The 60948-nt window shown below is 42.6% G+C and overlaps 4 protein-coding genes across 6 annotated transcripts; all 4 read right to left on the bottom strand.

The window, feature by feature from the left end:
* Positions 1-266: 266 nt before the first annotated feature.
* Positions 267-5324, bottom strand: rnf181 (ring finger protein 181). 2 transcript variants are annotated; one of them, XM_024438357.2, is made up of 6 exons: positions 5194-5324; positions 4759-4859; positions 4045-4178; positions 3706-3821; positions 997-1071; positions 267-761 (listed from the first exon to the last, which is right to left on the bottom strand). In XM_024438357.2, exons 2-6 carry the CDS (start codon positions 4842-4844, stop codon positions 702-704), a joined length of 471 nt encoding a protein of 156 aa, XP_024294125.2. In that variant the 5' UTR covers positions 4845-4859; positions 5194-5324; the 3' UTR covers positions 267-701. The 2 variants fall into 2 exon arrangements, with proteins under 2 accessions (XP_024294125.2, XP_024294126.2); XM_024438358.2 differs by having other exon boundaries at positions 5189-5294.
* A 1444-nt stretch (positions 5325-6768) lies between these two features.
* LOC112262675 (vesicle-associated membrane protein 5-like) lies at positions 6769-13042 on the bottom strand. The gene is made up of 3 exons (XM_024438356.2): positions 12745-13042; positions 10628-10771; positions 6769-7967 (listed from the first exon to the last, which is right to left on the bottom strand). The coding sequence occupies exons 1-3, from the start codon at positions 12745-12747 to the stop codon at positions 7776-7778; spliced, it is 339 nt and encodes a 112-aa protein (XP_024294124.1). The 5' UTR covers positions 12748-13042; the 3' UTR covers positions 6769-7775.
* Positions 13043-18678: 5636 nt separating this feature from the next.
* LOC112262674 (vesicle-associated membrane protein 8-like) lies at positions 18679-22898 on the bottom strand. Its single transcript, XM_024438355.2, has 3 exons — positions 22666-22898; positions 20152-20307; positions 18679-19781 (listed from the first exon to the last, which is right to left on the bottom strand). Exons 1-3 carry the CDS (start codon positions 22678-22680, stop codon positions 19593-19595), a joined length of 360 nt encoding a protein of 119 aa, XP_024294123.1. The 5' UTR covers positions 22681-22898; the 3' UTR covers positions 18679-19592.
* A 1131-nt stretch (positions 22899-24029) lies between these two features.
* On the bottom strand, positions 24030-48751 carry LOC112262673 (condensin complex subunit 2-like). Of its 2 annotated transcripts, none has more exons than XM_024438353.2 (18): positions 48599-48751; positions 47271-47490; positions 47073-47163; positions 45548-45640; positions 45135-45252; positions 44825-44964; positions 41304-41493; positions 38949-39031; positions 38494-38696; positions 35190-35335; positions 34951-35057; positions 29463-29582; positions 28729-28833; positions 28377-28520; positions 28042-28152; positions 25269-25348; positions 24918-24993; positions 24030-24583 (listed from the first exon to the last, which is right to left on the bottom strand). In XM_024438353.2, exons 2-18 carry the CDS (start codon positions 47483-47485, stop codon positions 24524-24526), a joined length of 2082 nt encoding a protein of 693 aa, XP_024294121.1. In that variant the 5' UTR covers positions 47486-47490; positions 48599-48751; the 3' UTR covers positions 24030-24523. The 2 variants fall into 2 exon arrangements, with proteins under 2 accessions (XP_024294121.1, XP_024294122.1); XM_024438354.2 differs by having other exon boundaries at positions 25269-25345.
* Positions 48752-60948: the final 12197 nt, after the last annotated feature.

Below are 60948 nucleotides of genomic sequence, written 5' to 3'. Positions count from 1 at the left end.
GGAAGTGGTCTAAGTGGGGAGGGGAAAACTGAAAACTAGCAGTTATTTAAATTGAGGTTTGGAACTCTTAGTTATTGGTCTATTATCCAATTTACCGCATGGTGATGTCACCATGGAAAACAAACTCCTGCCCATACAAACCTGCTGATTAGAAAGTCCTGTGTAGATTGTATTTTTAACCAGTAACACTGATAAAAATAAAATAAAAACACATTTTGAGTGTGTTTCATCAGCTGTTGTACAAAATGATACAAAACACAGGAAAACAGAATTGACTGCACTGGGCCTTTAATGATGATGCCAAAGCAAGCATCACTATAAACAGATTGAATTTAAAGTCTGATAAATATTGTGAGGCCAACAAAACATGCCATGAAAAGCCATTTAATCATCTGTTTTGGTCAATGTATTGCATCTTGGGGAAAAGGAAGAAATGCTATGATGTGTTAAGGCAGTGAATGTAGAGAGTTCAAACAGACTCAACTGTCTCAGTATTCCTTTCATTGTATAATGATCATCCATAATTTGAATCACAAAATGCATCTTTGTACAATTGACTATTTAAAACTGACATATTTACAGTACATACGATAAAACATAATAGCTACATAATATTATTTGCAGCTTTGGTCAATTCTTAATTCTATTGCGACCCAACGCTAGAAAGGGGAAATCAGCAATAAGCAGTGTGCTCTGAGCCGTTATGTGTACATGGCTCCATGCAGATCTTCCAGTCTGTTTTCCCTCTGTTTTCTCCTGTCCTGTAACAGACAGAAATGCTCCATTTAGTAATGGGTTGACGCTGACCATTGCTGTGTCCCAAATGGCACCCTATTCCCTATCCAGTTCACTATTTATTTTGACCATGGCCCATACACCACTGCATAGTTAATAGGGTGCCATTTGGGACACATACCAAGTTTCAACTCTAAAAGGGAAAAGCACTTTGAATTCGATTTCCCAGGATAATGACAGATATCCTAGTTTCACACCCACCTTGTCCTTCTTGAACTCTTCATACTCTGGATTGTCGGTTGGTAGCTCGAGACGGCATAGTGGGCAAGAATTTGTCTGTGATGATAGACAGCAAGAGTTAGAGGGAATCTGCAAAGGTTATAGCCTAGTGGCTATAAGCTTTGGGCCCGTAATCGAAAGGTAACTGGTTCGAATTCCCAAGCTGACTAGGTGAAAAATCTGTTGAAGTGCCCTTGAGCAAGGCACTTAACCCCAATTGCTCCTGTAAATTGCTCTGGATAAGAGCATCTGCTAAAAGACAAAAATGTAAATGTTATACACAGTGTAGAAAACATTATGAACTCTTTCCATGACAGATTATCCAGGTGAAAGCTATGATCCCTTATTGATGTCACTTGTTAACCCCATAAGATCCACGCCCTGCTGAGATCTAAATAAGCATAATGAAACAATCCCCATAAAAATCTGCCAGTTTAAGCAAAAGATGTTTTTTTGCATTGGATGCATCTCAGTCCACCCCACCACATCCGCCAGAGTCGCACTTCCGCATCTGCAGTGAAAGTCGACAAGATATAGAGCGGTGTTTGTCAGACCATGAGACTTCCCGAAAATCGGTCTTCTCACAAAATCATCTGTAGCGCCCGAAAGGTAAATCGGTCTTCTCACAAAATCTGTAGCGTCAGAACGGTTAGGCAAAGTATTATGACCCATCTATGGAAAGAGGAGACTCTCACAAAGACAGGGTGTTCTCCGTTTTGATCTATAATCCCCACAAGCGTCTTGAGACTCGTCTGAAGTTGGTACAGCCGATCTGCCAACTTCTGCCTGTAGCGTCCTAACAGTTTACACACTAATATGACCCATCTGTGGAAAGGTGAGACTCGCATGAACATGTCTGTTGTTTTGCGCTAGGACACCCTCACAAGACTTGTCTGACGGTCCCCCGGTACCAGTTGAATTTTTTTAATGGAAGTACACTATACGATGCAATCGGAATGTATTCAGACCCCTTCCCCTTTTCCACATTTTGTTACGTTACAGCCTTAATCTAAAACAAAAATATTGCAAATTAATTTAAAAAATAACACTGAAATATGACATACATAAGTATTCAGACCCTTTGCTACGAGACTCAAAATTGAGCTCAGGTGCATCCTGTTTCCATTGATTCCTATAATTTGATTGGAGTACAACTGTGGTAAATTCAATTGATTGGACATGATTTGAAAAGGCACACCTGTCTATATAAGGTCCCACATTAGACAGTGCATGTCAGAGCAAAAACTAAGCAATGAGGTCGAAGAAATTGTCCGTAGAGCTCCAAGAAAGGATTGTGGCACAGCACAGATCTGGGGAAGGGTACCAAAACATTTCTGCAGAATTGAAGGTCCAAGAACACAGTGGCTTCCATCATTCTTAAATGGAAGAAGTTTGGAATCACCAAGACTTCCTAAAGCTGTCCGCCCAGCCAAACTGAGCAATCGGGGGAGAAGGGTCTTGGTCAGTGAGGTGACCAAGAACCTGATGGTCACTAACAGAGCTCCAGAGTTCCTCTGTGGAGAAGGGAGAACCTTCCAGAAGGACAACCATCTCTTCAGCACTCCACCAATCAGGCCTTTATGGTAGAGTGGCCAGACAGAAGCCACTCCTCAGTAAAAGGCAAATGACAGCCTGTTTGGAGTTTGCCAAAAGGCTGCTAATGACTCTTAGACCATGAGAAACAAGATTCTTTGGTCTGATAAAACCAAAATTGAACTCTTTGGCCTGAATTCCAAGCCCCACGTATGGAGGAAAACTGGCACCATCCCTATGGTGAAGCATGGTGGTGGCAGCATCATGCTGTGGGGATGTTTTTCAGCGGCAGGGACCGGGACTCAAATGGATCGAAGGAAAGATGAACGGAGCAAAGTACAGAGAGATACTTGATTAAAACCTGCTCCAGAGTACTCAGGACCTCAGACTGGGGCAAAGGTCCACCTTCCAAAAGGACACCATCTCTAGGACAATAGGACAATGACCCTAAGCACACAGCCAAGACAACACAGGAGTGGCTTCGAGACAAGTCTCAAAGTACTTGAGTGGCCCAGCGAGAGCCCGGACTTGAACCCGTTCAAACATCCCTAGAGAGACCTGAAAATAGCTGTGCAGCAACCCTCCCCATCCAACCTGACAGAGCTTGAGAGGATCTGCAGAGATGAATGGAAGAAACTCCCCAAAAACACAGGCTGTAAGGCTGTAGTCACTGCCAAAGGTGCTCAACTAAGTACTGATTAAAGGGTCTGAATACTTATGTAAATGTGATATATAAATAAATGTTTTAAAAAAAACATTTTACTTTGTCATTATGGGGTATTGTGTAGATTGAAGGGAAAAAACAATTTCATACATTTTAGATTAAGGCTGTAACGTAACAAAATGTGGGGTTTGAATACTTTCCGAATGCACTGTATATATGTAGACTTTTTAGTGACATAAATAAGGGGTTAAATACATAGAAATAACCATGTTTCTTGATCTTTCAGATATAGGACAGACACTTCAGAACAAACTTGTCTGATTTTTGGGGGGTGACTGTTCCATGTAATGAATCTATTAAATGCATTTGTATGGGCTGTTCTTTATGTTTAGTGCACTGTGTTCAGGTAATTAGTACATTCATTTGTACATACCATCAAACCTATATGTGAAAATGTATCCGTGTGTGTGACGAGTCAGTGGACAAGCCCTCACCTTCCCTAACCAGGGCAGGATACAACCAGAGTGAAAGAGGTGTTTGCAGGGCATCTCCCTCACTGTCTCCTGCTCCTCAAACTCCAGCAGACACACAGGACACTTCAGCCCTTTGTCTAGATGAGGGGGGAGCGAGTTCAATCCCACAGTCTGAAACATCCACAGGCAATTGACTACACTTGCAGACTACAGAGGTAGTCGTGCTTGCAATTATAATGAATTAAAATGAAATTTGGTACCACGTGAGACAGCATAGCATTTTGATAGTAGCATATAATTCCCAAATGTTTTTCACAGGTAATTAGCTAGAGGGTAGCTTATTCGTGCAGCAGGACTCACCTGCTTGCTCTGGGGATATGACAACCACAGGTAAGGTTTGGACAGCTGTTTTAGCAGCTGGGGGAGGAAGACGCTGGTCCCAGTCCGACAGGTCAAACGCTCCCGAGTCAATGTCGAGGCCCTGCATCAAAGACCTACACAGAGGTCAACAGGCAATGTAACAGTAGGTGGTGGTAAGGCACAATAACGTTGGATGCCAACCACCGATAAACCCCACCGAAGAAAAAGAACAGGCAATGTCAGCACAGATATTTCACCGGATGTATAAATGTGAAGCATCCGCTTGGCATTTCCCCTCATTACCAAATATTGTAGTGAGAAGAAGCCCAATGCCCGGCAGAAGATGGAACAAGATAGATTTTAGCCGACATTTTAGCCAACATAGCCAACATTCTCATCAATGAAAAAAATTGATCTCAATAAAGTTCTGTTGCCTAAACTAAAATCTGTTATTCAGAGTGGATTAAGTTTTGTAGACTTTACCCTTTGCAAAAGTTCGTGATTGGCTCTGCCTCTATTGCTTGTTCTGTACACTATGACTAATTTGTTCCCATTGGAAACGACAGGCTGTGGTCTATCTTGATTTAGTTATAAAACATCTTCAATGTAAGTCTCTCAGTGGCAGACAGTTAATGTAGGATATTATAAAATACAGAATGGATTGTGTTGCATCACTTGGGTTGTTAGCTAGTTAGTTAGATCTTTGAATCTCACCTGGCCAGTTCTAGTAGTGCATTCTGACGGTATTGTTCTTCGGGATTCGTTGGTTCACAGTCATGCTCATCAAAATAAGAAGCCATCTTCAGAATACCAATCTGTGGAGCGTCAATCAAACTATTTTCCTTAGCCACATTAGCTAACCATGAAGCTAATTTAATTAGACTCTTTTTGAATTTACTAAAAAGAGATTGAGCAAAATGACACTCAAAGCCCAAGCTACCTTCCGACCTCGAGTTGATTCGATAACGTTAGCAAGCTAGCTACACAGTTAGCGAGTTAGCTAATTCATTTAGCTAACCCCTATACTGCTCAACCACTCTCTCATTGAGCTGTTTTAGCCAACTTGTCGAAAACACAGAAATGTCCGTGAATACACGGTGCTATACTGCGACATCAAATTAAAGTCACACAAAAGTTGACTTACATTACCTGTGTTTTGTCATAACCTGAAATGTGCAGCAACTAGCCAGCTAGCTACACCACACTGTCTACCGGGTATGACAATGCACCATCACGTGACTTTTATCCGTCCTATCACACATTATGTGTGGGTGGGTGGGGTTCAGGATCTCTTTCTCTCGATTCAATTCAAAGGGCTTTATTGGCATGGGTGACGTTGTTTACATCGTCAAAGCAAGTCAAATATATAATAAATAAAAGTGAAATAAAACAATACAAAATGAACAGTAAACATTGCACACACAAAAGTTCCAAAGGAATAGAGACATATCAAATATCATATTATGGCTATGTACATTGTAACGACGTGCAAATAGTTACAGTAAAAAAGGGAAAATACATAAACATAAATATGGGTTGTATTTACAATGGTGTTTGTGCTTCACCGTTTTCCCTTTTCTTGTGGCAACAGGTCACAGATCGTGTTGCTGTGATGTGTGGTATTTCACACAGTAGATATGGGAGTTTATCAAAATTGGATTGTTTTCTAATTCTTTGTGAGTCTGTGTAATCTGAGGGAAATATGTGTCTTTAAAATGGTAATATATTTGGCACAAGGTTAGGAAGTGCCGCTCAGTTTCCACCTCATTTTGTTGCACATAGCTTGTCTTCTCCTGAGAGCCAGGTCTTCCTACGGCGGCCTCCCTCAGTAGCAAGGCCATGCTCACTGAATCTGTACATAGTCAAAGCTTTTCTTAATTTTGGGTCAGCCACAGGGGTCAGGTATTCTGCCACTGTGTACTTTCTGTTTAGGGCCAAATAGCATTCTAGTTTGATCTTTTCTTTTGTTAATTGTTTCTAATGTGTCAAGTAATTATCTTTATGTTTTCTCATGATTTTGTTGGGTCTAGTTGTGTTGCTGTCCTGGGATTATGTAGGGGCTGTTTGTGTTTGTGAACAGAGCCCTAGGACCAGATTGCATAGGGGACTATTCTCTAGGTTCATCTCTCAGTTGGTGATGGCTTTGATAATTAGCGGGTATCGGCCTAATTCTGCATGCATTATTTGGTGTTTTACGTTCTTCATGGAGGATGTTTTTGCAGAATTCTGCATGCAGAGTCCCTTCTTGCCTTGTCTCATATCGTTCACAGCTTTGTGGACGTTACCTGTGGTGCTGATGTTTAGGCTGAGGTATGCATAGTTTTTGTGTGTCTAGATGGAATTTGTAGTCCTGGTAACTGGACCTTTTTCGGAATCTCTCTCTCTCTCAAATAAAAAGTAACTTTATGGTGTACAAATGTAAATTGTACACACAACTGTCAGTTGTACATGTAATGGATGTGAAATGGCTAGCTAGTTAGCGGTGGTGCGCGCTAATAGCATTTCAATCGGTGACGTCACTCACTTTGAGACCTTGAAGTAGTGGTTCCCCTTGCTCTGCAAGGGCCGCGGCTTTTGTGGAGCGATGGGTAACAATGCTTCGAGGGTGACTGTTGACGTGTACAGAGCGTCCCTGGTTCGCGCCCCGGTCGGGGCAAGGGGACGGACGTAAAGTCTATACTGTTACATACACACAGTTTAAAATAAAGATTCTCTGCAGATATATCTGGTCAATTCTTTTTATTTTACAATGCACTACAGTTTTACATATATATTTCAAATACTAGTATGTCAAGAGTAAACAACAAAAGGGCAAGGGAAGTCTGTAACAAATATAAAATACAAAAAACAGATATTGGACAACTGAAGATATGTGATTTCTCAGCACTGTTTTTTTGATACTGTACACATTGATTACCTGTAAGACAATGAATGAAACATTAAATATAAATATTCACACTGCATTGCCCAAGTTGGCCTCAAACATAACCGCATTTTATGTACATATCAAAATTATGTGCATTTTCATATTTTTTTTGGGACTGTAAAAACAAAGAATGAAATTATGAGAAGAAATATAATTATGTGATGTCCCCTTACAGCTTAAATGGAATACTTTGAAACGGTCACACAATTCATCCAATGGGGATTTTTTACATTCCAAAGGCACAATATGTTTAATTTGAATTGACAAAACATTCACCTATACCAAATCTTATGGTGAGGCTGAAGCATTTCTGAGTATGAATGTGAAACCAGTGAGCCTGACCAACTAGGCCAGTTGAAGATGATGCCGAATGGGGAAGCAGCTGAGCTGGTGATGGTACCATTTCATTCAACGATCTACACACAGATCACAGAGCCTGAAATGCCTCTAAAAACAAACAATATCACAGATTGCATAGTTCAGAAAAGTCAACCCACAAAACCTAGTTTGAGCTTAGGTGGAAAACCTACAGCCTGAGTGCCAGTCTGTTTGTGCCATCATCATGCCAACTCCTTGTCACTCATTATCATGCCAAATGTTTGGCTTGACAATGACAGCAATGTATTTGACAAAAGCACAAACAGATCTGGGACCAGGCTAGAAAACCTCACTCTTTATCTTCCGCCACTATTTCTGTCTTGACTGACTCCTTATTTCCTCTGAGGTCTCGCCTGCCCCTGTGTCTATCTCCATCCTCCATCTTCATTTCTTCCATGTCTTTTGCTCTGACAGACATTCTTGGATCCTAAGGCCCTGAGGTGGGTTGCCCTGCAGCAGGTTGCTCTCCGTTGTCAGGTCCAGATGCTGACCATACAATAATCCCAATGATGATGGCTGCCATGACGACCCCTACGCCAGTCAGCAACACTTTCATCTTCATGTGTTCCCACCACTTCTGCTGTTTCACTTTCCGAGCAGACTTTGAGAAAGCTTTACTCTGAAATCACATCATCATAAGATGTTAAAAGTTAGTCCGATGTTCATGCCAAGACCCTATGCCCCCGCCCCCCCCTCCTGAATATGGAGTGTATTCTATATATCTGCAATTGAGGCTGCGCTGCATTGTATATATTTTAAACTCCAGAAATAAACTATTATGTCATGAAACCCACCATTTTCTGACAATTCGGTAGACAGAAGTCTTTAGTTACAGTGCACACTACTTTCTCAATGTTTTTTCCAAAGAATCTAGACTGGTGTTTTTTTTTTTCTTCTTGGCACTGCTGTTTTGTTTATCCCAGTTACCCAGTCAGCCAGCCAGCAAGTCCTCAAAGAAATATGACTGTCTCCCACATGGCACCCTATTCCCTTTATAGTGCACTATTTTTGACCAGAGCCTCGGCAAAAGTAGTACACTATATAGGGAATATGGTGTGATTTGGGGCACAGCCACAGTCAGCCGCTCAGTGCGTTCTCAGAGAACTACAGCGCATTCGGGAATTATTCAGACCCCTTTACTTTTCCACATTTTGTTACGTTACGGCCTTATTCTAAAATGTATTAAATTGTTTTTTTCCCCTCATCAATCTACACACAACACCCCATAATGACAAAGCAAAAACTTTTTATTATTTTTTTTATATTTTTTTTTACAAATGTATAAAATAAAATAAAAACTGAAATAGACATTTACATAAGTAATCAGACCCTTTACTCAGTACTGTGTTGAAGCACCTTTGGCAATGATTAAAGCTTTGAGTCTTCTTGGGTATTACACTACAAGCTGTGTACACCTGCAGATTCTCTCAAGCTCTGTCAGGTTGAATGGGGAGTGTCGCTGCATAGCTATCTACAGGTCTCTCCAGAGATGTTCGATCGAGTTCAAGGTCTGGCTCAGTCTGGGCCACTCAAGAACATTCAGAGACTTGTCCCGAAGCCACTCCTGCGTTGTCTTGGCTGTGTGCTTAGGGTTATTGTCCTAATGGAATTTGAACCTTCGCCCTAGTCTGAGGTCTTGAGTGGTCTGGACCAGACTTTCATCAAAGATATCTCTGTACATTGCTCCGTTCATCTTTCCCTTGATCCTGACTAGTCTCCCAGTCCCTGCTGCTGAAAAACATCCCCACAGCATGATGATGCCACCACCATGCTTCACTGTAGGGATGGTGCCAGGTTTCCTCCAGACGTGATGCTTGGCATTCAGGCCAAAGAGTTCAAACTTGGTTCCTCAGACCAGAGAATCTTGTTTTAATGGTCTGAGAGTCCTTTATATTCCTTTTTGCAAAATCCAAACGGGCTGTCATTTGCATTTTACTGAGGGGTGGCTTCTGTCTGGCCACTCTACCATAAAGTCCTGACTGGTAAAGTGCTGCAGAGATGGTTTTCCTTCTGGAAGGTTCTCCCATCACCACAGAGGAACTCTGGAGCTCTGTCAGAGTGACCATCGGGTTCTTGGTCATCTCCCTGAACAAGGCCCTTATTTCCCAATTGCTCTGTTTGGCCGGGCAGTCAGCTCTAGAGAGAGTCTTGATGGTTCCAAACTTATTCCATTGAAAAATGGAGGCCACTGTGTTCTTGGGGACCTTCAATGTTGAAGACATTTTTTGGTACCCTTCCCCAGATCTGTGCATCGACACAATCCTGTCTCGGAGCTCTACGGACAATTGCTTCAACGTCATGGCTTGGTTTTTGCTCTGTGATGCATTGTCAACTGTGGGACATAATATAAACGTGTGTGCCTTTCCAAATCATGTCCAATTAATTGAATTTACAGGTGGACTCCAATCAAGTTGTAGAAACATCTCAAAGATGATCAATGGAAACAGGATGCACCTGAGCTCAATTTCAAATCTCATAGCAAAGGGTCTGAATACTTAAATAAGGTATTTCTAAAAATCTGTTTTTGCTTTGTCATTATGAGGTATTGTGCATAGATTGATGAGATTAAACAAATAATTATATTTTAGAATAAGGCTGTAACATAACATAACACATAACTCCCCAGCCTGCCTGGCTGGGGAGTGATGTGGGAACGCTGCGACCTGGTTGGTTGACCCTAGGGTTGACCAGGACGGACATGTGCCCCGTGGCACGTCCTGGACACCCCTCTCATAATACAGAGGGAGACCAGTGGGTTTCATTAATCTTACAACAATAGGAAATACCTTTCTAAAAATATCACTGCAAACCACAATCAGGATGTAAATTGTCCATTATTTTTCGCCTCCAACTCCACCTAATGTGTATTTATAGACAGCAATATGACATTTCCTGGCTATTCCCTGGACTCGTATGGAACATTGGAAAACTACCATGAGACACACCAAAGAAGAATTCCAAAGGAGAAACATTTTGTGCTATTGTGTCTCTCTGAAACCCACCTAAGGTTTTACCGGTATTATAGCATTGCAATCATCAAAGTACGGCCTTCAAAGTTAGTATCTTAAAATTATGTTTATGTTTTATATTAAGTCATGATTTGGTTCCATTAAGACGTCTCTTATTACACCTCTTAATTTAGGGTACGTCCCAAATGGCACCTTATTCCCGATATAGTGCACTTCTTTTGACCAGAGCCCTATAGGCCCTGTTCAAAGGTAGTAGACTATCGAGGAATACGGTGCCATTTGGGGAGCACCCATAAAGTACAACAATCACCTTCTCCAGAAGTTCGTCTGCCCTGTTATCAAGATCTCCCAGCTTGCCTGACCTCTCGGCAGCCTTGTTGAGGTTATCTAGCATGATCACCTTCACCTCCTCCACCTCATCCTGGGCCTGCTGCAGGCGGTTCTTCCCATTCTCCTGAACACACAACAAACAAGTTGAGGTTAATGGAAGATACATCCTGGTAAGGCCACATGACTTAATTGGAACCACTTCTGATTTTGTGCATATTTGATGTATGATTTACAAGTATTTGAATAGGGGTAGGTACGGACACATTGATTGACACAATGAATAGCTCACATACATTTTTTCAACATCTGTCCCCGTCTTTGTGTTACCATGTTAAAGGTGATATTTTATATCATTAACAACATTGCATTGTTCACATTAACATTAATTATTAGTCATAATGGCTGAGAGATTAAGCTTCCATAGGGGGAAAACAGGACAGAACAGGAAGATGACGGCCAACAACTGATCTGGGGCAGGTGAGCCTGGACATCTGGATGACTTGGACGGTTCTGATTACTGTAAGCTCTGACTTTCTGAAGGAACATGGTGGCACGCTACAGCTTTACAAACAAATAACCACTTTAGCCTGGGGGAACAAAGGTTGGGCAACCCACTGTGACAATGACACTCTTGCGTGCCACCAAAATCTACTATAGCGGCCACATCCTAACTGCGAGATGTGCACGCTTCACTTAACTTTCAGGGAAATACATTGATTGATATCAATGGAAGGCTTGAACGAAGACTCACAAATCTCAAGATAGGATTCAGGCCTACATGTACTGTAGGCGAATAAGAAGGCCTACTTAAAACAGGATATTTAGGCAGTATAATAATAGACTGAACATAACATAATTTATATCCTGACGGGACTATCCCTGACTTTTTTCACTCTGTGCCGGACAGGGAAGTGAGTGTTTCAGCAGTCAAGGATGCTGACTTGCGCTGACACTTACAGGAAACCAAGAGAACAAACAAAACAAGTACAATCTCAGTGACTCCATATCTCACTGTCAATAACACCCTTTCAGACTCACAGAACCGGAATGAGATATGGCCAGGTTAGAACACTAGTTCAGTGCCCTCGTAGAGACAAGTTAGGACTAGCTGTTATACATTACCGGTCAATACATCATGAGTTATACAAGTTTTAATGAAAGGTGCATTTCTTTCCCATTTGTATTTACTATTACAGCTGTCATATGGTGAATAGGCTACTGGTTTGGTTTGGTGAAATTGGATTGAAACATACATTTTGAGGAAATGCGTTTCACTGTTTTAGTTCGGCCCCCACCAATTAAGTTTTCATAGCTGAGGAATAGTCTGTGTTTAAAAATCAACCGGCGACAAAATCTTAACACAGGAACTGCTGCCTTTTCCAGTTCTCCTCCTTGCTTCCTTCCTCCCTTCACTCCCTTCCTCACTCACTCACTCCAGCCTCAACAGAGTACCTAGCATTTAGCTAGGAAACCCCCTCTCACAAATCGACAATATGTATTTTTACATGTCTCGTTCAATCAAGCAGACAGGGATAGTCTGCTCATGGACTTTACAGATATGTATAGGATAGACTAACAGACCTGGGTCTATAACTGTTATCCACAGAATACACATTGTAATTTCATCAACTAGCATAATAGAACATATCTAACCATTTAAGTTTGGTTGATTGAGTGCTACTCTAACTTATTAACCTGACCCTCTAATGACACTTACAAACCATTTTCATAAAAACTCACATGGGTCTGTATAAAATAATCTATTTGCATGAATTTGTTTGAATTGTGTATGATCTCTCATAAATTAAAACCAAAACTAAAATAAAAAAGGCAATATTATGACTGTAGCACACGGCCTTTAAATAAGGTGTATTTTACATAAAATCAGTCAAATTCAATGTGGGAAAACGGTCTAATGTAATTCAACGCAAGGCTGTAGCTTAATGTAGTGACAGTCACAACAACAACAAACGCTTCTGAGCCTACGGGTACCGTGTGTGCAATAGGTGCAGAAACTAAATTATGAAAACATAAACATATTAATATACTATTTTTTATTCTTTAATTTGCTGAAAATAAAAATATATATAAACTTACCATTGTTCTCCCGTCACTATCTCTATTCCTGTCCAAAACTGTCACCGAAACCAATGCATTGAGAGGAGCGTCTTGGCATAAACCTTTGTGTCAGAACAAACGTTGCGTTTAACCAAGGTGGCTTTCAGATATCGCAAAGTTGATTTTCACCCTCTCTCATTTGTAGTTGATTATAGTTAGTTTCTATCTTTCTTTTAGTCGATATTCTTTCTTTTTCCTGGTCTGGTCTCTCACGCTTTCACTGCAGTCTGCTGGTCGGGTCGGGTGACACTTTCCCACACTACCCCTATCTGGAAGTCAACAGAACAGACCCTTTGACGTCGTGGCCTTACGTCACTGTATTTGAATGATGGGTATTTGATCATGGATCAGACTTCCTAAGTGAAAGGGAAAAACGTACACCTCGCCTATACCATTTAAACTTCTACTACTCTATTGTAGAGTCTTGTAAATGATATATTCATATTCAGCCATTTACTTTGACTTTTCTTTCACCACAGCCTACTATGACAGTAGCTAGTCTAATGAGTATATGACCATAGTCAGCCTTTTGATTAAGCATCAAACACATAGAAGGGCTTGAAAACAAAAACAAAAAACACAATGTAATGAAATTAAACATTTTAGGACAATTTGGTAGCCATTCAACAGGCTCCAAAACTCAAACAATGGGGTCCCAGTCTGTGTTCACTGTCACCAATGATCAGTATATGGTGGCTCTCAGTGGTGGAAAAAGTACTCAATTGTCATACTTGAGTAAAAGTAAAGACACCTTCATAGAAAATGACGAAAGTAAAAGTGAAAGTCACCCAGTAAAATACTACTTGAGTAAAAGTCTAAAAGTATTTGGTTTTAAATATACCTAAGTATTAAAAGTAAACGGAATTGTTCAAATGTACTTAAGTATCAAAAGTAAAAGTATAGACCATTTCAAAATTCATTATATTAAGCAAAACAGATTGCACAATTTTCTTATATTTTTATTGATGGATTTCCAGGGGCACACTCCAACACTCAGACATAATTTAGAAACAAAGCATTTGTGTTTAGTGAGCACCAGATTAGAGGCAGTAGGGATGACCATGTATGTTCTCTTGATAAGTGTGTGAATTCGACCATTTTACTGTCAAAATATAACAAGTACTTTTAGGTGTCAGGAAAAATTTAAGAAGGAAAAAGAACATTATTTTTCTTTAGGAATGTAGTGAAGTAAAAGTAAAAGTTGGTAAAAAAAAATATATAAATAGTAAAGTACAGATAGCCAAAAAAACTACTTAAGTAAAAATACTTAAAAGTACTACTTAAGTACTTTACACCACTGGTGGCACTGAAAACATGGTGTTATAGGCAACCAACTTCCATCCAAAATTCCTTGTTCTTCTAGTGTCCACCCTGTTCTGTTAATACTATTTTATCATTCTAGCTGAACTCAAAAAGGTCAATGTGTGGTTTCCTTAACCTGTTATACTTCAGTTATAATACATAACAAATAGCCTTATGACAACTGACATACAGTAACAGAGTCATAATATTACACTTTCAAACAGGACATATAAGAGAGGAAGCAAGGAGTGGAGTTAGAGATCACAAACCACACTTGAAAAAATAAACATGAAATTGAAAGTGAAGTAATAACAGTAAGAGGAAGTAGAGCTTTTCTCACAGTTAAACAAAAAAAAAAATGTATATTCCATTTGCTAGCGACTGCCCAACATTGCAGTAGGGACTTGCAGTCAGAGTAATTTGATCACTGAGTTGAATGCATATTATTTCATGACTTCAACATAACAACTATTCCCCTGTCAGGATTGTGAGACATAAAACCAAAACAGGAACACGAATGTGAACGGAAACCACGCTTTTTGTCAGATTGCACTATACATGTATATGCTTGGTATGTTTGTAATCAAGGTCATGCAAGACGTCTGTGGTCCTCCAATATGACTTTAAAGCAACACTAACATTAGGTTTTCATATATGTTCATTAACTGTCCTTTAATTGAAATTACACTAAAGAAAAAATAAATAGGTTACCTAAGGAGGCAGGATTTTCTCTGGATCGCCGCCATCTGTCAACATTGACTTAATGGTAAACATGAATAAGAGCTATAACCCTGGCTGCCTGCCTTGGCTTTATCAGAGCAGACTAGAATTGACCCCAGGGTTGGGCCCCTGATTGTGTTGGGGGCAGGGATGGACTGGGACCTCAAAGTAACACACTGCTAATTTTCCCCTTGAGGCCACCATTATTAGGCCATTAATGATAATTCTATGCAAAACCCCCAATTTAGACTGATCCACTGGGTTAAAGATGGACCGGGCCATCATGGAATTTACCTAAACTGGCTAATGGCCAGTATGTTTCTGTATGAGGGTAGATGACAGCCACCACGTGAGGCTGTGCCATGTCGTGTGGTACTAACCAGACTCTCTGACGCCCGGTTTACAATGGGTCAATTCTGGGTCCGCTCCACACCAACACAAAGAACATATTCAGCCCAGTCTGGCCTCCCTCTCCATCATTGTGTAATATGGAGAACTTAGGATGATGTTATGCTGTGTTCAAAACAACTGGGAACTCAGAAATCATATACTTACGACTTCAGTGCATTCAAAACAACTGGGAACTCTGGGGAAAAAAACAATGCCTCTTCGCTTGACATCATGGGAACTTTTTGGAGAAATGTCCTCTGGTCTGACGAAACAAAAATAGAACTGTTTGGCCATAATGACCATCGTTATGTTTGGAGGAAAAATGGGAGGCTTGCAAGCAGAAGACCACCATCCCAACCGTGAAGCATAGGGGTGGCAGCCTGCGAGGGTTAACACGCTTAAATGTCTTACTCATGTCGGCCGCGGATGAGAGCCCACAGTCCTTGGTAGTGGGCCGCATCGGTGGCACAGTGTTATCCTCAAAGCGTGTCAAGGTGTTTAGCTTGTCCGGAAGCAAGACGTTGGTGTCTGCAACATGGCTGGTTTTCACTTTGTAGTCCATAATTGTCTGTAGACCCTGCCACATACGTCTCATGTCTGACCTCTCCAAATCTCCATCAATGTGTGATATCTCACAGCACAGATCTCAGACGGGAAGAGGGATGAGGTTGCTTGGATGTGATCTACAATGTCATCTTTAATCACAATGTCTCAAGTGTTGTACTGTATGATGGATCACAGCAGTTGGAAATCTGATGACACATTATTTTTCGCAATAGCACTGATTCAACTTTGACATCCTCTCTACTCGTGTTTATCTCCAACAATGAATTTGAGGGTTTTTAACAAAGCACAGATATGTTCCGGGTAGCCTCTAAGAATAACATTGACGGATACGGTGAGTTTTTCAGGAAGTGTATAGGATATGTTGTACCCACTGTGACCATTAAAACCTACTTTAACCATAAACCATGGATAGATGGCAGCATTTGCGCAAAACTGAAAGCGTTGAATTGCGCCGTTGAATTGCGACTCTACTTTGTCTCTATACTGACGTGCCTGTTTAATTGCGTTACTTAGGGAATAACTACACTGTTTGTGTTCTGCCATATTCCCAGTCACCTTGCCATGGTTAAATGCGGTGGTTCACGCTTTCAATTTTGCGCAAATGCTGCCATCTATCCATGGTTTCTGGTTAAAGTAGGTTTTAATGGTCACAGTGGGTACAACATATCCTATACACTTCCTGAAAAACTCACCGTATCCGTCAATGTTATTCTTAGAGGCTACCCGGAACATATCTGTGCTTTGTTAAAAACCCTCAAATTCATTGTTGGAGATAAACAAGAGTAGAGAGGATGTCAAAGTTGAATCAGTGCTATTGCGAAAAATAATGTGTCATCAGATTTCCAACTGCTGTGATCCATCATACAGTACAACACTTGAGACATTGTGATTAAAGATGACATTGTAGATCACATCCAAGCAACCTCATCCCTCTTCCCGTCTGAGATCTGTGCTGTGAGATATCACACATTGATGGAGATTTGGTGAGGTCTATGCAAGGTGAGTAAAAATCCTAACAGTAAGCACCAACTGGAAAATCAAATACACTGCTCAACAAAATAAAGGGAACACTTAAACAACACAATGTAATTCCAAGTCAATCACACTTCTGTGAAATCAAACTGTCCACTTAGGAAGCAACACTGATTGACAATACATTTCACATGCTGTTGTGCAAATGGAGTAGACAACAGGTGGAAATTATAGGTAATTAGCAAGACACCCCCAATAAAGGAGTGGTTCTGCAGGTGGTGACCACAGACCACTTCTCAGTTCCTATGCTTCCTGGCTGATGTTTTGGTCACTTTTGAATGCTGGCGGTGCTTTCACTCTAGTGGTAGCATGAGACGGAGTCTACAACCCACACAAGTGGCTCAGGTAGTGCAGCTCATCCAGGATGGCACATCAATGCGAGCTGTGGCAAGGTTTGCTGTGTCTGTCAGCGTAGTGTCCAGAGCATGGAGGCGCTACCAGGAGACAGGCCAGTACATCAGGAGACGTGGAGGAGGCCGTAGGATGGCAACAACCCAGCAGCAGGACCGCTACCTCCGCCTTTGTGTAAGGAGGATCAGGAGGAGCACTGCCAGAGCCCTGAAAAATGACCTCCAGCAGGCCACAAATGTGCATGTGTATGCTCAAACGGTCAGAAACAGACTCCATGAGGGTAGTATGAGGGCCCGACGTCCACAGGTGGGGGTTGTGCTTACAGCCCAACACCGTGCAGGACGTTTGGCATTTGCCAGAGAACACCAAGATTGGCAAATTCGCCACTGGCGCCCTGTGCTCTTCACAGATGAAAGCAGGTTCACACTGAGCACGTGACAGACGTAACAGTCTGGAGACGCTGTGGAGAACGTTCTGCTGCCTGCAACATCCTTCAGCATGACCGGTTTGGCGGTGGGTCAGTCATGGTGTGGGGTGGCATTTCTTTGGGGGGCCGCACAGCCCTCCATGTGCTCGCCAGAGGTAGCCTGACTGCCATTAGGTACCGAGATGAGATCCTCAGACACCTTGTGAGACCATATGCTGGTGCGTTTGGCCCTGGGTTCCTCCTAATGCAAGACAATGCTAGACCTCATGTGGCTGGAGTGTCAGCAGGTCCTGCAAGAGGAAGGCATTGATGCTATGGACTGGCCCGCCCGTTCCCCAGACCTGAATCCAATTGAGCACTTCTTGGACATCATGTCTCGCTCCATCCACCAACGCTACGTTGCACCACAGACTGTCCAGGAGTTGCCGGATGCTTTAGTCCAGGTCTGGGAGGAGATCCCTCAGGAGACCATCCGCCACCTCATCAGGATCATGTCCAGGCGTTGTAGGGAGGTCATACAGGCACGTGGAGACCACACACACTACTGAGCCTCATTTTGACTTGTTTTAAGGACATTACATCAAAGTTGGATCAGCCTGTAGTGTGGTTTTCCACTTTAATTTTGAGTGTGACTCCAAATCCAGACCTCCATGGGTTGATAAATGTGATTTCCATTGATAATTTGTGTGATTTTGTTGACAGCACATTCAACTAAGAAAAAGAGTTTAATAAGAACATTTCATTCAGATGTAGGATGTGTTATTTTAGTGTTCCCTTTATTTTTTTGAGCAGTGTATATAGTCCAAGAAAATACTGTTAAGGATTCCACCAAATATATTAAATATTAGTTTAAAAACTCTTGTAACACTGACTGTTGTGGTAATGGCTCAACTATTCTGTTCTGTCAACTCACAAAGAAAGCTCTTCTTCAAGACTTCCTAGTTTCCGCTTAGCTTATTAAGTGATCCTAGTAGTAAGAACACAGTAAAAACAATTAAGGAATTTCCCATGGTGCATTCAACAACTGTACCAACCTCTGTGTTAGGGTCACAAGAGGAAGACACGGTAAAACTATGATCAGGCAGAAACCATTTGAGATAACAAAATAATTAACAAAATCACTGTGGAAGTAGATGCTATTTATTCTATAATTAATCAGATATAACATGATTGAACTCCATCAATGAATGAAAAATAATAGAATTCTATAGCAATTGAAACTGGCCCAAATTCCCAATACATCCTAATTGTCTAAAATACAATTATAGCTCTAAACCACATATCTACTGATAGGACTCTGGGGGGGTCAATATAATTTTCTTTAATTGGTGTTGTTGATTAAAAACATTAATACAGTCATATGAAAAACAAAAAAGAAAAGATGTTCAGTAGGGATGAGAAAAATATAACAATAAATAGCCTCAAATTAACCTCATTGTTACACTACTGGAATGGTTTAGGGCCCCATGTGGGTGCTTTACAAATGTATATACAGGTATGATAACTATATACAAGCATGGGAGTTAACTCCTTGACCTCCCCAAAGCATGGCTGGTATTGTAACATTGGAGTGGACAGTGAGAGGAGTTAAAACCCATAAGTAGTTAAAGAATACAGGTGGGCCTACCAAAAGCTACTATGCAAAGCTATGAGATGGCTGACAGTAGTCCTAGGAGCTTGAGACACTCGTTTGGACCAGCAAGGGGAGTTGTTAGCTGTTCAATTCCACCTCTCACAACAGGTTGTCTGGAGTTAGCCAGAGTTTCCAAGGCCTGAGTACATGGACCATGAGAACCCACATTAAGTCATGACATGAGTTCCCGCAGTTTGTGTATGATGGAGTATCAGGTCATGGATCGAGGTCAAAAGGCTCTCATGCTTCTTCAGACTCTCCATTCCCTCTCTCAAATCCCCCTTTCTTTCACTATACCATTGCAGCTAAGTTTTCCCCATCTTTCAAAACAAAAAAACCCACTGACATCCTCTCTAGCAACCAGCTCAGCTAAAACACATTGAAACACAGTGGGGAAAAACATTACTAGTTTGGTCTTTTAGTAGGTTTGGGAAGTGGGGGAACAGGGGAGCTGGTTGGGATGACGCCAGTGCTGAGCAGTACGATGATGAGGATTATGACGAGGACAATGACCACGATCACCACCCACAGCTTCATGTTCTTCCACCAGTAGGAGCGAGCCACCTTCTGGGACGTGTGCTTGAAGTCCTCAGCCTGAGGGAGAGATGGGATGCTACTAGGAACTCGCTCACAGAAGTTCTACCATTTGCAACGTTTTGCAGTAATCGATGCTTTGTAAACTGCAGATATGTAGTCTACACATTTCAGAGAGTTTGTGGCCTGTAATTTGATTTAAAAATATATATATATTTTTTTTTAAATGTACACCTTGAACAAACCCACATCATGGTTCACTATTTAGGTCCATTAAATACTTTAGGTATCAATAATTGGATGTACTATGACGTTATAGTAGATGTTAAGTGAGGACAAATGAATGCAGCGAGGAGCACATGATGAGGAGAGAGACAATGTAGAACAGAGATGTATAGAGATGTGGAGCAGTGTTGCAGGACTGACTGACCCCAGCCTGCAGGTCCTCTGACTTGCCCATCAAGTCGTCCAGCCTCTCTCCCCGGGCCAGGATCCGGTCCACGTTCTGGGTCATGATGTCCTTCACTCCCTCCACCTGAGACTGCAGGGTCCTCACCTTGTCCTGCTCCACCACCTCTCCCTGCTCCTGGAGATCGACAGACAGAGGCGAGAGAGGTCAATGACGAAAATACACTTCAGCAGTCATCCAGCACGTGTTTTCATAAACTGAGGATATCTGTGTGAAATATAGACCATCAAGACAATAGTAAAGGACTCAAGTACTCAAATGCTGCTAGTGGGCTGACTGGGGTTATGGTGTAGATTATTCCTACAAAGCTTTATCAACAATCCATTAACAGTAGTAAGAAGAGAACCCTGTGGGGAAGTTTTACACCTGTATCACTTCTCAAATAACCTTTTACGGTCTAGTCAGAAGAATGTCCATATCTTTATGTCATAGCTGCCTTTGAATGATCACGTAAGACCTGCACAAAAATAACAGATGCACACAAGATCCAATGAAAATCTGTCAGGAATATATATTTTAAATTGACAGTACATGTCTGAAGGTCCCTGTAAGCCAGGAAATGCTATTTTTGACATCCAGAGCCAGTTAGTTTTCTGAGGAACTTCACTACACTCAAAAGTGCAAAAGAATCGATTAGACGTTGCTGACGTGTTAGGCTTTGTATGCGAGACAAAGAGAAAGGAGTGAGTGTGCATGTTGCAATTATTTTTTTCTTTCTCCAAACCCCATGAGCAGGCTCACCGGCCTAAAAAACACAGGCGTCTCCAGGAAACGGTAAGCTTTGCTGCGTCACAACCTGGCTCCCTCCCTCCCCCTCCCCCCTCAGTCTCCTCCCTCGTTCCTTCACAACCTGCTTTCCCCTGACACAGGGCTTTGCCTGTATGAGGCCCACTAAATGGTCGACTGCTATCAAATGACAAGTCCCACCAAGAGAGAAACATTACATACTGACAAAGGAAGTTCACTGGCGTTAGAGAGTTTAGCAGACTACACACAGTATCTTATTCAAATACTTGAGAAACAGGCCTTTTGAAGCTTTGAAAGTCCTTCAACTGGTTAGAGATCCAAACTCACAACACACAGCACTACCTCGGCATGACGGCTGTCCTTGACAGAGATAAATCAAACAGATGTTTGCTGACATAAATGAGGAAATCATGTAGATGAATTATGGATCTTTGGTCAGTAAATAAGTGCCAGTCTGTTTGTGATATGACAACTCCTTGGCATGCCAAACAGGATGAACAGGGGTTAAGCACTTGATTTGTGTTCCACTTTGCTCTAAAATGTACTTGTAAATACGAAGTCATTTCCCTCACATTTTGGTCAGTTACAATATGCAAATGAAAATGTATCAGGTTTTAATTTTTGTTCTAAAGTGCATCTCATGGATATTGTGGATGGACTCATGAATCAGACATTTATGTTTAAGTAATCTCTGAACCTCAACCCAGAACCAAACTCTTGGGTACACGCTGGCCTGTGTCTAGCTAATGGATTTTGGATAAACTAATGCTGAAGAGCCTATCAAGTGGTCTGTCTACAATCTACCCCCCAAGACCATACAACCCAGGCAACAGACACCAGGCAAGCAATATTAGGCATACCAACCTGCCCACTTCCTTGTGAATGGTCTAAACTCAGCTCTAGCTCAGAAGTAGAAAATAGCCTAGGTTCCATCCTGTGCATATACGTTTCTTCATTTGGAGAGTATGATGAGTCAACAGGCTGACGAATTACCAAACAAATAAACCATTTACTGTAATAACTGTTTCATGTTAACAGAGATGAAGGGAACGAACAATCCAGGTACAGGCAAGAAAGGCCAAATGTATGTTTGTGTTAGTTTAGCTGAAGTCCCCCTTGTAGTGGAAATTCAAAACTTGACATCCACTCCTGATGGGAAAGTACAGTACAGTAATCCACACTAAATTCATTACGGGTTTCTCCAAGTATTCCCCCATAGAGCCCATAAAAAGTAAGGTGTAGTATTTGAGTTTGGTATATTTGACTATCCTCCTATATTTTCCAGCTGACGATTCAAGCGAAAATCGTTGAAGTGTTACATAATGACTCTTTATATGCTCTGACAGAGGTATACTTTCACCAATTGTTGTCGTTATGGAATAGATAGGCAACAATTAGTGGTGATTATCAAAACAAACACCCAAAGTAACAATTGGTGCACAGGCGCCATGTCAAATACACAAACGTTACAATTTAAATCATTCAAACTCAATCTTCCGCAAAAGCGATATTGCTAGCGACCTCTTGGTGAGATACAATGTGCGCAATGAATGAAGGTAAAACAGAAAATTTTCACAATTTCACAAACTAAGTAAGCAAAACAGGCGACTGTTGACCTGTTACATGTATTCTCAAGTGAGAAAGCTAGGCTATTAATGTGTGGATTCGATTGAGACTGGTTCAACAACACATCAGAAAAGAACAGACCGTTCCATGATCGGCACCTACCAAATCATTATCCATTGTCTTCGATCGTGGTTTATCGTAACCGGAGAGTTTATTATTTAAAATCCCGATGCATCCAATTAGTATAACTGTTCTTTATGGATAATGCGAGTTTGATGTTCTTGCTGAACAGCCTACGTTGACTCCTGCTGCTCATAAACTTTTTTTTCTTCCTTAAAGTAAAGTCCTTCGCCTTGACCCACCTCTTCGGGTCTTCTGCTTCCACTTTTTGCATCCTCACGAGGGCGTTGGAGCACGCCGTTCTCTGGTGCACCTGCAGCAGGTAAGATAATGGACCCAAATCAGAATGTCGTTGTGCTGGTTAGCCCACAAACTTTCACATCAGGATTCTTGATCATCGTTGGTATGTGCTGGGTGCTACAGTAAGGAACGGTTTCCTTTTTACCTGTAACTTCTGTGTGCAAGAACTGTATAAAATACAGCAGGTCGATTGACGTCAGCACCTCTATCTGCAGTCTGGATCGATGCCGCGTTCATAACTGGGAACTCGGACATCTCCGACTTCAGTACGTTCAAAACAACTGGGAACTCAGGAAAAAAACGAGGTCAAATCATGACGTCAGCGATCTTCAGGTCGGAGCTCTGAAATGATGTCCTACATTTTCCGACTTGGAATTCAGAGTTAGATGACCATTAAACTACTTTTTCCAGTCGGAACCCAGTTAACTGTTGTCTTGAATGCCCTGAGTCAGGAATTTCCTAGTTGTTTTGAACACAAAATAATGTCCCAGTGATAAAGATGGATCTTGTCTAAAAGGACTGATCTCACATGCTGACAGATAATACATATCTGATGCAGTTCAGTCTCAGACATGCCTTTAGGTCGACAGTATTGTGTGGTTGCTTGTAGGTAGTTTGCTGTAAGCTTTTGATGCCAAAATACAGTAGGCCTATATTATATGTAATAGTGTTAATGCTGGGAGTGGACCTATGTGTCATTCAAGATAGGGAGGGGTGAGAGTGAGGCGGTGTAACAACATACAATACATTCTCAGACAAGTCAGGCTGTATTAAGATGCAAACCTCCCTCTACAGCCACCAGATCAATAAGTGAGTGACTCCACCCATCCCAGCAGCTCCTGTTCTACCACTCATGCTGACGCGGTATCAACCAGCCCGCACACAGTTAACCTTGACCAACTGGTTTGGCCTGCGTCTGTATCCCAAATGGCACCCATTCCCTTAGAGCTCTGGTAAAAATGAGTGCAGTTTGGGACATTCGTGACAAGGCTGCAGGGAGTACACTACAATCCAATGACGCCAGTTGAATGTATAACAAGGTAGAGCATAAATAGCCATTACCTAAAAATAGCTACCTTGTAGTTTGCTTGTACCGGATTCCTGTGTAATGTAGAAAAACTAACTTTTATTTATTTTTGGTATGTACACATTACACAGTCTTGAGGGAGGCATTTATATTATTTACCAGTAGAGGCTCCTGAGGGGAGGACGACTCATAATAAATGGCTGGAATGGAATGGTATCAAGCACATGGTTTTCATGTGTTTGATACCATTCCAAACATTATTATGAGCCACTCTCCCCTCAGCAGCCTCCACAGTTATTTACACACAATAGATGTAGAACAAAAAAAGGACAGGTTCTACTGAATGTACAGGTAAATATGTTAAAAACACTATTCAGGTAATAAACAGATGAGTCATTTTTAAAAAGGGACACTTACTATACATTTCCTAGAAATAACATATTTCACCTAAATGTGATGGCGCCTTTGACACGAATGGCCAGGAATTCATCATATACATAGAAAAAGTGAGAATAAGCAGTTGGAGGAGAAAAGGAAACAAGTCTCTGTTTAAATCCCATTGTTTAGCCCTTTTCATTGACCTTGCTTGATGAGGATATCTGACATGTCGTCCACCTTCACGAGCTCCAAATTCTTTTAAAAGAAAACAGACAATGAATGACAAGAAAAATTGAGTGGCGTGGTTAACTCTTCATTCACACTCAACTACCAAGTGGAAACAGTCTTGATACTGACGACTATCTGAAAGATTCATAGAGTTTATATTTAACACAGACAAAATAAATTGTGCAGATTAAAAGGGTCTGTGAACCCTTCCAGACACCCACTCAATTAATAAAAGCTCTAAATGTATTGAGTTAATAATGTAGATATGTACTACCACTACATGCCAACATAATAGCCATGTCTAGAACCAACTTATTTTAGTAATGACATGGTGCAATAGGTCAGAGAAGTAGCTACTCACCTTCTCATTGGCCAAGTGCAGCAGGGCAACGAACGCCAGGGGCACAGACAGGTTCTGAGCCATGGTGGGGGGCAGGCTGAAGTGACAGGAGAACAAGACATGGCTTTTATTACATTATTTATCAGCACATATGTCCCATCCACATCCCTTTTAGCAAATGAATGTTTGGACCATCACCATCCAAAGTCCCTCAGTTGGCAGTAATGTCTAAATAAATGACGCATGTCTATCTCGCTACTAGTTTAATGAAAAAACGAAGAAGCAAAACAACTAGAATTCTCTTCAATGGCAGCTGAGAAAACACTATAGCCATTTAAGAATGGGCCCAGTGGTGATACTAAGGCTTGGTACCTTTGAAGCAGGGTCTTTGTGGTCTGACTGAAGACTTTCTCCCCAGACACCTCTGAAGTCTCAGCATTCTCCACCTCCTGCTGAGAACAAAACATAACACTGTCAACCACAAGGATGCAGTCCTGGGTTCAAATACATTTAAAATTTAATTTGTGGTAAATTAAGCTTGGCTGTTGGAATGGAACCAATCGAAAAGTGCAAACCTTGCAGACCTGGGACTCCTGGCAGACCTTAGCAAACGCTCAAAGTATTTGAAAGATTTTGAATACTATTTGAACCCAGGGAAGATTCTCAATGGCGAAAGGTGCATAAAGATGGAGGAATTCAGATTAAGTTATTGTTTTAGCAATACCCACAGTTTTAAAAAACTACGGCACACAACATGGTTCAATGTGCCAATAAATCTGCACAATCTACTTTTTTGCTTTTTAGAATAGTCTTGGATCAAGAATCGGGATCAAGTTTACTGTGCTAATGCAGATACAATACAAGAGTAAATGGGGAGCACTGTATAACACAGTGAAATTAGGCATTTGTAGTAAGTACAGTGGGGCACAAAAGTATTTAGTCAGCCACCAATTGTGCAAGTTTTCCCACTTAAAAAGATGAGGCCTGTACATTATCATAGGTACGCTTCAACTAGGACAGACAAAATGAGAAAAAAAATCCAGAAAATCACATTGTAGGGATTTTTTATGAATTTATTTGCAAATTATGGTGGAGAATAAGTATTTGGTCAATAACAAAAGTTTATGTCAATACTTTGTTATATACCCTTTTTTGGCAATGACAGAGGTCAAACGTTTTCTGTAAGTCTTCACAAGGTTTTCACACACGGTTGCTGGTATTTTGGCCCATTCCTCCATGCAGATCTCCTCTAGAGCAGTGATGTTTTGGGGGGCTGTTGCTGAGCAACACGGACTTTCAACTCCCTCCAAAGATTTTCTATGGGGTTGAGATCTGGAGACTGGCTAGGCCACTCCAGGACCTTGAAATGCTTCTTATGAAGCCACTCCTTCGTTGCCTGGATGGTGTGTTTGGGATCATTGTCATGCTGAAAGACGCAGCCACGTTTCATCTTCAATGCCCTTGCTGATGGAAGGAGGTTTTCACTCAAAATCTGACGATACATGGCCCCATTCATTCTTTCCTTTACACGGATCAGTCGTCCTGGTCCCTTTGCAGAAAAACAGCCCCAAAGCATGATGTTTCCACCCCCATGCTTAACAGTAGGTATGGTGTTCTTTGGATGCAACTCAGCATTCTTTGTCCTCCAAACACGGCGAGTTGAGTTTTTACCAAAAAGTTATATTTTGGTTTCATCTGACCATATGACATTCTCCCAATCTTCTTCTGGATCATCCAAATGCTCTCTAGTAAACTTCAGACGGGCCTGGACATGTACTGGTTTAAGCAGGGGGGCACGTCTGGCACTGCAGGATTTGAGTCCCTGCGGCGTAGTGTGTTACTGATGGTAGGCTTTGTTACTTTGGTCCCAGCTCTCTGCAGGTCATTCACTAGGTCCCCCCGTGTGGTTCTGGGATTTTTGCTCACCGTTCTTGTGATCATTTTGACCCCACAGGGTGAGATCTTGCGTGGAGCCCCAGATCGAGGGAGATTATCAGTGGTCTTGTATGTCTTCCATTTCCTAATAATTGCTCCCACAGTTGATTTCTTCAAACCAAGCTGCTTACCTATTGCAGATTCAGTCTTCCCAGCCTGGTGCAGGTCTACAATTTTGTTTCTGGTGTCCTTTGACAGCTCTTTGGTCTTGGCCATAGTGGAGTTTGGAGTGTGACTGTTTGAGGTTGTGGACAGGTGTCTTTTATACTGATAACAAGTTCAACCAGGTGCCATTAATACAGGCAACGAGTGGAGGACAGAGGAGCCTCTTAAAGAAGAAGTTACAGGTCTTTGAGAGCCAGAAATCTTGCTTGTTTGTAGGTGACCAAATACTTATTTTCCACCATAATTTGCAAATAAATTCATTAAAAATCCTACAATGTGATTTTCTGGATTTATTTTCTTCTCATTTTGTCTGTCATAGTTGAAGTGTACCTATGATGAAAATTACAGGCCTCTCTCATCTTTTGAAGTGGGAGAACTTGCACAATTGGTGGCTGACTAAATACTTTTTTGCCCCACTGTACATGGGGGTCGCCATCTTTATGCATGTCAGCTATTGGGCAAGTCTGTCCACTCCTCCATGACCTGGAAACTCCATGGTCAAGGAGTGTGTGTGAAATTGTTAGTAGGTGAACAGAGGAGTGCTTACCTCCTTTATTAACTACTTCAGCAGAGGATGCACAAGAGTATCCTTTCAGCTTCTATCACAGAAGTGTTTTCAAATCTGCCACACCCCCATTGAATCAGCTGTTCTCATATGAGAAAAGCATGCACACATTTAACAACTATATGCTACTCATCCTTTTATCTATAAAATGTCTTTCACATCTAGCCACATTTGATTTTATCACAACACATTTATTTTGGCATTCCACCCCTGTATACGCAATTTGCCCGATGAAACGTGATTGGAGCAGTCTCACTTCATACAAGAACATTTGTTTCTTCTCTTGACTACCTTTGACCTTTTTCAAGAGCAGGTGAGGAGAGGACAGAAGTGATAGGAGTCGAGCAAAACCTATTGATATTCTACTCAGGTCTGCAAGGAAGAGGCACGGAGGGAAAAAAGCAACATATTAGCCAACCATAGAAGTCAGTCAATGAGACCTCGGAGGGGAAAGAGGCATGAAAACACTTTAAAATTGACCTTGGCTGTTTTTTCCAGACTGTCAGTCAGAAGATTCCACATGATGTTCTTGAGCCTCTTCATGTCCATCTTCTTGGCTGTTTTGGCATAGTTTATCTCAATCTTGTTCACCTGAAATGAAAGGCAAAGCTGGGCTTTAACAACATTTCAAACATGATGCTGCCATTTCAGAGCATTTATACCCTGAAGGCGGCACTGGGTGCCAGTGTCGGGGCAGGCCAGGGCAGAAGTTGGCTGTGTCGTTGGCGTTGTTGCAGTCTTTAATCCTTTCTACACAAATTTTAGAGCATGACACTTGCTGAACACTGGCTCCCCATAACCATTCCCCTTCCCACCCGGTGTGGTTCTGGCACCAGATCGTCCTCCCCATAGGTGGACACGTCGTCATGGTCTTGTGAGGAGGCAAGGTTACTGTCTGCAGAAGGCTGGGTGTCATCTGCACCTCTACTGAAACCTTCCCCATCATCACTGTCCCCACCCTATAGAGAGAGTCGGATAGATATGTAGAGAGAGAGGACGAGAAAGAGATTAGCCAAATAATTACAAAACCAGCTACTAACAAAGTAGGGCTGAAGCTATAGAATTAGTGGGGGTAATGATACACTGGCAAGATCGATATCTCTGTAGTGGTCTTATTGACACATAATGGAAACTGTATAAGACTGACACAGGAGTTACAATACAGACCTGCAGGCCAGGACAGAAGTTGGCTGTGTCGTTGGCGTTGTTGTAGTCGTAGTCTCCGATGCCTTCCAGCTCTCCAGACAACCTCTTCTGGCCCTCTTTACACAACTGACATGGAGCACACACACACACACACACACACGATAACTGACATGGAGCACACACACGATAACTGACATGGAGCACACACACACACGTTTACTGACATGGAGCACACACACACACACACACACGATAACTGACATGGAGCACACACACACACACGATAACTGACATGGAGCACACACACACACACACACGATAACTGACATGGAGCACACACACACACACGATAACTGACATGGAGCACACACGATAACTGACATGGAGCACACACACGTTTACTGACATGGAGCACACACACACACGTTTACTGACATGGAGCACACACACACGTTTACTGACATGGAGCACACACACGTTTACTGACATGGAGCACACACACGTTTACTGACATGGAGCACACACGTCAGTGGCATCAAGATCTTCACTTTATCAGTTGCACCAGCATATCAGTTCCATTCAGCTACGGTTATGAAGCCTGACTGTATCTGGTGGTGGCTGCACATTGTTTTAGCACACCACTGTCCCTTGGTATCACCATGGAGACGCAGGACAGGGTCAACTAGTGTGTGTTACATTCATTTCACCCAAAATGTGTTTATTCCATGCTGGTTGTTGTGTACAGAAGGTCTTACTGTGCTGGCAGGTTTGAGGCTGAGTTGGGACAGGGTCTTAAGGGGGAACTGGAAGTCTGCAGCTAGAGTGGTTCTCTTGTTGCTGGTACTGAGGGCGGACTTGATGATAGTGGTAGCAGCCTGGGAGAACACATTAAGCAGAGGTGAGAGAAAGGTTTGAATCAATGTGTGAGTGGTGAGGAAACTCCTATAGCCACTAAAACCACATTTCCTCGGGTGCAGAAATTGCATAACTGTCTTACACATAGGCAGGGATTGTCAAGACACTTGACCCCTGTATTAGCATCAAAAGTGATTTACAGAAGTGACTAATACAGTAATTGACAACGGCTCAGAAAACGGGCACTTTAACTTTAGAATGTGACTGCCTACTAGTGATTATAAAATCAAATTTAGTCACATGCGCCAAATACAACCTTACAGTGAAATGCTTAAGAGCCCCTAACCAACAATGCAGGAAAACAAATAATTGAGTAAGAATAAGAAATAAAAGTAACAAGTAATTAAAGAGCAGCAGTAAATTAACAATAGCGAGACTATACATGGGGGTACCGGTACAGAGTCAATGTGCACCGGTTAGTTGAGGTAATATGTACATGTAGGTAGAGTTATTAAAGTGACTATACATGCGGTGTAAAGGGGGGGGGGGCAATGCAAATAGTCTGGGAAGCCATATGATTAGATGTTCATGAGTCTTATGGCTTGGGTTTTTTATTTCACCTTTATTTAACCAGGCTAGTTGAGAACAAGTTCTCATTTACAACTGCGACCTGGCCAAGATAAAGCAAAGCAGTGGGACAAACAACAACAGAGTTACACATGGAATAAACAAACATACAATCAATAACACAATAGAGAAAAAGTCTACATACACTGTGTGCAACTGAGGTAAGATAAGGGAGGTTGGCAATAAATAGGCCATAGTGACAAACACCAGAGTGATAGATGTGCAAAAGATGAATATGCAAGTAGCGATACTGGGGTGCAAAGGAGTAAAAAATAAATAACAGTATGGGGATAAGGTAGTTGGATGGGCTATTTACAGATTGGCTATGTACAGGTACAGTGATCTGTAAGCTGCTCTGACAGCTGGTGCATAAAGTTAGTGAGGGAGAAATGAGTCTCCAGCTTCAGGGATTTTTGCAAATCCTTCCAGTCATTGGCAGCAGAGAACTGGAAGGAAAGGCGGCCAAAGGCGGAATTGGCTTTGGGGGTGACCAGTGAGATATACCTGCTGGAGCGAGTGCTATGGGTGGGTGCTGCAATGGTGACCAGTGAGCTGAGATAAGGCAGGGCTTTACCTAGCAAAGACTTACAGATGACCTGGAGCCAGTGGGTTTGGCAACAAATGTGAAACGAGGGCCAGCCAACGAGAACATACAGGTCGCAGTGGTGGGTAGTATATGGGGCTTTGGTGACAAAATGGATGGCACTGTGATCGACTGCATCAAATTGATTGAGTAGGGTATTGGAGGCTATTTTGTAAATGACGTCGCCGAAGTCGAGGATCAGTAGGATGGTCAGTTTTACGAGGGTGTTTGGCAACATGAGTGAAGGATGTTTTGTTGCGAAATAGGAAGCAGATCCTAGATTTAATTTTGGATTGGAGATGGTTAATGTGAGACTGGAAGGAGAGTTTATCGTCTAACCAGACACCTAGGTATTTGTAGTTGTCCACATAGTCAGAACCGTCCAGAGTAGTGATGCTGGATGGGCGGGCAGGTGCGGGCAGCGATCGGTTGAAGAGCATGCATTTAGTTTTACTTGCATTTAAGAGCAGTTGTAGGCCACGGAAGGAGAGTTGTATGGCATTGAAGCTCGTCTGTAGGTTAGTTAACACAGTGTCCAAAAGAGGGGGCAGAAGTATATAGAATGGTGTCGTCTGCGTAGAGGTGGATCAGAGAATCACCAGCAGCAAGAGTGACATCATTGATGTATACAGAGAAAAGAGTCGGCCCGGGTAGAAGCTGTTTAGAAGCCTCTTGGAACTAGACTTGGCGCTCCTGTACCGCTTGCTGTGTGATAGCAGAGAGAAGTCTAACTAGGGTGGCTGGAGTCTGACAATTTTTAGGGCCTTCCTCTGACACTGCCTGGTGTAGAGGTCCTGGATTGCAGGAAGCTTGGCACCAGTGATGTACTGGGCCGTACACACAAAACTCTGTAGTGCCTTACGGTCGGAGGACGAGCAGTTGCCATACCAGGTAGTGATGCTGTAGAACCTTTTGAGGATCTGAGGACCCATGCCAAATCTTTTCAGTCTCCTGAGGGGGAACAGGTTTTGTCGTGCCCTCTTCACGACTGTTTTGGTGTGCTTGGACCAGGGCTAGGCGAGATGATGATAAATATCGTGTGACGATAGACGATTTTCTATTGTTTCATATTATGCTCTCGTTTATTTCGTTGTGTCGCAAATCACACACTTTATATTTGGACATTTGCAACACAAGCAAAACATGGAGGAGAGTGAACGTGATACAGAGCACAGAGACCGTACCTAAAAGAGAGGCTACTTCAGTCGCAAGGGCGTGGTTTGGGTATATAAAGTCTGACACACACCAGAAAAACACCCTCTGCAAAATATGCCACAGGCCGGTCCCGACAACAGGCTCAAACACCACTAACCTCTATGTAGTACAATTCGATGGAAGGAGGTAACAGCTGCCGTTATAACTTACATTTGCAAAGACATGGCTCTAATTTACACTGTCGAGAAACAGGGGTTTCGTGAGTTGGTGCTAACACTCGACTCAAGATACCAAATGCAAATACATTTTTTTTTTGAATTATACTCAACAAATAAAAGGTAATAAGAAATAGGCCTTTACATGTGGACTCTTTATATAAACTATTTATTCATTGAATTTACAGAATGTCTATCGTGATATGTATCGATATCAGGATATGAGATTTTGGCTATATCGCCCATCCCTAACTTGGACCATGTAGGTTTGTTGGTGATGTGGACACCAAGGAACTTGAAGCTCTCAACCTGCTCCACTACAGCCCCGTTGATGAGAATGGGGGCATGCTCGGTCCTCTTCTTCCTATAGTCCACAATCATCTCCTTTGGCTTGATCACGTTGAGGGAGAGGTTTTTGTCCTGGCACCACCCGGCCAGGTCTCTGACCTCCTCCCTATAGGCGGTCTCATCGTTGTCGATGATCAGGCCTACCTATGTTTTGTCATCGGCAAACTTAATGATGGTATTGGGGTCATGCCTGGCAGTGCAGCCATGAGTGAACAGGCAGTACAGTAGGGGACAGAGCACACACCCCTGAGGGCCCTGTGTTGAGGATCAGTGTGTTGGATGTGTTGTTACCTACCCTTACCACCTGGGGGCGGCCCGTCAGGAAGTCCAGGATCCAGTTGCAGAGGGAGGTGTTTTGTCCCAGGGTCGTTAGCTTATTGATGAGCTTTGAGGGCACTATGGTGTTGAACGCTGAGCTGTAGTCAATGAATAGCATTCTCACATAGGTGTTCCTTTTGTCCAGGTGGGAAAGGGCAGTGTGGAGTGCAATAGAGATTGCATCATCTGTGGATCTGTTAGGGCGGTATGCAAATTGGAGTGGGCCTAGGGTTTCTGGGATAATGGTGTTGATGTGAGCCATGACCAGCCTTTCAAAGCACTTCATGGCTACAGACCTGAGTGCTACGGGTCGGTAGTCATTTAGGCAGGTTACCTTAGGGTTCTTGAGCACAGGGACTATGGTGGTCTGCTTAAAACATGTTGGTATTACAGACTCGGACAGGAAGAGGTTGAAAATGCCAGTTAAGACACTTGGCAGTTGGTCAGCGTATGCTCGCAGTGCATGTCCTGGTAATCAGTCTGTGAATGTTGATCTTAATGATCCACCCCTTTTTTTCAATTTTCACCTAAAAATACATACCCAAATCTAACTGCCTGTAGCTCAGGCCCTGAAGCAAGGATATGCATATTCTTGGTACCATTTGAAAGGATACACTTTGAAGTTTGTGGAAATGTGAAAGGAATGTAGGAGAATAACACACTAGATTTCGTAAAAGATAATACAAAGAAAAAAAAAAAAGTGTTCTTTTGTACCATCATCTTTGAAATCCATAATGTATTATTCCAGCCTAGGTGCAATTTAGATATTGGCCACTAGATGGTAGCAATGTATGTGCAACATTTTAGACCGATCCAATGAACCATTGCATTTATGTTCAAAATGTTGTGTCAAGACAGCTCAAATGTGCCTAATTTGTTTATTAATAACTTTTCATGTTCAAAATGGTGCACCTCTCCTCACTCTTTCACTGTAATAGCTACTGTAAATTGGACAGTGCAGTTAGATTAAATTCTTGTTAATCTTCCTGACTATCAGATATCTAAATTATGTTCTGGGAAATGTTATTGTACTTAGAACCTCATGCTAATCGAATTAGCCTGTGTCAGCGCAACCATCCCGTGGAAGGGACACTGATCCCAAATAAGTTTTAAAGGTCTTACTCACATCGGCTGCGGAGAGCATGATCAGTCTTCCGGAACAGCTGGTGCTCTCATGCATGTTTCAGTGTTATTTGCCTCAAAGCGAGCATAGAAGTATTTTAGCTCATCTGGTAGGCTCGTGTCACTGGGCAGATCTCGGCTGTGTTTCTTTGTAGTCTGTAATGGTTTGCAAGGCCTGTCACATCCGACGAACATCAGAGCCTATGTAGTACAATTCGATCTTAGTCCTCCATTGATGCTTTGATGGTTCGTTGGTGGGCATAGCGGGATTTCTTATAAGCTTCCGGGTTAGAGTCATGATCCTTGAAAGTGGCAGCTCTGGCCTTTAGCTCAGTGCGGATGTTGCCTGTAATCCATGGCTTCTGGTTGGGGTATGTACGTATGGTCACTGTGGGGACGACGTCGTCAATGCACTTATTGATGAAGCCAATGACTGATGTTGTGTACTCCCCAATGCCATCGGAGAAATCCCGGAACATATTCCAGTCTGTGCTAGTAAAACAATCCTGTAGCTTAGCATTTGTTTCATCTGTCCACTTTTTTATTGATCTTGTCACAGGTGCTTCCTGCTTTATTTTTCCTTGTAAGCAGGAATCAGGAGGATAGAATTATGGTCAGATTTGCCAAATGGAGGACAAGCTTTGTATGCGGAGTAAAAGGTGGTTCAGAGTTTTTCCTCTGGTTGCACATTTAACATGCTGATAGAAATTTGGTAAAACTGATTTAAGTTTCCCTGCATTAAAGTCCCCGGCTACTAAGTGCACCGCCTCTGGGTGAGTGTTTTCCTGTTTGCTTATGGCGGAATACAGCACATTCAGTTATGTCTTAGTGCCAGCATCAGTCTGCGGTGGGATGTAGACAGCTACGAAAAATACAGCTGAAAAGTCTCTAGGTAGATAGAGTATCTCATGATAAGCTGTAGACCACACTACCTCAGGTGAGCAAAACCTTGAGAATATTAATTCCAAAAATGTAGCTCAAACAATAATCAGAGAACTGGGGGGGTTACCAAGGGCTTACTCTAGTGGTGCAGAAGTAGGTTTCAATGTTGACATGGTCGTTAAAGTCAATTTCAAAGGCATTCTTAGACTTCCTCTTGCGACCCTCCTTCTCAGGCATGTTGTCCTCTACACACACACACACGAGCGAGACAGAGGAATGAACAGGTGATATTTAGTGGCCAATGCTGTTAAGGAATCCTCTCAAACACAGATAAACTACATATACAACATGACTTTGTCCGTACAACCACCACTCACTCTTGTGCAGAGTTTTGAAGCGCCAGTAGCCAGGACCTGCCCAGGTAGCCATGGTCCTAGGGCTGAAGTAGGAGTACTCTCTGGGCTGGTTGGACAGCTGCAGACACATGGTGGCTATGTCCCCCCCTCCAATGGGAATCACATCCCTGTGGACAGTCAACCACACCACAGAATGACATTAAAATACATGGCCAGCAGCATAGCACCCTGCATCCCACTGCTGGCTTGCCTCTGAAGCTAAGGGTTGGTTCTGGTCGGTCCATAGATGTGAGACCAGATGCTGCTGGAAGTGGTGTTGGAGGGCCAGTAGGAGGCCCTCTTTCCTCTGATAAAAATAAATAAAAGCCAATCCTCCTGTGCAGTGATTGGGGACATTACCCTGTGTATGGTACCATCTTTCAGATAGGACGTTAAATGAGTGTCCTGACTGTGGTCACTAAAGATCCCATGGCATTTATTGTACGAGTAGGGGTGTTAACCCCGGTGTCCTTGCTAAATTCCCAATCTGGCCCGCATACTATCATGGCCACCTAATTGTCTAATTGGCTCATCCATCTCCCCTGTAACTATTGCCCAAGATGTTTTTTTCCCCATCAGTTTCATTTTTAAACCTAGACTGGGAAAAATATGGATTTAATAAACACATCTTCAGTTAATCCAATTTCTTTTGCTAGGATAAGTAACTAATTCTAAAGCCTGCCTGGACCTAAGATAAGGAGGTCATTAGTAGAGCTTTTTCTGTCGAGTCAAATTGTTTCCCTTCATTCATCCAGACATCTAAACTGGATATTTAAAGGGTTTGGGTGTGTTACCGTCATAACAGTTTTGAAACACTCAGGACATCATGGTACACACAACAACAACAAAACTAGAGACAGAACAAGGTCAATTAAAACTACCGGACAGGTTTCCTTGTGGGATACCGTTCCTCATGAAACATCTCTGGGATCCTCTAAGGCAAGTATTCCCAAACTGGAGTATGCATAATGCTGTCAGGTGTGTGCGTATGTGTATATATACACAAAATATAAATTGGCTGTTTGAAAATGTGAATACACACGCACATAAAAATCTTCACATTTTCAAACAGCCAATTTATATTTTCGAAAGGGGCTATACATTTAGGTGAGGTTTTTCCCCCCTCGTTTAAGTAGCCTCATTTCACTGCCAAAAAAATCAAATGAAACCATCTAGGGTTCAGCGAAATAACAATGTCAAATACAGGTAGCCTAGTCAGAAAATGTACATACAATCACATTAACCGTTGCTCTCCCATGGGTGAAACTGTCACTCTTGCGCAGATATTTAGAAACAAAACATGCCAATTTGAAAAATACACCACAGGAGTTTGAGCGAAAATTAACATGACTTTCGAGTAGTAAGACGTGTATAAAAGCAACAGATACCATTAAGAAGAAGGGGCTAGAAGCGTCTTATATGGTGAGCTACCGAGTGGCAAGGACAGGCAAGCCTCATACTATTGTGGAGGACTTCATTCTTCCTGCTGCAGTGGATATGGCTGGGGCAATATTGGGGGAAAAGGCAAATAAAACTATACAGACAATGCCTTCATCCAACAACACTGTTTCATGACACATTAGTAACATGGATGGAGATGTTTTGAAACAATTACTGCTTCGGCATACAAGCCAGTGAATCCTAAGCGTTACAGCTAGATGAGTCAACAGACATGGCGGGCCTGGCACAGCTTCTGGCATATGTCCGTTACGTTGACGGGGGGGGTCAATTAAGGAAGACATCCTCTTCTGCAAACCAGGACAACAGGAGAGGATATTTTTAAAGTACTGGACAGCTTTGTGACATCAAATGGACTTGTGATCAAGATGTGTTGGCATCTGTACTGATGGCGCAAAAGCCATGACAGGGAGACATAGTGGAGTGGTAACACGCGTGCAAGCAGTTGCTCCCGACGCCACTTGGGTACACTGCAGTATCCACCGAGAGGCTCTTGCTGCCAAGGGAATGCCTGACAGCTTGAAAGAACTTTTGGACACAACAGTGAAAATGACTAACTTTGTTAAAGCAAGGCCCCTGAACTTGTGTATTTTCTGCATTATGCAATGATATGGGCAGCGACCATGTAATGCTTTTACAACATACCAGAAAGAAGTGCGCTGGTTATCAAGGGGCAAAGTATTGACACGTTTTTTTTAATTGAGAGAAAAGCTTAAAGTTTTCTTTACTGACCATAATTTGCACTTGTCAATGCTTGCATGATGATGAGTTCCTCACACAACTGTCCTATCTAGGTGATGTTTTTTCTCACCTGAATGATCTGAGTCTAGGATTACAGGGACTCTCCGCAACTATATTCAATGTGCAGGACAAAATTGAGGCTATGATTAAGAAGTTGGAGCTCTTCTCTGTCTGCATTAACAAGGACAACACACAGGTATTTCCATCATTGTATGATTTTTTGTGTGCAAATGAACTCAAGCTTATGGACAATGTCAAATAGCGAAGCACCTGAGTGAGCTGGGTGCGCAATTACGCAGGTACTTTCCCGAAATGGATGACACAAACAACTGGATTCGTTATCCCTTTCATGCCCTGCCTCCAGTCCACTTACAGATATCTGAACAAGAGCCTCCTCGAAATTGCAGCAAGCTGAAAATTGAATTTAATCAATCATAAGCCACTGCAGATTTCTGGATTGGGCTGCGCTCAGAGTATCCTGTCTTGGCAAATCGCGCGGTTAAGACACCGATGCCCTTTGCAACCACTCACTTGGGAGAGTGGATGCTCGGCCCTCACTAGCATAAAAAGTAAATACAGGCACAGACTGCGTGTGGAAAATTATTTAAGAGGGAGACTCTCTCCAATTCAACATTGCAGAGTTATGTGCATCCTTTCAAGCACACCCTTCATTAACCCGTGGTGAGTTATTCACCATTTTTGATGAACAAATATGTTTTTGCAAGATGGCTAAATAAAGAGCAAAATTATTGATTATTATTATATAATTATTTGTGCCCTGGTCCTTTGAGCTCTTTGTCACTTCCCACGAGCCGGGTTGTGACCAAAACTCACACTCATTCTTATGTTTAATAAATGTATCGTATAGTGTGTGTGGGGTAGGCTTACAATGATGGCAAAAAACAACATTTGAGAATGTGCTGACCCTGGTGCTACAGGGGGTACGCAACTGGAGGTTGAATGTTTGAAGGGGTACGGGGCTATAAAGAGTTTGGGAACCACTGCTCTACAGGTATAAACAAGCAGAGTACCAACAAACACCCCCAGGTTGTTACCACCCTGTAACAAACACCCTCAGTACACTCACCTTCCTCTCCCCGGCCCTCCAGCCTTACAGCCATCCTTGTGTTCCTTGGAGCCCTCTCCACCATAATCCCCCTGACCCTCCTCATAGTCTCCATCAAAATTATCCCCAAAATCCTGACACTCCTCCTCATCCGGCTCCGCCTCAGCGTTCCGGTCAAACACGTGATCCCCCTGCTTCATCTTCTCCAGCATCTGGGTCATGGTCTGTAATAGAAGAATGATTTATATAGGGCTATAGGGCTATATGACTACTGTATCAAAACAATACCTCCAATCTGTATCATTTCCAAACTAAAATAAAGACGTGTGCTTCCCAAATGGCACCCTATTCCTTATACCGTGCACTATGTTTGACCAGGGCCCATAGAGTCCTGGTCAAAAGTAGTGCACTATATAGGAAATAGGGTGCCATTTGGAATGGAAGCTGTGTATATTGCAAGTGTATGTTGCGCTCACCTGGTCAGGTTTCCAGCTGGTGAAAGAGAAGTCTGCCAGGGAGGGGCAGATGGAGCTCTTCTCCTGGGTCTGCTGGAGACCACCTGTCCAATCACACAATAATTTCATAAATGAAACCATTAAAACGCAATATGTAGGCCAAGTGCCAATAATTTACAGCATCGTTTCTTAATCCTGGTTCTGGGTGGGTGCACATTTTTGTTTTGTCCTCACACTACATACCCGATTCCACTAACAGACTCATCATCATACCTTAGATTAGTAAAATCAGGAGTGTAGTGCTAGGGCAAAACAAAAATGTGAACCGTTTTGGGTCCCCAGGACCAGGATTGAGAAACACTGCCTTACAGCATCACTCAACAATCAACACAACCAGACTTTGAGAAAATCTAGAGATTCTATGCCAGACTACAGCAAAAACAGCCCAGGGGTCATATGTATTCATGTGTCTCAGGAGCAGTGGTTAATTTAATCTGGATTCTGCTGCAAGAGGATCTGGCACTTCACCGTTTCGGAACCTATTTGCCGGGATTCAGTACCTGTCGTGGCATGAAAAATTATTTTCACTGTAAAAATGAAAGTTGACTCCACCAGATTTATTCTGCCCCCTAACATATGTGATGTGAAAACATGCCTGATATTCTAAGAATTGATTTGTGTGGGCCAGCCTGGGTTTTTGCGCAACATTGTAGCCTATATAGACCAACGCACGTGGCCATTGCTGTGGTGAGAGAAAGAAACACGCCTGTATCTTGCACTACATTATTTATTTCCTTATAGAACCATAGCCACAATAATTGTGCTGGAGGTGCCGTAGCACCCCTGATAAATGTCCATATATTTACCAAAGTTATGGAATCACTGCCGTCAGTTCAGAAATAAGGAGTAGGCCTATAATTTAGCCACAGAGGATCAATAACTTTTTTTGTTTGTTTAATAGCCTAGCTGTGGATTGTGTGTAGCCCAAATCACAACTCAAGCCAAAAGACTGCGGAACAGTTCATCAAATGGCTATCCGGACAATTTACATTGACCATTTTATTTATTAATCTTAATTGTTTTGCACCGGCTCTATGCTCACTCTCTAGACTCTACCCACACACGTTCACATGCATATTGATGCCACACACACACACACTTTCACATACGCTGCTGCTACTCTGTTTATTACATATCCTGATTGCCTAGTCACTTCTACCGACATGTACATACTGTATTACCTCAACTACCTCGTACCCCTGCACATTGGCTCGGTACTGGTACTCCTTGTACATAGCACTTTTGTTGTTACTATTTTCTTTTTATTTAGAAAATATATTTGTCTTACTTTTTAAGTTTTGCATTGTTGGGAATGGGCTTTTAAGTAAGCATTTCACTGTAAAGCCTACACCTGTTCTATTCGGTGCATGTGACCAATAAAATGCGATTTGATGCCTACAGTCGGGAACGAGCAGTAAATCTGTAAGTGAACAGCATGCAGCCAAAAACAGGCCCTTAGCAATCATTTCAAATACAATCTCGGGAAAACACAGGTTGTAAAGCAAATGGAACCTGCTGAAAAGACTAATATGTCTACCAAGTTATCAACTTCCAAATGGACCTATTGAGTGAACTTCATTGTTTTACAAAGTAAAACGAGAGAGATAAGCTTTTGGCACGAGCACATCAACCATCACTGGTGAGTGAGCTGCACATCATTGGGTGAGTCAGTGAAATTGGAAAGCTTTTTAAAGACTAATTTCCTTTTCATATTGTCATATTCATATTGTACAATATGTTTGTCTCCACACACCTAGGCCAAAGTTATTGATGGATTCAAGACAGGTCGTTTTTATTGATTCTTAGTTTGTCAGTGTCAAAGTATCCAGAAATTCCAATAACTTGTTGGGCATTAAAAAAAGACTCTGCTAAAGTCTCGAGTCATCTAAAATGATATAGAATTGCATGAAATTAGTTTATGCAAGACCAAATTTTCCTCAGATCCCAAGCTACAAAAAGGTCCCCCATGAGTGCAACTTCTACAAATCGCCTCTACTGCACTATGCCAGTACGCAAAAGCGATAATGCATCCGATGCTTTATTATGAAGGTGAAATCATTTTTTATGCGCTCCGGTACCTCAGAGCCCCCCAGGTCACCCCTCTCTCAGGCTCACTTTGTTCAGGCACCTCTCAATTGACAAAGTAAGCACTGAGTAGGAGTGCTGTTCTAGGATCAGACTCCCATTGTACACAATCATATACATTGTGATCTAAAAGGCAAAGCTGATCCTAAATCAGAACTTCTACTCTTGGGTACTTGCTACATATGTCCCGGGTCAAAAAGTGTGATGCTGACGTGACCCAGTCAGTGTTACCTGTGAAGGGCAGCGAAGGGACGTGCTGCGGAGGAGACTGGGAGCAGGAGTGAGTGGAGTGCAGCAGGGTCATGTGGGAGGGGAAGAGCAGCTCACAGCTACTGTCTTCACTGAACAGCACCGACAGGAATACGCCTGCTGTGCTGCTCTCATTGAAGGACGACACCATGCGCTGGAACATGGGGTCGACCTGGAGTTGGAGGGGTGGGATGATAACGAGGAGAATATTGGTGAGTTTACCATGTGTGAGCTTTGTAGGATCTGTAGGATCCATACTCTCAGTAAATATCATAATAAGTCCTCTGGCTTTGTATTTATTATGGATCCCCATAAGCTGCTACCAAGGCAGCAACTACTCTTCCTGGGGTCCGGCAAAAGGCAGTTATACAATTTTAATAACATTACATTCATAACAGATTACACAAATCAAATTTCATTGGTCACATACACATGGTTAGCAGATGCGAGTGTAGCGAAATGCTTGTGCTTCTAGTTCCGACAGTGCACGAATATCTAACAAGCAATCTAACAATTAAACAACAACTACCTAATACACACAACTCTAAAGGGATGGAATAAGAATATGTACATATAAATATATGGATGAGCGATGACCGAGCAGCATAGGCAAGATGCAATAGATTGTATAAGATACAGTATAAACACATGCGTTGACTTATGTAAGATAATGTAAACATTCAAGTGGCATTATTTAAAGTGACTAGTGATCCATTTATTAAAGTGGCCAATGATTTGAGTCTATGTAGGCAGCAGCCACTGTGTTTCTGATGGCTGTTTCGCACTCTGATGGCCTTGAGATAGCTGTTTTTCAGTCTCTCAGTCCCAGCTTTGATGCACCTATACTGACATCACCTTCTGGATGGTAGCGGGGTGAACAGGCAGTGGCTCGGGTTGTTGTTGTCCTTGATGATCTTTTTGGCCTTCCTGTGACATCGGGTGCTTTAGGTGTCCTGGAGGATATGTAGTTTGCCCCCGGTGATGCGTTGTGCAGACCGCACCACCCTCTAGAGAGCCTTGCGGTTAAGGGCGGTGCAGTTGCCGTACCAGGCGGGGATACAGCCCGAAAGGAAGCTCTCAATTGCCCATCATTAAAAGTTTGCCAGTGTTTTAGGTCACAAGCCAAATTTCTTCTGAGGTTGAAGATGCACTGTTGCGCCTTCTTCACCACACAGTGTGTGTGGGTGGACCATTTCAGTTAGTCTGTGATGTGTACGCTGAGGAAATTAAAAACGTTCCACCTTCTCCACTGCTGTCCCGTCGATGTGGATAGAGAGGTGCTACCTCTGCTGTTTCCTGAAGTTCACGATCATCTCCTTTGTTTTGTTCACATTGAGTGAGAGGTTGTTTTCCTGACACTACACTCCGAGTGCCCTTACCTCCTCCCTGTAGGCTGTCTCGTCGTTGTTGGTAATCAAGCCCACTACTGTTGTGTCGTCTGCAAACTTGATGATTGAGTTGGAGGCATGCATGGCCATGCAGGTAAGGTGGAGGTGATCCTTGACTAGTCTCTCAAAGCACTTCATGATGACAGAAGTGAGTGCTACGATAGTCATTTAGTTCAATTATCTTTGGCTTCCTGGGTACAGGAATAATGGTGGACATCTTGAAGCATGTGGGGACAGCAGACTGGGATAGGGAGCGATTGAATATGTCCGTAAGAACACTAGCCAGCTGGTCTGCGCATGCGGCTAGGGATGCTGTCTGGGCCAGCAGCCCAGCGAGGGTTAACACGTTAAAATGTCTTACGTCAGCCACAGAGAAGGAGAGGGGGGCCCGCAGTCCTTGGTAGCGGGCCGCGTCGGTGGTACTGTATTATCCTCAACGCGGGCAAAGAAGGTGTTTCGTTTGTCTGGAAGCAAGACGGTGTCCGTGACGTAGCTGGTTTTCTTTTTGTAGTCCGTAACTGCCTGTAGACCCTGCCACATACGTCTCGTGTCTGAGCTGTTGAATTGCGACTCCACTTTTTCCCTATAACAACATGTCGGTTGTTTGATTGCCTTGGAGGGAATAAATACACGGTTTATATTCAGCCATATTCCCAGTCATCTTTCAGACAGCAGCTTACAACACACCTAGTCTGTGCCCTCAGGCCCCCACTCCACTACCACATATCTACAACACAAAATCCATGTGTACTTGTGTGTATAGTGCGTATGTTATTGTGTGTGTATGCATGTGTCTGTGCCTATGTTTGTGTTGCTTCACAGTCCCCGCTGTTCCATAAGGTGTATTTTTATCTGTTTTTTAAAATCTGATTCTACTGCTTGCATCAGTTACCTGATGTGGAATAGAGTTCCCATGTAGCTATAGTCGGTTCTGGACTTGGACAGTGAAGAGACCTCTGGTGCCATGTCTTGTTGGGTATGCATGGGAGTCTGAGCTGTGTGCTAGTCATTTAAACAAACAGCTCGGTGCTTTCAACATATCAATTCCTCCCACAAATACAATTAGTGATCAAGTCAATCTCTCCTCCACTTTGAGCCAGGAGAGATTCATGTTTGCTCTCTGTGTACATCCAAGGGCCAGCCATGCTGCCCTGTTCTGAGCCAATTGCAAAAAAAATAGCTCCCTCTCCGTGGCACCTGACCACACGACTGAACAGTGCGACAAAACTAGGGCCTGTAGGACCTGCCTTGTTGATAGTGCTGTTAAGGTAGAGCAGCTCTTTATTATGGACAGACTTCTCCCCATCTTAGCTACTGTTGTATCAATATGTTTTAACCATGACAGTTTACAATCCAGGGTTACTCCAAGCAGTTTAGTCACCTCAACGTGCTCATTTTCCAGTGGCATGACGTTAGTAAAGATGGAAAAAAGTAAGGGGCCTAGACAGCTGCCTGTGGAATTCCTGATTCTACCTGGATTATGTTGGTGAGGCTTCTGTTGAAGAACACTCTCCATGTTCTGTTAGCCAGGTAACTGTTTATCCACAATATTTCATTGGGTGCAAAGCCATAACACATACATTTTTCCAGTAGCACACTATGATCAATAATGTCAAAAGCCCACTGAAGTCTAACAAATCAGCCCCCACAATATTTATCATTAATTTCTCTCAGCCAAACATTTGTGTAAGTGGTGTGCTTGTTGAATGTCCTTTCCTATAAGCGTGCTGAAAGTCTGTTGTCAATTTGTTTACTGTAAAATAGCATTGTATCTGGTCAAACACAATTTTTTTCCAAAACTTTATTAAGGGTTGGTAAGAGGCTGATTGGGTGGCTATTTGACCCAGTCATTCCTCTATTCTTAGGTGGCGGAATGACTTTTGCTTCCCTCCAGGACTGAGGGCATACACTTTCTAGTAATACAATAACAACAATTATTTCACCTATTCCACACTCACCTTACAAAATTCAAAAGGCTTTCTGCACCAATTCCATTTATATTCAGAGTTTGGCTATGTGTCTCAAAAATGTCCAGGTGACTCCACATCAAACCTCACAGGCATAGCTTGGTCCTTTACCTCAGGCTATTCCTGGAGCAGGAAAACCATCACTTACCTCACACTTCCTCTCCGACTCAGAGCTGTCGATGTTGCTCAGGTTCTGCTCCACAGTCTTTTTGGGAGGCCTCTTCTTCTTCACCACCTGCTTGGCAGCCAGCTCTCCTGCAGCACCCTCCGCCATCTCTCCCCCATCTCCTGCTCCATGCGCATAGGAAAAGGTCAGAGCCTGATTATCTTTTATTGACAGCAAAAAATATATATATATTTTTTTTACAACAGAGCAAGTCACAGTATGGCACCATAGAATAGTTTGCCATTTGGGACACACAGACAGTGTATGGATGTTATAGTTAAGAGTCTCTCACCTTCCCCAGGCTTGGTCTCAGCACCCAGTCCTCCCAGTACTCTGTAGGCATCAGCATGGACAGCATCCACTCGGACTGCGTAAATCTTGGTGCTGGCGTCCAAGGTACCCGCTGCCACCTTGGCAAGGACAGAGAAAAACACATCATCTCATACAGCCAACAGACGCTAGGCCCATAAAGTGAAATGACCAGTCTGTCATCAATATACTCCATTAGTTTGGAATAAGCCTATAAAAACAAACAATGTATATCTTAAGTGGTTGCGCTACAAGCTTATTTCTTTATTAGTAGATTACACTTTAATCTCCTCAATAGTAGTGGAAATCTGAAGAGAGTTTTGTGATGAGTAAATTTAAAGAGATATAAGAAACAGAAACTACAATAAAAGGAATAATTAATGTATCAAGCCATACCTTGAAATTTGTGAGCTCAGAATCCTTCTGTTTGAGGATGTCAGCCATGTAGTCAATCAGGTGGAGACCAAAGGCATTTTTGGTGGTAATTTTCTACAAAAATAGGATAAAGCTTTGTGAATCTGAGACACCAGTTTCCAATAACCTGCATGGCTGGAGATACAGTGCCTTCAGAAATTATTCACACCCCTTGACTTTTCCCCACATTTCGTTCTGTTATAGCCTGAATATAAAATGGATTAAAATTGAGATTGTGTGTCACTGGCATGCCTACAGACAATACCACACAATGTCAAAGTGTTTTTATATTTGCAAATTAATAACAAAAATTACAGCTGAAATGTCTTGAGTCAATAAGTATTCAACCCCTTTGTTATGGCAAGCCCAATGAAGTTCAGGAGTAAGAATTTGCTTAACCAGTCACATAATAAGTTGCATGGACTGTGTGCAATAGTGTTTAACATGATTTTTGAACGACTACCTCAATCTCTGTACCCCACACATACAGATAACTGTAAGGTCCTTCAACCGAGCAGTGAATTTCAACCACAAAGACCAGGGAGTTTTTCCAATGCCTTGCAAAGAAGGGCATTTATTGGTAGATTAAAATTAAATAAAAAGCAGACATTAAATATCCCTTTGAGCATGGTGAAGTTATTAATTACACTTTGGATGGTGTATCAATACACCCAATCACTACAAAGATACATAAGTCCTTCCTAACTCAGTTCCCGAAGAGGAAGGAAACCACTCAGGGATTTCAACATGAGGCCAAAAGTGACATTAAAACAGTTAGAGTTTAATGGCTGTGATAGGACAAAACTGAGGATAGATCAACAACATTGTAGTTACTCCGCAAACACTAACCTAATTGACAAAGTGAAAAGAAGGATGCCTGCACAGAATAATATTCCTAAACATGCATCCTGTTTGCTACAAGGTACAACTGCAAAATATTTGGCAAAGAAATTAACTTTATGTCCTGAATACAAAGCGTTTTGTTTGGGACACATTGAACACAACATATCACTGAGTAGCACTCTTTTTTTCAAGGCTGTATCATGTTATGGGTATGCTTGTCATTGGCAAGGACTATGGAGCTTTTTAGGATAAAAAGAAACAGAAGAACTAAGCACAGGCAAAATCATAAAGGAACAGAGCTGAAAAATAATAATGTGCAAATGTTGTACAATCCAGGTTTGCTAAATTCTTAGAGATTCTTCCAGAAAAAGACAGCTAAAATTGCTTCCAAATGTGATTGTAACATGTACTGACACAGGGGTGTCATAAAAATAAAAAAAACATGTTTCCACTTTGTCATTATGTGTGTAAATGGGTGAGAAAAAAATGTATGTTATTTATTTTGAATTCAGGCTGTAACAAAATGTGGAATAAGTCAAGGGGTATTAATACCTTCTGAAGGAAACGCATGACGCCATAAGCGATGACTCGGAGCGAGAACATATTCTGCCCCTCTTAGAAGAGTGCCTTTTAACGGCAGTATATGCTTGCACATGCTGCTTACATTTTCAGTGGAGAGCTTGATGCAGGTGGAGTAATGCTCTGAGATCTGTGCATTTGACAGTTTGGGTACAGCAGCAGGGGTCCCCTTGGTGCTGAACACAAACACAAGGATTGTCTCTTACAAAGGTCTAAATCAACAGAATACCTGTCAAGATGTAGTACTAAAGGAGATTACTGGCAGAGAGAGGGCTTGTCCTACCTATGAGAGGTAGATTCATTAAATGAGGAGTCAGCGGCAGCTTGCAGGCCAATGACCCGGGATCTGCGCCTCTGACGCCGCTCTAGCTCATCATCGTTTCCCTCGAAAGATGCGAAGAGCGGGGTGCTGCTCGCGACAGGAGAGTCGCCCCTGTGCTTCAGGGACGGTGAGGCCCACTGACGCACCCGGGAAAGGGGTGAGGACGATGAGCTCATCGTGACTGCCAGTGGGGAGAGGGGGACACAGATGCACATTAAGTTCTTTATTCCTCTCTGCTTCCTAAAGTTACATTTATTAAAATGAGTTATACTGTCGGTAGCTAACAGTAACGTTAGCTGTTGGATATTTGATCATAGGAGCATAGCTATCTAACGTTACCAAAGCAAAGGCGGCTTGATTTTTTTCAAAGCAATCCTAAATTAACACAACGTTTTTGTTATTGGCCACCTGTAAACAAAGTAATTTTAGTTGGCACTTGGGCTGGCAAAGCTAAACCTAGCTATCCTAAATACAGGAAGGTATCGTTTAATTGTTGGTAGCTGTGATACTAACGTTAACGTTACCTAGTTAGCCAACTTTTTAGCTAGCTAAAAACACAACTGGATTAGATAACTTGCTACTCTAGTTTAACTATATCTGATATCAATAAACTAGTTAAGTTAGCTAAAGTTAGTGAAGGTTGGGTGGGTATGATTTGTGTAATGTTCCAACAGGAATCCGTTCCAAAAACTTCGTAAATAACAAGGATGCCAACAACAAACGCCCACCCAACCTTCACTAACTTTAACTAACTTAACTAGTTTATTGATGTCAGGATCTTTCTTTCTCTCGGCGGACCTGAGCCCTAGGACCATGCCTCAGGACTACCTGGCATGATGACTCCTTGCTGTCCCCAGTCCATCTGACCGTGCTGCTGCTCCAGTTTCAACTGTTCTGCCTTATTATTATTGGACCATGCTGGTCATTTATGAACATTTGAACATCTTGGCCATGTTCTGTTATAATCTCCACCCGGCACAGCCAGAAGAGGACTGGCCACCCCACATAGCCTGGTTCCTCTCTAGGTTTCTTCCTAGGTTCTGGCCTTTCTAGGGAGTTTTTCCTAGCCACCGTGCTTCTACACCTGCATTGCTTGCTGTTTGGGGTTTTAGGCTGAGTTTCTGTACAGCACTTTGAGATATCAGCTGATGTATGAAGGGCTATATAAATTAATTTGATTTGAATTAAAGGTTAACTAAAATGTGCTAATTTGCCATCCCCAGATTTTGTTTATGCTAGCTAACGAGTATGAAAACAAAAGCTGTAAATAGATTGAATTCGTACATTACCTCGATTATTTCCAAAGCTTCTGGAACAGTGAACTGTTTCTTTATATATAGCTACATAAAAATGAAAACAAAGCGTATTTTGCTTTGTATGACTGCACTTTTGTTCCTGATCAGATTTGAAAATGTGCGCTGAAGGGTTTACGTAATGACAGTGGGCGTTACCATGTTGAATCGACACTCGACTCCGCCCCATTGAGGTAGCTCCGCCCATACAACATTTTGTGTTTAGACACCCGATTAGCCACCAATCACCCCATTAAAAGGTGGAAACATTTTCTCTGGTGTTTTATCTCCAGAGTGGGTGACCCACCTGCGGTGCAGAGTCCTCTCTCTAATTAAAATATTTGACCAAGTTGTGTCCCAAATGGCACCAAATTCCAGAGCATATTCACCCTTTAAACAGAAGAGATAAGGTCTTTCAAATCAAAATAAAATTGTATTGGTCACATACACGTGATTATCAGATGTTATTGCGGTGTAGCGAAATGCTTATGTGATTGTGACAAGTCTGTTTATATTTGGCTTGGCTAGCTAGCTATCTTGCTAATTGTGATTTGAATGATGCAGCAACACCAGATAAAGAGCATCTGCTTTTTGGCCCCCTTCCCCAGTTTCTCGAGGGAAGTGGACTGCGTTGAGGAGATGCAGAGGCTTGCTTCGGCTCTTCTGGACCGCTGCTGATGTGTACTACCGCTTTCTCTCTCCTCTCAAGATAGTACCTTTCTCAACTGCTTATCATCTAAAGCTGTGCAAGACCATCGCCCAAGAACTGCCATATTCCTACATTTGTTAAATTGTTTTTTTGTTTATTTTATTTTTGAAGCGACTTTGAGATTCTACTTGTAAAGAAAGCGCTATATTAAAGAAATGTATTACTTATTTTTAAATAATTTAGAAAAGATCGATTCAGAAAAGATAAAGCTCCCTGGTTTAGGCAGAACCTTATCATTGTAATTTAATTTAGGTTTGCATATTGAAATATTACCCTATTTCCGTCATAAAAACATTGGTAAACTATGAAAGAATTGCTAGACTTATTCAAACATTTTCAAATACAGTACTGATGATTTATCCATAAATGACACTAGATGGCGGTAAATAGGTCTAGAAGAGAACAGAATCATTGCATTGGGTAGGTTTGTGGCCTTTCCAATACAAGTATTTTATAGTTCTGTATCAAATGGTGATCAGGACTATGTATTATGATGTAGTAATAGTTAGTGAAATTGTGTGCACAGATATTTGGTTTTAACATTTCACCCCTTATGAATAAACACACAGTCATTGCACATGTGTACTCTTTCAACAAACCCTATTTCCTATCAATGGGTCTCACCATATGTAGTCTATTTGTCTATTCCATTTTATCTATGCTACTCTAGTGCCAATTATCTCTCCATCAGCATATAATCTCTCTATGTTGTTTTTCTCAGCCAAAGCCTACCTATTCCTGGAATACCTGCATTGAGGAAGCAGTCACGCCTTCATTGTTTACTCCGTGCTTCTACACCTGCATTGCTTGCTGTTTGGGGTTTTAGGCTGGGTTTCTGTACAGCACTTTGAGATATCAGCTGATGTACGAAGGGCTATATAAATACATTTGATTTGATTTGATTTACTCCCACAGTCAGTCTAAATGCCCTGGCTTGCACTACTCCCTTTCCCTCCCTCCTCCTGGAGAGATGTGGTGTATAATCCGGCTAATGCATCTGCAGAGAAGTGCCCCAATGATATATGGTTATGGTCTATAGAGGAAACTGGAAAATAAACACACACACACCATGAGTAGAAAGCGGATAGAGTGCCTGGGAGGATGGGATGAGGGGGAGAAAAAGAGGCCATTTATCTTTCCAACAGATATTTGAATCCACCCCTATTCTTATTATTGAGTGTTGATGTTCTTTGAGAGTTCATATAGTGATTACATGTACTGATAGTTAAGTCTACCATCCTCGTCTGTGTACACCACAGTCATTAGTTCACTATATCAGCAGTCATCGGCTGACTATCTCCCAAACAGGGCAACCAGAAGCAATGGGGATACTGGCACTTTACTCCCAATAAAATTGCAAAACTGGCTGGTACGATGTATTGGTAAGGACTTTTCTATTGTCTATGTATGTATTGTAAATTGAAGGTCTGGGAGGTGTAGTGAGGCTGGTCCTACGAGCAAGGGCTTGCATCCCTATATCAATTTCTCTCATTCTCCTGCCATCATTTAATCTGTAACAAATCACCTGCTTGGGCACTTTGTTGACCTTATAAAAGGTCGACACACAGATATTATTGGGTATTTTTGGTAAGCCCATCCTGCTGTTCCATTGGCCATCAGAGAAAGACCTTTGGAAAAGGACAATGTTGGTGAGTGTGGGTTATATAAAATCTTATAGCCTATGAAAACATTTGTTTCAAACATACTGTATATACAGCAGACTATCTTAAGATATGTTCTTCCATATTTTAAGAGGGATACTATTCATTACACATACAGCAAGAGTAAAGAGAGACATCTTAAAAAATATGAGAAGCTATATCATTGTAGTAAGGAGCTCCGTACCCACATGGCAGCCTTTACTTGGCAGGAGCTTGCATCCATGGAAATGTAAATTGCTTACATTTAATGCATAAAATCCTTTATACTGTTATTTACCAAAGGGAAAGTTAAATCAGGTAGTCACTGCTAAATGGCCCAGCAATGTTGCCACACCAACATTTTGAATTTCCTTGTGGCAAATATATGAATACTGATAGCAATTACTGAGAAGGTGGGACTTTAAATATTTGTTTCATTGACTTTTTCTTGGACAAATTCAGTAAAAAAATGTGTGATTAGCAAGACTGATTTACTATGGGAGCCCAGGAGAGCCCATAGGATCTTCTTAATGGACTAGCTACAGGCCAGAAGATATGGGCTTGGCCTTCAGGGTGTGAGACTTGTTGATTTTTTGACAGATGTATGATAGAAATCAATACTCTATATTGGATATTAAGCCTGTCTGTGTCAGGGTAAATACTCTTGTAGACAAAATGTTACCAACGTTGATTGCTTTCATTCAGTAGACTGCTCCATTCACACTGACGTGTTTAGGTTCTCATTTGATGTTGTCATGTGAACAGTCACGTAGTATCAAAGATAAACTGCTGGTCTACTTAATACGAATATAGCCTTGCTATCCGTCCACTGTATGTAGCTTTGCTAAGACCAAAATTGCACACTTGGAATCTGACTCCCCTGCCAGTTGGTTTTGGAATTTAACAGTGACGGAATATATTTCACACCTGAAGAGGTGAATGAATAGAGAGATGCCCCCCGGGAAAGGGGTTTGTCAAAAACTAAAGGTGGGAGTGAGAGAAGGGGAGAGAGAGAGAGAAGGAGGAGATAAGGTTGAGAGAGATACAGAGAGCAAGAGAAAAAGGGAAAGAGAGGAACGGAATGGAACAGGTGGCTTGTGTGGAGCCACAACCACAGACATAAACAATGCCTTTGTCTCGTTCAGCAGAGAGAAGTTTTAATTCACCACAGGGCTTGCATGCATTGTTGTGTTGCTGCCATTACATATTTTCTCTGGTGATTTATATGCCCAGAGTGGGGTGATCCACCTGCGGTGCAGTATTCTCTCTAAATGAAAAGATTTGACTACATTTTTATCCCAAATGGCACCGTATTCCCTACAGGACCCATAGGATAGTAGTAGTACACTATATAGGGAATAGGGTGCAATTTGGGATGCTGATAATTTAATGGCCAAAAGAAAGAAGACTGTTGATTAAGAGAAGTATTCATTAGACTGCTGCTGCACTGGTGGTCTGTGTGTTGATTGGTATGGTATTATGCCTGCCTCCTTCGTGTGTGTGCCTCCCTCCGTGGCGATTTTAGTATGTAAATATTGGTGGGGCAACGTTTTTTTTTTTTAGATGCATGTAGTGATGGAAAAAGTACACAATTGTCATACTTGAGTAAAAGTAAAGATACCTTAATAGAAAATGACTCAAGTAAAAGAGAAAGTTACCCATAAAAATACTACTTGAGTAATTCCATATAGTATTCTATACTATTCTACGGTATCTTAGTCACTTAATGTTTACATATCTGGCATTACTCATCTCATATGTATATACTGTTTTCTATACTCTTCTACGGTATCTAATTAACTTTATGATGTTTACATAGCTTGCATTACTCCTCTCATATGTATATACTGTATTCTATACTATTCTACTGTATCTTAGTCCGTTCCGCTCTGACATCGATCGTCCATATGTATATAGTCTTAATTCATTCCTACTTAGATTTGTGTCTATATGTTGTGTAATTTGTTAGATATTAGTTGTTAGATACTACCGCACTGTCGGAGCTAGAAGCACAAGCATTTTGCTACACCCACAATAACATCTGCTAATCACAAGTATGTGACCAATACAATTTGATTTGATTTGAAGAGTTACAGGGTGTGTTAAGTGGTGGTGTCCCATCCTTTCCGGTTGTTGGTCTGAAATAGGACTAAATATATTTAAGTAGTGGAGTATGGCAAGCGGTACCGGGGTGCCAAGTCTAGGACAAAAAGGCTTCTCAACAGTTTTTACCCCCAAGCCATAAGACTCCTGAACAGGTAACCAAATGGTTACCTGGACTATTTGCATTGTGTGCCCTCCCCAACCCCTCTTTTATGCTGCTGCTACTCTCTGTTTATCTTATATGCATAGTCACTTTAACTATACATTCATGTATACTATGTATACCTAAATGGCCCGACCAACGAGTGCTCCCACACATTGGCTAACCAGGCTATCTGCATTGTGTCCCACCACCCGCCAACGCCTCTTTTTACACTTCTGCTACTCTCTGTTCATCATATATGCATAGTCACTTTAACGATACCTACATGTACATACTACCTCAATGAGCCTGACTAACAGGTGTCTGTATATAGCTTGCTACTCTTTTTTCAAATGTCTTTTTACTGTTGTTTTATTTATTTAGAATAGTATAGAATACAGTATAAACATATGACCATTATGGATTCGTTTTCCTTGAGAAAGCCCTAAAGGCTGATCTTTTGGTGCTAGTCAGGGAGGGTTTAGTGAGAGAACGAATTCTCTCATTGCAAGGAGAGGAGACGGGTAAGACCTATGCCAAGTCGGAGGACAGGGCGGAGGAAGGGGTTGCTCCGATTCGATCCTTTATCTTCTGCTTCAGGTCGTTCAGACGGGACCGCAAGGCTGAATTTGAGGCTGGCCCATTTAGAAATGGAGCAAAAAGATAAAGAGAGACCGATTAATTTTGAACATGAAATTAGGAAAATAGAAGCTGACAAGGAGGTAAGGATCTGACAACTGGAGCTAGACGCTGGCTCCAGTGCGACTCCACAAGCTGCTTATCATCACGTCCACTCATCACGTCCACTTTGGTGGTCATCCTGTCTGGGTTGGCGCCCCCCCTTGGGTTGTGCCATGGCGGAGATCTTTGTGGGCTATACTCAGCCTTGTCTCAGGATGGTAAGTTGGTGGTTGAAGATATCCCTCTAGTGGTGTGGGGGCTGTGCTTTGGCAAAGTGGGTGGGGTTATATCCTTCCTGTTTGGCCCTGTCCGGGGGTGTCCTCGGATGGGGCCACAGTGTCTCCTGACCCCTCCTGTCTCAGCCTCCAGTATTTATGCTGCAGTAGTTTATGTGTCGGGGCTAGGGTCAGTTTGTTATATCTGGAGTACTTCTCCTGTCCTATTCGGTGTCCTGTGTGAATCTAAGTGTGCGTTCTCTAATTCTCTCCTTCTCTCTTTCTTTCTCTCTCTCGGAGGACCTGAGCCCTAGGACCATGCCCCAGGACTACCTGACATGATGACTCCTTGCTGTCCCCAGTCCACCTGGCCGTGCTGCTGCTCCAGTTTCAACTGTTCTGCCTTATTATTATTATTCGACCATGCTGGTCATTTATGAACATTTGAACATCTTGGCCATGTTCTGTTATAATCTCCACCCGGCACAGCCAGAAGAGGACTGGCCACCCCACATATGCTCTCTCTAATTCTCTCTTTCTTTCTCTCTCTCGGAGGACCTGAGCCCTAGGACCATGCCCCAGGACTACCTGACATGATGACTCCTTGCTGTCCCCAGTCCACCTGACCGTGCTGCTGCTCCAGTTTCAACTGTTCTGCCTTATTATTATTCGACCATGCTGGTCATTTATGAACATTTGAACATCTTGGTCATGTTCTGTTATAATCTTCATCCGGCACAGCCAGAGGACTGGCCACCCCACATAGCCTGGTTCCTCTCTAGGTTTCTTCCTAGGTTTTGGCCTTTCTAGGGAGTTTTTCCTAGCCACCGTGCTTCTACACCTGCATTTGCTTGCTGTTTGGGGTTTTAGGCTGGGTTTCTGTACAGCACTTTGAGATATCAGCTGATGTACGAAGGGCTATATGAATAAATGTGATTTGATTTGATTTGATGTAAGTAGAAATATAGCTTTAGTCCCTCCATTCTCGAGAGTCAGAAGTTGATGCCTATTTCTCTGCGTTTGAGCGTGTGGCCGCTGCACTGCATTGGTCACTCGTTGGTTTGGCCGCCCCTGTTGCAATGTAAATTGTCTGGGAAAGTCCAGGAAGTAGTAGCTGCTCTCTCCCTGGAAGACGGGCTTATGTGTTGCGGGCTTATGAGTTGGTGGCTGAAGCTTATAGGCAGGGCTTCAGGAACCACAAGAAAACATCTCACCGTACTTTTGTTGAGTTTGCAAGGGACAAAGAGTCTCTGTTTAATCGCTGGTGTTCAGCCAGCAAAGCTAACACCTTTTCTGATATTCGGGAGTTGATGCTGTTGGAGGACTTTAAAAGCAACCTCCCAGGTAGAATTGTAGTTCATTTAAATGAACAGAAAGTGGCGACATTGGCCCAAGCAGCAGTGTTGGCAGATGAGTATGCTTTGACACACAAGACTGTCTTTGGTGTGCCTCGTTTTGAAGGCCAGACGATTACGTCATCAGTTCCTCGTTCAGGTCGCTTTTCCTCTGACAACCCTAAGCCTTTCCATGAAATCCGTGAATGTTTTTACTGTCACCAAAAGGGTCACGTGACTGCGGACTGCCCAGCTTTGAAAAATAAACCGAAAAAGTCCCAGTCACCGTCCCCAAAAATGAAAAGTTTGAGTTTAGTCAAGTCTTTGGCTCATCCATTGGATTGAGTTATTGATTCAGCATTTGAGAAACCGGATCCTGTCTATTCTCCATTTATCTCTGCCGGTTGTGTTTCCTTAACAGGAGAACAAGCTGATCAAAAGCCTATCCAAATCTTACGAGACACCACAGACAGTAATCGTTACTGATGCTTTACCCTGGTCTCCTGAAACGTATTGTGGCTTGCATGTCATATTACAGGGGATAGAGACAAAAACCGTACCTGTACCATTACACTGGGTCCACTTAGTGTCAGACTTGGTATCAGGACGTCTCCGTGTTGGTGTAGTGTCTACACTGCAAGTAAAAGGAGTCACATTGCTACTAGGGAATGATATTGCTGGTGGTAACGTCATCTCTGTGTTAGAGGTAGTAGACAACCCAGATATCAGAATTGCAGATGAGAAATTGGTTCAAGCATTTCCACATGTTTTTCCTGCTTGTGTGTTAACGAGGGCACAATCTCGCAAGCTAAGAGATGTGGTGGATTTGGCTAGTTCCATTTTTGAGAATGTTGAGGTAGAAGACAATGCACATAGTATTCCTCCTGCAAGACCAACAGTTTTTAGCCCCGTAAAAACTAAGGCAGGGGAAGGCGAAATCGCGCCCCAATTACATGACATTCTTTTGTCTGTCACCCCGAGAAGGTGATTGAATGTCAAAAGGGAGACACCAGTCTTTGAAGTGTTTTGCTTCGGTAATTTCCATTGAGGAAGCTAAAACTAAGGAGACTGCCTACTTTATGGAAGCAGGAGTTTTGATGCGGAAATGGGCAGCTCATGACACCGTTAATGACTGGAGTGAAGTGTGTCAAGTGGTTGTTCCTACACCGTTCCGACAGCAGGTGCTGTCACTCGCCCATGACCAGGCGTGGTCCGGACATTTGGGGATCACCAAGACTTATAACTGAGTCCTTCGTCATTTTTTCTGGACGGGTTTGAAGTCTGACGTTGTCCAATTTTGTAAAACATGTCAACTCACTGGGAAAGCGAATCAAACAGTTCCTCGAGCGCCGCTCTGCCCGATTCCTGTAGTGGGGGAACCATTTGAAAGAGTGATAATTGATTGTGTAGGTCCATTGTCGAAAACCAGGTCAGGTAACCAGTTCTTACTAACAATAATGTGCAGTGCTACTCGATACCCAGAGGCTATTCATATTCCCTACTATAATGGCTAAGACTGTGGTGAAGGCACTAGTGAAGTTCTTCTCTCCGTTTGGACTCCCTAAAGTAATCCAAACTGATCAGGGATCCAACCTTATGTCCAAACTGTTTTCAAATGTGTCAAAGACGCTGTGTATTTCCCATCAGGTCTCCAGTTCGTATCATCCAGAGAGTCAAGGGGCTCTCGAACGCTGGCATCAGACACTGAAGGCAATGCTACGCAAGTATTGCATGGATACCAGTACTGATTGGGATGAGGGGGTGCCCTTTGTCCTATTTGCTATAAGGGAAACGATACACGAGTCCTTAGGGTTCAGCCTTGCTGACCTTGTGTCCGCTGACACGGGGTTCGCTGAAAGTTTTGAAGGAGCATATCCTATCTCCTACACCCAGTAGAGACCCTAAAAATGTTTTGGATTATGTCAGTAAGATGCGGGAGAGACTGCACGCCGCCTGTGCGTTAGCCCAAAAGTAACCCCAGTTACACCAATTATGTGATAAAGACACCAGATCGAAGGCGTTCTTCCTGTGTGTGTCATGTTAACATGCTGAAAGCATATTATGTGCGTGATTCTCCAAACAGTTCCTCAGGTAAGCCGGTCCAGCCCGCCGTCTCCAGTGTACCTGCGGTGGTGCTGAAGCCTGGCTGGGAACTAGAGGAGGATAAGGAAGACAGGTTGGAGTTACGCCATACGTTATAGCAGTGTGAATGCTTATTTTATTTGGAGATGCTGAAAACGTTACCCTCTCAAACGTAAAATTTGGATAACGATCAAACTACAGATCTTATCCTATTGATAAACAGTTTTCTCAATGTGTTTCAGGACGTTCCAAGTCGCACGTCCATCTTGGAACATGACGTGGATGTGGGCAACGGTATTCCTATACGTCAGCATCCGTACCGAGTTAATGCAAAGAAAAGGGAGGTAATGAAAAGGGAGGTAGCTCATTTATTACAGAATGACATGGCAAAACCCAGTAACAGCTCCTGGAGTTCCCCATGTATTCTTGTTCCTAAGCCTGACGGTACGTCCCGCTTATGTACGAACTATCGTCGAGTAAATGAAGTTACAAAGTCTGATTCTTTTCCTCTACCTCGCTTAGATGACTGCATTGATAGACTTGGCTTTGCTGCTTACGTTAGTGAGTTAGATTTGCTAAAAGGTTATTGGCAGGTGCCTCTGACCTCTCGAGATTCTGACATATCGGCTTTCGTTACGCCTGATAACTTTATACAATACACTGTGATGCCCTTTGGCATGTGTAATGCACCTGCTACTTTTCAACGGCTAGTTAACATTGTGTTTGCAGATGTGGTGATACATTCGTCTACTTGATCTGATCATCTCTCCACTTTGAGAAGTGTGTGTCAGCGGTTGGAGAATGCTTCTTTAACCCTCAATTTGGCCAAGTGTGAGTTTGGGAAGGCTACTCTGACTTACTTAAGGAAACAAGTGGGACAAGGTCAAGTGCACCCAGTAACTGGAAAAGTGGAAGCAATTGTTGCTTTTCCTGCTCCCACGACTCGCCGCCAGCTGCGCAGATTCCTGGGGATGGTAGGGTACTATCGTACGTTCTGTAAGAATTTCTCAACGGTAGTAGCTCCCCTTTCATCTCTGCTTAGTCCCAAGGTACCATTTAAGTGGTCCAAGGACTGTAACTATGCTTTTGAGTCTGCTAAAGCACTACTTTGTAGTGCCCCAGTGCTTGCCACGCCCAACTTTGACAAACCTTTTAATTTGGAGGTAGACGCTAGTATAGTGGGGGTGGGTGCGGTTCTCTTACAGGAAGATGAAGACGGAGTGGATCGGCCCGTCAGTTTCTTCTCCCGTAAGTTCAACTCGTGTCAGTCAAGGTACTCCACTATTGAACAAGAGACGCTGACTTTATTGCTTGCCTTACAGTTCTTCGAGGTATATGTGGGCTCCAGTGCCTTGCCTGTAATGGTCTTCACGGCCCACATATACCTCTAATATGCATATGGTGTTTTGAATTAATCCTCACCTTAGAAAACACTGTCCATTTCATTGTGTTAAGCTTTGAAACAACACCACAACAATCAGGTTTTACACTGTTTCAAACGGCTGTTGAACTTATTTCTTTAAATTGATCATCACAGTGAGGTGAGTTTTAAAATTATGATAGGCCTGGAGCCACATATACCATATTAGAGGTATATGTGGGCTCCAGTGCCTTGCCTGTAATGGTCTTCACGGACCATAATCCATTGGTGTTCTTGAAGCAAATGTACAATCAGAACCGCCGCCTTATGCGGTGGGCTCTGATTGTCCAAAGATATAATGTACAGATCGCTTATGTGAAGGGCTCGGCGAATGTGGTTGCCGATGCTCTATCACGGGTTTACTAACTGGGGATGTGTTGGTTTTTGTTATTACAAATTGTATGTTTGCAATTTTTGTGGTGGGCATGTTACGTTCCCCAGTTTCTGTGTTGTAGTTTGTGTATTTGAGTGTGTGTTTCAGGAGATGGCTTCCTGAAATCCCCCAAGCAGCTGATTGGTCGACTCCACGGCTAATTGGAGCTGACCCCGCCCCCTCGTCAAGTTACAGCTGTATCCCTTTAGACTCCTTCTCCAGTTATAAAAGCCAGGGTTCTGTTGTTCAGGAGAGAGATCATTTCTGGGAGGTCATTGCAGAAAGATGATTGCTGAGAGATGATTGCTGAGAGATGACGTCGTTTTAGAGAATTTGTCAGTACGTCCTACCGGCCTCATAACCGCAGACCATGTGTAACCACGCCAGCCCAGGACCTCCACATCAGGATTCTTCACCTGCGGGATTGTTTGAGGAAGTGTTGAGAAGTATTTCTGTCTGTAATTTTGTGGGGAAAATTCTGATTTGCTGGGCCTGGCTCCGTAGTGGGTGGGCCTGGCTCCCAAGTCGGTGGGCGTATGCCCTGCCAGGTCCACTCGTGGTTGCGCCCTTGTTAAGTCATGTGATATCCATAGATTAGGGCCTAATTAATTTATGTAAATTGACTGATTTCCTCATGAACTGTAACTGAAATTGTTGCATGTTGCTTTTGTATTTTTGTTCAGTATTATATTCTTCTTACTATAAAATCATATAAAAGAAAAATGATGGTGCGGACATATAAGCATATCTTGTCAGCTAAATGAACAAGCCTACAGCCTATGTGTCACGCCCTGACCTTAGTTATCTTTGTTTTCTTTAATATTTTGGCTAGGTCAGGGTGTGACGAGGGTGGTATGTGTGTTTTCGCCTGTCTAGGTTTTTTTGTAATTCTATGGGGTTTTGGTATGTCTAGGTATATGTAGGTCTATGGTGGCCTGAATTGGTTCCCAATCAGAGAGAGCTGTTTATCGTTGTCTCTGATTGGGGATACTATTTAGGTTGCCATTTTCCATTTTGGTTTTGTGGGTTATTGTCTATGCGTAGTTGTCTGTCAGTACTCATGTCGCATAGCGTCACGGTCATTTTGTATAGTTTGTTCAGTGTTTATTCTTCATGAAAAGAAGTATGTATTCTTGTCACGCTGCGCCTTGGTTTCCTCGTTATGACGAACGTGACAGAATAACCCACCAAACCAGGACCAAGCAGCGTGAAAAGGAGGAACAGCGCTTAATGGGGAAATGGACCTGGGAGGAGATATTAGATGGAGCAGGACCCTGGACACAGCCGGGGGAGTATCACCGTTCCGCTTTCGCTGCCTCTAACTCCTCCTTAGGATGGCGATACTCCCCCTGGCTGAGTCAGGTAGGAGACCTGAGCCAGCTCCTCGTGCTTACTGTGGGGAGCGTGTTACTGGTCAAGCATCGTGTTATGCGGTGTCTCTAGTGCTATTCTTTGTGTTGTGTCAGCTCTACACTCCAGACCTCCAGTACGCCTCCACAGTCCAGTACATCCTGTTTATCCTCCCCGGTACCACCAGTTCCGGCACCACGCACCAGGCCTCCCGTGCGCCTCCAGGGCCAGTACATCCTGTTCCTGCTCCTCGCACTCACCCTGAGGTGCGTGTCCCCAGCCCGGTACCACCAGTTCC

The sequence above is a fragment of the Oncorhynchus tshawytscha genome, linkage group LG12 (genome assembly GCF_018296145.1).
Source record: "Oncorhynchus tshawytscha isolate Ot180627B linkage group LG12, Otsh_v2.0, whole genome shotgun sequence".
Classification (NCBI taxonomy): Eukaryota; Metazoa; Chordata; class Actinopteri; order Salmoniformes; family Salmonidae; genus Oncorhynchus; species Oncorhynchus tshawytscha.
The sequence above is the reverse complement of the archived record's forward strand: the minus strand, read 5'-3'. Positions and strand labels throughout refer to the sequence as shown.

Bases quoted from the DNA above. Each gene is read 5' to 3' on its own strand.
- rnf181 (XM_024438357.2), bottom strand. From the start codon at position 4,844: ATGGCTTCTTATTTTGATGAGCATGACTGTGAACCAACGAATCCCGAA. The intron at 4,179-4,758 runs GTGAGATTCAAA...ACCTCTGTGTAG, and splicing joins GCACTACTAGAACTGGCCAG to GTCTTTGATGCAGGGCCTCG. The intron at 1,072-3,705 runs GTGAGGGCTTGT...CTATCATCACAG, and splicing joins TCCTGCCCTGGTTAGGGAAG to ACAAATTCTTGCCCACTATG.
- LOC112262675 (XM_024438356.2), bottom strand. The intron at 7,968-10,627 runs GTGATTGTTGTA...ATGTGATTTCAG, and splicing joins CAGACGAACTTCTGGAGAAG to AGTAAAGCTTTCTCAAAGTC.
- LOC112262674 (XM_024438355.2), bottom strand. The intron at 19,782-20,151 runs GTCAGTCAGTCC...TCTCTCCCTCAG, and splicing joins CAGAGGACCTGCAGGCTGGG to GCTGAGGACTTCAAGCACAC.
- LOC112262673 (XM_024438353.2), bottom strand. From the start codon at position 47,485: ATGAGCTCATCGTCCTCACCCCTTTCCCGGGTGCGTCAGTGGGCCTCA. The intron at 35,336-38,493 runs GTGAGTGTACTG...GACTGTCCACAG, and splicing joins GGAGGGCCGGGGAGAGGAAG to GGATGTGATTCCCATTGGAG. The intron at 35,058-35,189 runs GTGAGTGGTGGT...GTGTGTGTGTAG, and splicing joins CTTCAAAACTCTGCACAAGA to AGGACAACATGCCTGAGAAG.